The sequence below is a fragment of the Synchiropus splendidus genome, chromosome 2 (assembly GCF_027744825.2).
Source record: "Synchiropus splendidus isolate RoL2022-P1 chromosome 2, RoL_Sspl_1.0, whole genome shotgun sequence".
Classification (NCBI taxonomy): Eukaryota; Metazoa; Chordata; class Actinopteri; order Syngnathiformes; family Callionymidae; genus Synchiropus; species Synchiropus splendidus.
In genome coordinates this window covers 34,447,781-34,519,869 of record NC_071335.1, presented here as the reverse complement: position 1 = coordinate 34,519,869, position 72,089 = coordinate 34,447,781, and the positions used below count along the sequence as shown (strand labels likewise).

At 42.7% G+C, this 72,089-nt stretch overlaps 1 protein-coding gene across 8 annotated transcripts; it reads right to left on the bottom strand.

Moving 5' to 3' along the window:
* Nucleotides 1–17,844: 17,844 nt before the first annotated feature.
* Nucleotides 17,845–71,655, bottom strand: LOC128754141 (septin-9-like). Of its 8 annotated transcripts, none has more exons than XM_053856547.1 (11): nucleotides 71,446–71,655; nucleotides 44,972–45,640; nucleotides 30,925–31,110; nucleotides 26,232–26,360; nucleotides 26,087–26,168; nucleotides 25,838–25,975; nucleotides 23,518–23,635; nucleotides 20,732–20,827; nucleotides 20,544–20,640; nucleotides 19,229–19,280; nucleotides 17,845–19,051 (listed from the first exon to the last, which is right to left on the bottom strand). In XM_053856547.1, the coding sequence occupies exons 1-11, from the start codon at nucleotides 71,465–71,467 to the stop codon at nucleotides 18,838–18,840; spliced, it is 1,803 nt and encodes a 600-aa protein (XP_053712522.1). In that variant the 5' UTR covers nucleotides 71,468–71,655; the 3' UTR covers nucleotides 17,845–18,837. The 8 variants fall into 8 exon arrangements, with proteins under 8 accessions (XP_053712522.1, XP_053712523.1, XP_053712521.1 ...); XM_053856548.1 differs by lacking the exon at nucleotides 71,446–71,655 and adding an exon at nucleotides 60,828–60,920; XM_053856546.1 differs by lacking the exon at nucleotides 71,446–71,655 and adding an exon at nucleotides 54,314–54,385.
* Nucleotides 71,656–72,089: the final 434 nt, after the last annotated feature.

Sequence of the window (72,089 nt, the reverse complement as noted above, 5' to 3'; positions counted from 1 at the left end):
GTGTTTTTTTCTCGTACAAACGTAATAAATATCTCAGGCGAACGAGATAATACATAAATAAAAATAACTTACCTACCGTGGCAGTTCAGAGGTTCTGTATTTTACACTTTCTTCAACTAAATCCGACTTTTTTTTTGTTATTCAATGTCTGGCATCGCATCACGTGGCACCTGGCATCGTGTACGACAGTTAAGCAGCGCAGTATCCCAGCATCTCACTCTCACACACAGCAATCTACCACTACAGTAGCACCTATAACCCTCGCGTTGGCTATTTTCAATGGTATTCGACTTACGACGATCCCGGTTGTATGGCGGATGTTACTTGTATTTGACAAGAGTAACTGAATATATGCTGATGTCAAATGGCCAGTGCTGTCTTCTCACAACAGGGTAGCACTATTCAAAGTGGAGGCCAACACAAGAACTAGAAGCTAACTGAGGTGAATTCCTGCATTCATTTGGTATCATTGCCAGAAGACAAGTTTCCTCACCTCATCTCATGAGTCTGACTTGCACGCTCACCTACTGACCCTGGTATTTTCTTTACCTCCCACGGTGAACACCTGGTCAAAGCTCGAAGGCTTGAATTTAGAAGTCCACCTCCACACGCTCCTAAAATCATGCTGAGCTTTCATTCCTATTCAGGCAGCAGCAGAGAGAGAAAGTAGGCGTGTGAATGAGTTATATTTGAGGACAGGAGTGCGCAACCCTCGGATGATGGAGAGATATTGAGAGCAAAGTGCCTACTGGTCGTGATTATGCCGGGGTCATTAAAACCTATTACAGCCGGCTGCCAGGGGCCCCGCTGGATAGACCTAATGACAGAGATCCTGTTTTCCGTCTCCACAGAACGTATGAATTACAGGGTGCGTTTATCAATGAGCTCCAAAATTAATTATCTCAACGTGATAGATGTATTTTTCCTGTTACGCCGCATGGAAACATTTTGTTTTCATAATGAAAGACACAATTAGTCGGTTTCGTGAGCTGCCTGGAGAGAGAATGCGTTTTGCCATTCTAGTGACATCTTCCAACACGATGTGAAACACGGAGGCTATAAAAATAAAAGGATTTCAGGGGACTTCTAACAACAAAACTTGCGAGCACAGCACTGCGAGCGCTTCTGGTCACTCTGGTGTAAACTTTCATTGAAGTTACATTTACAACAGATATAAAATGTGCGAATAATTTGCCATTAATCGCAAGTTAACTCAGCTCAAGTGCGATTCATTGAGATTAAAAGTGCAATATTCAGTGCGTACATGACTGTGTAGGCGAATGTCACAAAGAAGTCAGAAATGATGAGCCCCTCCCTGCGAGGCCCCCCACTCAGAATGACCCAGTAAATTGAACAGAGTCCTTGACAGATCAGACAGGATCCCTCCTGCTCCGCGGCTGGCCCCTCTCTTGCCCCCCGCCCCCTCCCCTCCTGCTCCATCAGCCACAGAGCCGCGGCGTAATAGGATCCCTGGGCTACCTGACCCCCACATATGGAAAGGCCAGCACACAAAGCGGGGAGGGAGCGTCCACTTCAATGGGAAACGGAATGAAGAAAAGAATCCACCGAATTGCTGGGGATGGCGATGAGAACAGCATAGAAAAAAAACAAGTGCCCAGCCACGTGTGAAAGACATAATTGAAAATGTCAAAAGATGTAAGGAATGACAGCAATGAACTGGCGGAGCACGGCGGTTCAGCTTGTCTGAGAGCTACAATCTCCATCCGGGAGAGATTTCGGCGACGCTCCCTCTCCTCTTGGTAATTTACAACATTCTTCTTTTCACGTTTTGGATTTATCTGTTTTTGTCTCCACATTTGGCTCCTCGCTGCTTCTCGACAACCTATTGACTCTATATTTCGATGTGAGCGCGAACGCTCGTGGATGAATTTGAAAGTGAAACGAGACGCTGTTTCAGCACTTGACCTTAATGTCAGTATTTCCATTTATCCTCACATCTTTCCCCTTATTCTCGTCCCTGCAGTTATCCCTGCTATCCTTATCATCTGTTTCATCTGAGGAGATGAAGATGGAATTCATTACTGGCATTGGCCAGATGATGGCTTTGCAGACGGCTTGTAATTTTGAAAATCTGTCCGCTGTCAGCTGTGCTTTATCTTATATGGGGAGCGGGAGACACTAACTCTATGGTTCGTGTGACATTAAGGTTTTATGCATGCAGCGGAGCGATTGAAAAAGTACTGTGCTTAAAACCATATTTTACTTATCATGTAAAAATAAAACAAAAATGAAGATACTAGTACTAAAGAAGCTGTCTGGGATTTTCAGCCCTGTCTGATACCGTATCCCAGCTGCAGTCTGAGCATATGCAGTGAAAGGAACCGTTATTGATCAGTAGCTCTTGTCTGATGTTGATGTTGGGAAGACTGGACCGTCATGAGTCCTGGCATCTGTATAGATGATGCCTGCACCCAGTTGCTCTCAAGATCTCTGTGTCTGAAGTAGATGAATCTTTTGCCTTTTAACTCCATCCAGCCTGCAGGAGGACCAGCTGGGTTGGACCTTCTCTCCACTGAAAGGCGCACAGAGTTAATGGGATGTCCGTTAAATTCTCCTTTTTACAATTCGGTATTTGGTGTTTGTTCTCAATTTTGGTGCTGTAATGAAGTTTAAATCAAAGAAGGGATCAAAGAAATAAAAGGTACATGACAATGCAAACAATTGTAATTTATTAATTGCAATATATATATATATATATATATATACATATATATATATATATATATATATATATATATACAGTGGTACCTTGGTTCTCGCCCACAATCCGTTTCAGATGGCTGTTCGAGAAGCAAATTGTTCAAAATCTGAATCGATTTTTCCCATTACAATGAATGGAAAAAGAAATAATGCGTTCCGAGCCTTAAAATAGGCTTTTGTAGGAGTGAATGTAGAGTGTCTGCTGCAGGTGCGCTGTTCCTCTATGTGTGTGGCCGCTGCATGTGGGAGGGGTTGCCGAGTGAGTGAGGTCTCTCCAGAAGTGAAGAGGTGCCCGGTGCGTGTCCAGCTCTGAATGTGTGCTTCTGTGCAGTTTGGCTGTGACAAAGTCATAAACCAAGTCACGCTCTGTCCCAGACTCGCCTCATCTCTGTCCCAGCTCCAGCCCACAACAGGACATCAAACCCTGGAGTGAGCGCTCCAGCCTCAGAGGTGTGGAGAGCGAGCACCTCCCCTGTGACACTCTACCACGGTCCAGTGTGGAGACAGGAAAGGTTTTATTTTTTTTATTCATCCATCTAGAAGGACGCACTGCAAAAATAAGCATTGCTCTTTAAAGATATCTAATTTAAAGAACAAAAAAATGGAAATGAGGAAAAGAGGGAAAAAGAAAATGCAGATATAAAAATATCTAGTATTTAGAACTCAAACGGTGATGAATGGTGTAAAAATGTGTTTTGTAGTTTTTCTCTGACTTATTGGGGGCCACATCAGTTCAAGCGAAGGGCCACATGTAGCCCCTGGGCCGCACTTTGCCCACCACTGTCTTAAGGTGCCTTTTAATTTTGGAAAAATAACAATGAGTCAAACATAAATCATTTATTCACTTAACTGAAGTACAAGTTGGAAAGAAAAAAATGAAATGGCTCAAAAAGGCGCCTAACATTGTCTCACTGGTTCTTTGCCGCATGGGGAAACTCCTCCACATTTACTCTTTAACTTGGTAAACCGATTATAAGGAGTGAGTAGTTACCAGCCAGCTGCAGCCATTCTGCCTTGAAATATCAGATGTGCGTAATAAAGGCACTAACATTTTCTTAGAGCCGTTAATTGAGGAGAGCGAGGGGCCTGTGTGGCAGCATGGAGATGTAAGGATGCCATTAGCATAACCTGATGACAAGGACGGAAATCCTCAAGATACACGCAGAGGCTTCCCCATGAATATTCATCTGTTCAGCCGCCAACAGTGCACATCAAACAAGAAAAACATCTCTACATGAAATAAATCTCAGCCTCATTCCGACGACGAGACGTGGCGCGGGGAAACCTAACACTCCGTAACTGAACAAACATCCACTAAGACTGTTTAGGGACAAACCCTGGAGCGCTGTCGAAGCTTTGGGTCGTTCATCCCTGAACATACAGTCGTGTTGTTCTTGGCCTGTGGGAAGTCGCTGTACATCTGCTCGAGCAAAGCACTTGGAGTGAGGAGAAACAAGGGAGTGGGAGACAGCAGAGACGGAAGACTGCTGCAGGCTCTGGTGAGTTTATTTAAGGCGCCTAACTAGACATCTTGAAAACAAAATTCATCTTTAGAGCTTAAAACAAATGTATAAATAATATAGTCATGAACAAATCTACGGTTTGGGAAAATGTTTCTTTTCTCCTTTGCCTATATGAGTATGTGAAATATGAAATATGGTCAACAGAGGGCACTGCTTAATACATGGACAATGCAATATGGTGCTTTTGTTAAGGAACCTTTTTTTTAGTGCTTATCATTCGTTTTCAGTTCAAATGTAATGCAATATTTATCATCATATTTTGAAGGAAAATTTCTGGTCATTGCGCTCTGTTTGGAAAATGCCCTGTCAGCACATCAGCTCCGCCAACTGCTGTAGTAGTTGTGGAAGATTGACCAAGTTTTTCATGTTTTCATTGTTTGTTTGTCTGTCTCAACAGCTTAAATATTCTCCTTACATATTTAGAATGTTTTAGTTGCTAATGGATGTTCATATGAGCACACTGCATGAATTCCATCATGTTCACTTTACATTGAGGAGCCCAGATTAACTATTAATAAACTATAACTACTTGCATAATGTTGTTTAGAGCGAACCTTTGGTGAACAATCCTCAGTAAAATATAGTCAGACATAACAATATGCTTATATGTACCATATTATGATTAATTACATGATAATATGCTGCTAATACACATACAAATAAGTAGTTTATTTATAGTAGTATATGTTCCCTAATCTAAAGTGTAACCAAGTTTATATTCATCTATAACTGGGGATGACAAAGACATCACCATAGGCAACATATTGTTCATGGTTTGTGTGAGAATTTGAAAATTTAACTGTATGCTCATATTCTGGCTGTGTTAAAGTGGATGTGTTGAGATGGCAGAAGCTGGCATAGCGCCCCCTAAGATTTTTTTTTTTTCACCAGCCACCATCCATCCATCTTTACACGCTTACCGGGCGCTGGGTCGAGGGGGGTGCTAAACGCCCTTCTCCTAGGCAACATTCACCAGCTCCAACTGGGAGATCCCAAGACGCTCCCATCCCTCCACCTGGTCCTGGGTCAACCCCTTGGTCTCTAACTGGCCTCCAAAGGGAGGTGTCCAGAAGGCATCCTTATGAGATGCCCGAACCACCTCAACTGGCTCCTCTCAAAGCGGAGAGGCAGCAGCTCTACTGTGAGTCTCTCCTGAGTGACAGAACTCCTCAATTGAGATGCTAGCCACCCGTCAAAGGAAACATGTTTTATATATAAAGTGTTGTGTACCAACAATTTTAGCATATCTTCACATCTCACATATCTTAACACCTCACTGACACTGACCTTGTTCTAGTAAAGATGATGTTATGCAGCTGAGAACCTCCACCTCTCGAGAGGACTGTATGTCCCAGCAAGTCTTTGCGTCCTGCAGTACACAGTATAATAGCTTTAAGATGTGTTGACCAGGGAGCGCTTCCACACCATTCAGCAGGAGAGCATGCCAGCACAGCAAACAATGCAGCAACCAGGGACAGCGGGTAATGGGATAAGTGGCAGGTTGCAAATGTGTCAACTGGAGTGTGAACGCCGTGTTAGCTATGTAAATGAAGAGCAGAGCCCATTTGCTTGGCATGCAGCCTCCGATTACTCCAAAGCGGCCTGCTGCATTGATACCAGAGAGCAGTGGAGGCTCAATGTATAAGCTCATGGATGTTAGATTGGAAGGTAATGTTTTTTTCCTGGTGCCCTACTTCTATTACTATTGGGAACAATATATGGGAACAAACCTGACTATATTTTACTCATTTTAATGTTCACCTAAGCACATTAAAATACCTTGTGTTGAAAAGCAGCGATGCAAATTCTTCATCTGCTTCTTCCTTGTCCTTCATTAGTCACTTCCCTGGCTTCTCTGAAGTCCTTTCAATTGCTGTAAGGTTCAAAAAAAGGGAAAGAAAAAAGACATAAAATGGTACATAATAAACTGATGACCCTGTGATGTTCTTTTTCTTCCACTTCCTCTCATAAAAAAATGTTGAGGCAAAAAGAGGATGACAGTTTGAAAAGAGTTGTGCTGATGTCAAAACACTATTTTGATATTTAATTGATTCAGTTGTCAAGGTGATGTGTCTCTCGCAATGGATGATGAGCTCCGATTGAATGTCTTCAATGGAGCAGGTTATCAAAAAGTGGAATGAATTAAAGCTGAAAAAAACGTTTCAGTATATCACTCGTGCATTTGAGCCTCTGTCCTTGTGTGGAGGGATGAGATTACACTGGAATGAAGACGTCATGCAGCGGCGCTTTCAGAGTATTTTCAATACAAAAATCAGTGAAACACAGAAAACAACATATAAGTATCTGATGCATCTGATATATTTACTGCTACGCCACGTCACATTTTGCTACTTGCATGTATGTGAGGAAGGCTGTGGCAGGGAAACGCAAGGAAAAAGGTGCCTCAACATGAAACTCCATACAAGTTTGAATTGTTCTATTTGCAGTATCTCTCACACCGACCAGATTCAGGTTCTAGAACCAGTGCTATTCAGAAATGTCAGAACCTTGGTGCTTTCTTTCAGTTGTTCTTACAAGTTTACTTGGAACTAAAGTGGGAGGGAGCTAAAGTAAAGAAGTAAATAATTTGAAATTGTTTGTTGCCTTAGTCAAAGTCTTTGTTTACAGTCAAGTATATGGCGACTTTCAAAGATGAGGAGGCATCTGGTGTGAAACAAGTGTGTGTGTAGGAACGATACACTTCATTTTGCAGATAGTCGAATAAGGCCATCAATGTCACGGTTTCCTAGCTCAAACCAGCTTTTTAGGGTTCTAGTTGTGAACCAACCTCTGGACATGCCACCTAGTTCAGGAACCGAGGCACAGACTGTGCTGGTGCCACGGGATCAAAGTGAGTGGCTTTTGATCCACAGGCAGTTGGCAACCTGGCAGAGAGTGTACATAGCATTCATTCACTCAGGACAATGTGAAGCTTATGTACGGGTATTTGATAAAAGATGGGAAAGACGATGAAAGTTTGAGCTTCAAGGAGAGATTCTCTTGACTTGTCGGGTGGAATCGATGGACACATTTGATGTTTTGACCCCTTATTATCTGTAAACACTGTCAGCCAAAATATTAAAGATGTTCCCTCAGTGACCCAAGGTGTTAAAAGATTGGCCGTTCAGATAGTAATTTTGTTCGGGCCACAAGTCCAGCTGTTTCAAAAACGTGTTCCTTGCATGATCGCCTTTGATCCCCTCAGTCTAAATCATTAGAATTTAACCCAATATAGCAATGAGCATTTGCTATTTGTGAAGATAAAAGAGGCATTTCCAGTCCTGGAGACAAGCTAAGAACAAAATAAATGGATCACATCATTTTGAAGAACAATGAAGTTGGACGATCATTTCTCACAAAACTTCAGGATCTGAAGTGACACCAGAACACGACCGGGGCTGCAGGGCTGTGATGTTGGTTCCAGTGAAGTGCAGTGGAGCGGCCGAATCAAAAAAGGCAAGCAAAGACAAAAGGCACTGAAAATAAATCTCAGCATCCTCCACAAAGCCAGAGCCGCCCCGAGTAGCTTTAAATAGAAGTCAGAAGCTATTAATGTTCAGAGGAGAGGAACACCTGATTTCTGTTTCCCCGCATATTTCTTTGTCCTTACAGCTCCCTCTTTCTCATTTCCCTGTAACCCCCCACCCGTTTTTCTAATTTTCCAGAGGACGGAGGTGTCTGCCTGCCTGGCACATGACATTGATTTCCATCAGAGCTGGGAAATAACCTCCGAGCTGTTGCCGGGGCAACCTGCATCTACCTTTTTTGCATTTATGCATAATGCTGCCCATAGAGTGTCCGTTTTTTTTTGTTTTTTTTTTGTCATCGCATCGGTCGCAGCTCACCGAGCGTCAGAATGACAAATGTTCTCAGGTGGAGAGGCGATGGCAGGGGATGGCGCAGAGCGGGTATGTGGAGGGAAGATGAAGGGGTTGTGAGGATGGGTGCGTGGGGGGCGGGAGGGGTTCCGTGGGATGGATGGCTGTGCCAGGCAGGAGTTAGCAAGGCCGTGGAAACCCTGCCACGTGCCGCGTGTTTGCGCCCGCATGTGCGCAGCAGAGGAAGGTTATTGATGTTTCCTCTTCGGAGGCTGGTGGGGCAAGAAGGAGGAACAATTTAGCTCAGAGCTGTGACACCGATGGACTCCTGCTTCCTAATCAACTGCATAAAGACAAGAGTGAAGAGCGATGGTGGAGGGTGAAGTGGGGCTTCACAGCAAGAGGCAACCAAAATTCAGAGAGTAAAACATTCAAATAATTTCTGTTTTAAGTTCAACTATAAAGTAATAATGATCATATTTTTCACCGACACATTTTATGACACAATAAAAACGGTAAATAAATGACCAGATTTAAAGGTGATTTTGGACACTGGAGCGCTACACGCGTCCTATAGTGCTGTAAAGACGTGGCCATGTTGTGGCTCTCCAAATTGGTATGTGCACACGTGCGTGAGGCGTTAGAATGGGGATGCTATTGAACCAGCCGAGTGTGTCATGAGAAATGTTGATGCAGGGAGAAGCAAGGGGTGGAGGTGGAGGGGGGAAGCCCTCCTATAATATTCCCTCAACAACATTTGGCTCAGGATTTCGCTTCCCCATCAGAGTATCAGCACCTCAGTCAACGGGCAGCCAGGGAGAAAATTAATTTCTTATGACCTGATTATATTATTAGGCTCCGCTTGAGGTGCCAGTTTGCACATCAGCGTTTTCGTGGAAAGCACAGCAATGTTTTGGTAAGTGTTGTGAGCTTGACTTGGTGGAATGGACTGGAGATAAAGACTGGCACTGGCAGCAAAAGGCTGAGCCTCTTCACCATCCACTGGACCTGGCTCACTCTTGCATATGCAATTCCTATTACAAAATGCTTCACAAGTTCCCCAACCATTTCATTATTCTACTGTTATCATGTAGTCAGGACGCCTCATGGCATAAACGTGCGCCAGTGAATGAGGTCGACACAGGTGTTAGGTGGAACGTTTGCCGTAAAGAAAGACAGAAACTTCCTCCTCTACTTGAACGGCAACTTTTGAAAAGCCACGCAGGGACAGACCAGACCTAGTCGATGCACTGCCTCGGCACGGTGAAGACAAAGCAATAAGAAGTCGCTGGCAGAAGTGAAATTGCTGTGATAGAGATCCAACTCTCAACTCTCCTGATAACTCCCAGGTGGGCCACCGACGACAAAATTGATCTTTTCAAAATTCATGAGTGCAGAGATCCTAACTTGAGACTCACTCCAGCTGGAGGCCGGTGTTATTGTTTTTCTTTTCCATTCCCGCCGACACACTGACACGGTCTTGGGTAAAGGGCACATTTGCATAGCATTCCATAAGAAAGCAAATCTGATCATATAAATGGAAATAAGGTGAGCTTAAGTTATATTTTCCTTGAGAAAACAGTGAATTGATAACAAGGGCGGGAGCGGCAGGAGTTGGCGGGGGAGAGGTGAATAGAGCTGGAAGGTCTCTCAGGGGTTCATGAATCAGTATAAGCGTTAATATCAGGATTGGCAGGAAAAATAGGTTTTTCTGTGGGGTTTGATTGTTGTTGTACGGGTCGGACAGAAGGGGGCGGTGGCGCTGCAGAGATAGAAATGAACGGGCCGTTAAACAGATCTAAGGTAGTGACTGACTGAATCATTTTGTTTCTTGACATCGACATAAGCTCAAGTCAGTTGACAATGTAAAGTGAGAAAATGATCTGCTTATTAATACAAAGCAGGTGTTTGCCGAAGCTGGTTGCATGTAAATGAAATATCTGCTTTAATCTTGAGGGAACATGAAGCGCGTGACAGTAGAGGAGAGATCATAAACAATCACTTCACAGCGGCTCTACATTTGTGAGAACAAAGATCATCCTGAGGAGGAGGATGTGACAAGCTGCTGCAGGAACATCTCCTGTACTCCAGCATCTGATATCCACCGTAGTCACATAAATATATACGGTCAGTTCGTATTGACAGAAAACACAGGTTTAAGCCGTGTTGTGAATGTTGTCAAACCCACTTCCGATTCCCTTTTCAGGGTCATAACTGGAACGTTGAAGCTTCGTATTTTGCGAAGCTTTTCTCATTTTTATAGCAATGTTCAGTGAAATTTAGAAGACAATCACTTGAAAGCTGCGACTTTAGTAGAATGACACACAGGATTTCTGTCTGAGCTATTTGGAAGAGTCCACAGCTGGGAAGCAAGAGACAAGACGTCACTCCAGGACATGATGAGCTTCCTGCTGAGAAAGTAAAAGGAAATGATCTCCGTGGACGCAGTCGCTCTGCTGGACTGAATCCGATTACGTACAGTATTTGAAGGCAGAAATTCATCCGTTTTTCATTTCCAACAAACACGCAATATGATTACTTCTGGGCTTTGACGTAACAATGTAAACAGCAGATCAGTGTCATGGACCCAGGGAGAAGCAAGAATCAGATTCCAGGGATTAATCCCACTGGAGAGCAGAAGAACCCACAGAATGTGATTCACATTATTGTGACCTCAGTGTTTTATCACAGCGACTGCGAGGATGCCAACTTGGTCAATGGTGCGTGAAACTGCCTCCTTTTATTGGCATGGTATTCAATCAGCTCCTCCTGGGTGTGTGTGTGTCCTTGGCAGTGCAGTGGGGGCCAGCCATCACTGCGGTCCGGCACCTGCCCATGTCTCACTTCCCAATCCATTTTAATGCCCCTGCCTCTCCACTCGCCTTCCTGCATGAATACAATCAGGCCTGTCACGAGCGGCCGAGCTGCTCGGTGCCTTCCTCTATTGTTTTTGATTGATTATGCAGAGCGAACGTCGCCCCATTCTCCTCCCATTCCTCACCGCATCCCAGATATTCCACTCAGTTGGCGCCGTGCCAACAGATCCTCCCCCCCACCTTCCCCTGCTCCCACCCTCTGAACTCAGAGGGCGTGTAACCGCCAGCACATCACTCTCACTCCACCTCTGCTGCTCTGACAGCCACCCATAAAATAAAATAAAAATGTTAAATTACCTTCGCAATGAGAAAAGAAAGTGCAGCTATGTTTTCCCGAATTAATAAGATCATTAAAATAAAACAGCCTGTCTCCAGCTGAATTGACAAGACGAAAGAGAGAAGGACATTTCAAAGACCTTTTAAGGAAAACCCGCAGGAGACTAGGTTTGTAACCCGTTAAACTACTTCCTTTTCTTTAAAAAAAAATAATTTTAGCTTTAAAATGAGCGCTTTATTGAATTAAAAATTGCAGCGTAAATAAAAATAATGAATGCCTGTAATACTCAAAGATTAGCGGCAATATCTGCGACCACGTTTTGTGGACTTGGATGAATTTGTCCTTTACCTGGACGATAACAAGCTGCGGCCATGAACACCGAGGCAGCCCCTTGGAAGTAGCCCACTTCTGTTTCTTCCCCACAGCCATAACAAACGGCAGCCTCCACACATCAGGCCCCAGCTGGGAAACGCTCAGAGAAACGGACTTTGACTCCTCATAAACAGATTGTTTTTAATCAAAGCCAAACTGCATGAAGACAGAAGGGGGGGCGGAGCGTCCTACTGTAGCTGTATCAGAGAGGACAATAAATGAGGGCAGCGAGGATGTTGAAAAGGGGAGGAGACTGCAGACTCTCATGGCCAAAAATAAACAAAGCCAAGATTAGGAAATCAAATAATGTTTTACATTGGCTATAAATCAGCATGCGCCGGCGTCCTGGAGAGCAAGGGCACAGGGCTCAAGGGTAGTGCGCATCTGACGCTGCTGGTGGCAACACCAGCTATATTACAGGCACGCTTCCCTGAGTGGATCACTGGAGGTTGTGTGCAATGACGGCCCAGCAGCAGGCCACGCGAGAAAATATCTGCTGCAGATGAAGACAGACTCACAGTTGGAAGCAAACTAGTGTAAGGAGAAGCAGGATGACAGTATTTCATCGCAGCTTAATGAAAGGAAATAGTTCCTCGGTGAATATCAGAGTGAAGGTGTGAGATACTGTGGAGCAACGGTGTGTGATGTATGAATCACTCTACTCATTCATTTGTTTCTGATGCATGCTGTTGACTCAATAACCTGCGAGTCAAACAGATGTGAACGCTGCCGCATGTTTAATAGAAATGAACCAAACATGCACTTGTTTACATCACATATGAGGAGCAATTTCAGACGTCAGACGTGTAATCTAAAATAATAATGAAAAAACAATTAAGCAAGGGTGTGTTGCAAATGTAGATACATGAAGAAAACAAATGTTTTGTTTGTTTTGTCATGTAATACTGTGGCAAAAGAGACATGTGCACACTCACCTTATATACATTTGTGTCTGTTTCTCGCGTCTCCAACCTGAACCTTGTGTGTTCTATCAAGAGTCCAGTGAAGTTGTAGACGACTGAACCGGTACCTGGCACAACTGGTAACTGGTACAGATCCTGATGGGCTGGTGAGGCTGAACCATTTTCCTTGGTCAGTAGGTGGCGCCCTGTGTTTTACAATGGTGCCATGTTTCATTGAAATTATTGTTCAAATACAAAGCTTCTACCGCAGAGAATCTAGTGGGTTCTGAAAATGAGGACACTGGTTCATGAAGCCTCACAAGCGCATCACTGAGTAGTATATCATATACATAGTGCACATTCATTCTTGCCCATGTTGCACAGATATATATATTCAATAACATGTTTTTGCGACTGTTGCTTTCAAACCCATTGAATAACTTAAATAGTTTCACTTAGCCAAAGATTCTTCATGTGTAGCAACATCAGCGGTCCGTTTTCAACAAAGCCACAGTCCACATCTAGCTCCAATAATCCCTTTTATGTACAGTCTTACCTGTTTCTGGTGATGATCTTTAGTTTAGGTAGCTTGTTAGCTAGCTTGTTTTCTGCAACAAAAGTGTTGGAAAGCATCGCAGAGATGTGCCGTCAGAGTTCAGACCATTCCAACTTTCCATTTCCACTTTTCCATTTGCTGTCAGAGGTGTTGGCACCGCTGCTCCAATGGCGATGGGACCATTGGCGCTACTGCCATGGGGGCAGCTGGGTCTTTCCACATGAATCATGGGGGACAACCTCCAACATACAGGGCTACCCAGGTGAACAGCTTGTAGGTTCTGGAGCTCAGAGAACCTAATGATCCAGTTCTCAAAGCCGAGTGGCGTTTCCACATGCACATGCCAGAGGGTCCAGTCACTCTCAGTTGACTGGTATATCTCATAGTGGGTGTACATCTTGTCTTGTCACCCATCTCTCTGTGGTCCTCTGCTTTTGGGGTGAGGGCAGATGCTAGACGTTTTAGACGAGGGAGGTGCTGTGCAGGTCAGGTGCCTACACCTGGAGTTATATGTCCGACAGATAGGCTGGATGACTTCAACAGACCATCCAACACATACGTCCATGTACGGATTATCTAGAGATTTACACAATTTGAAAACATGACACACACTATTGAAAAGTAAAATCAAAACCAAGGTTTAAAAAGAGAAAGTGTTGGACTGCTTTATTGACAGCAGTGTGTCTGCCCAATATGGGGCGGAGCAAACAAGCCTGAAGGATCAAAGTGAGGGCAGTTATGACGGCCATCTTGTTAAAGGGAGTCAAGCCGGAGGTAAAATGTTGTACTTCTGCTCTGGAGATACCAATGTTGGAAACTCCATCAAGCCATCCACGGCCATCTTTAAATGGCTCACCAAAATTCACTGTATGAATTTCAGTGATCGAGAAACAATCCTGCTGTCATCAAAGAGAGTGCATGTGCTCTTTGATGACATCACAAGTGTGAAATGATGTCACGTGTCGACATCAGGGAGAGTCTATAAAGCCCTGCTGTGACGCTCCCTGTCAACAGACAAAGAGGTCTGTAACACATAAGTGATGGTGTCAAAATGACTAAAGTAGGATGAGTTCACAAAGAGGAGGCAACATGACCTGTGAGGATCCAAAATCGCGGGACAGAGATGAAAAATGACAAACCTCGACTGATGGGTTCTCAGAAGACACAGGTTGAAGCTTCTGAAAAGCTTCAAGTGTTTATAAGTAAAGTATCACAAACCGCAAAGTTGCTGAGCAGATTCAAATGGCAAAAACTCAAAACCTGTAAGCAGCTTTTCAAATCTGAAATCAAGATGGAAGATTCGTTGGACAGGCTGCAGGAGGGGAGATGGGTGCAGGAATATACGGATCTAGAAGAGCAATCCAAGCCCCTGCAGAAATGTTCCAAGCAGCTCCAAAGGTCTTTGATACAGATGCGTCAATCCATGAACAAGCTGGAGCTGTGCTCGCTCACAGCTCAGTCCGCAGACATCACCAACAGCGCTGTCGTGTCGCAGTTGCGAAAGGATTACACGGTCTTCACCAGAACAGTCAGCTTGTGTATCGATCTGAGGAAGCAAATTCAAAGTCAGAGCGAATCAGAGATTCCTCCTGAGGGTGTCCAGCAGTGCAGCCAGCAGCTGGTGGAGGCAGTGAACCAGCTCCCCGATCTGTGGAAGCTTTTAAAGAAATCCACCAAGCGGGCGGCGAAAACAACAGAGAAGCTGAGGAAATGTAGGAAGCAGCTGAGGAAAGCCACGGAGCAGCTGGAGAGGTCTGGTCTGAAGGTGCAGAAATCAATGACCGCGTTGGAGCACGTTGTTCTGAAGCAGAAGAGCTGCCTCGGCGCGACTGTCCTATTCTGTTCCTGACCAAACCTTGCTAGGGTCCAAGCCTGAGCCAAGTTCTCTGTAAGAAGGCTCCTCCCTTCAAGGAGTCGGGTTGATGAATAATTCTTTGTCGGATGGAAGACCGACTTGTGATGTGATCAAAACGACTTAAGATTAAAGTTTCTAAAACGCTGCTCTGGTTTGTCTTAGTCATGACAGAGTCATCCTTGGTTTTAGAGTCAAACATCAAGGCCATCACTCATGGCACATCCGCCGCTCTCACCACAATTACAATGCACTGCAACAGTTGACACTCACTAAACAACATGCCAGCAACCAGATAGTTTGGAGTGGACCAGTGTGAGAAGTCCTCCCCATTGTGCACCTGCACGGTCTCATCCATGTGGGGCGGGTGGTACCCTGCCAGTTCTGAGGCTTTCTGGTTTCTATATAACTATAAAGGAATGTTAGGGCTGGGTATCAGCTGGTATCTTTTCATACGATACGTATCCCGGTTCAGGAGTGTTGATACAATACAATGCAATATTGTCAGTTCAGCAATATGTTGTAATAAGTGTTATGATTCGTTTTTTTGGGTGCTTTTATTTTGTTATTTCCTGTGTTGCTGTGTGTTGTCTCCTTTTTCTTCCCTTGTTTTAGCTTGACAGCAGCGCAGCCGGATCCCATTCCGCTGATCAGACTCCACTGATTTCTACACCTGGGTTCCAGTCTGCACTGCCAGATGGTCACTTTGTGTTCAGACGGTAAAACCCTCTCTCGACCCTCCGATCTCTTGTTGCTCCTGTTTTCCGCGTGCACACTTATAGCTTTTATGACGCCTCTTTAGTTGTTCTCCTCGCTTGTTTTCTTTAGTCTTCTTGATCGCCTAAGTTTTGTTTTCTGTTTCCTTGCATCATAGTTTATCCTTTTGTTTCCGACCGTGTTTCAGTGGTTCATTAATCAGGTTTGAGTTTAATTCGCCTGCTTTTCTGTTTTCAGGTTTTCACCCCTTCTCTGCGTGTTTGTCCTCCTTGCTCTACTTCTGGTGTTGACGTCCTCTGTTATTCATTCCTGTTTGTGTATAATTTGCTTTTTTGTATTAAGTCTATTGTTAACTCTTACTCTGGGTCAGACTCTCTGAGTGTGACAATGAGAACCATCATTTTAAGGGGGGAAGCAGATAATGCAGTACAATATGATGTGCATGAAAAGAAGTTCATTGTTGTGAATTCAGTCCTGTTAGACATTCAGTTAAATGTTGCAGGACAACTTTCCCAACCAGAGCTCAGGAGATGGACCTTTTTCTAATAGATCACTATATAGTTCAAGACCATTACAGAAGTAGGAAAGAAAAATCAATGACACCAAAAACGGCCCCAAACACTGAAGCTTTAGAGAGTGTTGTCGGTATGTGTCAGTGAGCAGTGGAAGAATAAGCCAACAAAAACCAACTCTAAAAAGAAACAGAATGCCCCTTGACCATTTATAGGTAGAGAAGTGCAGCACATCAGATGTCACTCAGGTGTAAATAAGGTGAGAGGGTGTCATGCTGTATACCACAAGCATCACATGACATTCTTGCCTCTGATCCTGCTACACTGAATGACGCAAGGAGCATGTGATTCCCTTTTCAATCTGTGTAAAAATACACAAGACTCAATGATACAATATATGATGCTCTTTATAGCAACCAGTGTGTTTCCACTTTTTGTAAGGCTCATCAGTCTGGAGACAAGTGCTTCTGGAGACAGAGGGCAAGAGAGCACGATGCACAAAGGTTATACTGAAGTGCTGAAGAACCTTCCACGGCGTGCGCGCACCATGACCAGAGCCGCCAGGAGCAGCTGCGTGGGTCGAGGAGCCGTCAAGAAGATGACTGTAATTGCAGCTCAGGATCTGAAACGCTGCACTCCTTTGCCAAAAATGTGCATCCCACATAACCTCAGAGAAAAAGAGGACAAGAAGTTTAAGCTTCTCCTTTAATGATTTCCTTTTTCACTTTTCTGCACTCAAGAGCTTGTGGTGATATGTTTATAATGGAGGATGCGTTTTCACTGCTGTTAACTCAAATTGAATGACAAGAAAAACCTCCAAAGACTACAATGTCAAGGACAGCGTGTTTCATCCTCTATGTAAATCTGTATTACAAAATAACTTCATCACTGGACTACATTAAAAAAGTGGGAACTCAAGTTGTGCTTTATCTTATTTTTTGCTGTACCTTACTGAAGTATTCCAGTGTTAAAAGTACGCTTTAACTTAGTCCAGCGCTTGTCAAACGTATGGGGCGGGGGCTTATGTGACGTTGCGGAAAATGCTTTTTAAAAGTATCATTGCACATCCAGTTTGTAAAATGTTGATGCACTTTAAGTCTTTTTTGTTACAGACAAAAACAATGTTAATAAAGTTATTCTTTATTTGGAAGTTGATCTATGTTACTTCCTTTATTCTTTTCTTTAATGTTAACAAGGATACAATGTTTTGCGGAGATGTACTCATAATAACTTTATAGACAAATGGTACTATTTACAGAGGAGGTGGAGAGTTGTGTGGGGCGCGAAACATTTACTTCTTCCTGGGGGGGCAGCAGAAAATAACTGAGAAGCACTGACTTAGTCCAACTGAGGTGAGTAAGAAGAATGCCATCAATACTTGTAGGTTTGTGTTTTCCCCAGTAGAAAAAGACTGTATTTTAAACTTGTTTGAGGTAGTGGCTGCCATATCCTCAAGCGTAATGAGAACACAGTCAATATTTTTAGACTTCAGTTCTTTTTCCTTCACAAGGTGTCGTGCTTGCACCTACTGTAGTAAGGGTAATATACAGAACAGCTCTATTTACTTCCTTATTTACAGCTAATGATCAGTAATAACTCTTTGTTACCTAAGTGAGTACTGTCACGCCCAAACCAGGTGCTACTTTGTGGTGAGCTGGATACACATCTACTCATGTTTTTGGACTTGAGCAGCCTCTCCTCAATAAAGACAAGCAGCATTAGACAATAAAAATATCAATCTTTATTCTTTCTGATGCATGTGGAAGATAAAACCTCAATCTTATATACCATTACAAATGACCAAAAGAACTATACAAAAGTAAACAAACATAAGCCCATTTTTGAAAACTCAATCTGCGGATGAAAATAGTTTGCAAAGTTAATCTTTAATAGGACGAAATTTTCCAACAACAAAAGCATTGTTTTTTTTCATTTTGGCAAATAAACGTGTCACTGCATGAAATGCTCTGTCGAGTAAAGGCTTGGTTAAATATCTTATTCTCTCGTGGGGGTCAATATGTTGGTGAAGACTTTAGTAGCAAATTAAAGTGCAGCCGAATCAAACAAACCTCTTTTAGCTGAAATGAAACTTGTCTTAACGTAATTCAACTACTACTCACATAAATATTGTTACAGTGCACGTGCAAGATGTGCTTCGGTGGAGAACACAAAAAACTCAATTCAAACTACCGTCTAAAACCAAATGGCAGGGAGTCACATGATCACACACGACCTTCTACAATAACATTAGATGAACGACAGCAACAAAAATACAACATTACGTGTAAAATGCAGGATATGACTGTCTTAAACACAACATGATAGAAAAAAGACAACAGTTTAGAAACATCACAACCAAAGGGGGGAAGTAACAAGGGGCGATTTCAGTTCAGTTAGCTGCTCCACACTGTTGATACCTATTCCGGTGCGGAGGAGTCAAAGTCCTCCAAGTCTAAATCTATACAGAACTGTATACCACAACACAAAGAGGGGCGAGTGATGCTTATATTTAAGGTATTCTAGTTTCTGATATGCAGATATTTGGACGTTTCACTGCCTTTGTTTGCTGATGGCAAACAAGCAGCAGAAGAGGATTTTTAATACTAGATCTACACTTAAATATGTTGGGAATCCGAGAGGGTCACATTTATGTAAACAGCATGGTGTGTGTGTGGAAGTTTGGCTGTGTGTGCTGCTGCTCCGCACATTTTCTACATCTCATGGGACATGACCTCATGCTGGGCTGCCACCCCGTTGGCCTGGATGGCGGCAGGCGGCACCTCAGGCTGACCGTTTTGGACTTTTGGCGGTATGGTATCCGGTGGACGGGACGTCACGTGAGTGTTGGACTCGTTTAACCGGCGGACTCGGTACGTCTCGTAGTGGATGCTGCCTGTGATGTCCTTGATGTTCTGCATGTGTGTCCTGAAAGGAATCGGACGGTTTTGTCACGATGGTTTGGTGAAAAATAAAAATATATGGTGAGCTAAAGACAACAGTGGTCAGGTGGGGTCAAGCATGACTGCATGTTGGAAACCTCCCTCTCATGCCACAACACCAGCAGTAGCGCAAAGTTCATTACATGAAGTCGAGGCCTCTTACCGGATCAGGAGGTCTCGCAGGTACGCGAACTCACAGTGCGCAATGTTTTCAACTGCAGAAGGGGAAAGACAGACATTAACTTACGTCAAATTGGGTTGCATTGGACTAAGTCTACCGCTAGATGGGGGTGTTGCACTCTGGCCATACGTGATACTCCGTCTAATGTAAAGGCAAAGCTCCCCAGACATGAGCGTTGGTTTTATGACCTTTTTAAGACTTAACTTCTGGTTTTCATTTTTTTCACTTGAAGCATTTCGAACTTCTTAGTTTCATGCATTGAACTGTTAAAAGAAAACGAAATAGAGTTTGTTTACTACATAATTCCACACACACTATCTGTTCAACCACAGCATTGATGCCTTCAATGGATACAGTACAATAAAATAAAATAAAGAGGAACCTTAAACTTTTGAGTGTTCGCATATGCACCTTTAGCCATAGTTAAATAAATAAAATAAATTTTGAGTGTTTGTCTATACACCTTTAGCCATACTTAAATAAATAAAATACATTTTGAGTGTTCATTTATACACCTTTAGCCATACTTAAATAAATAAAATACATTTTGAGTCTTCAAGTAGCCAACTTTAGCCATACTTAAATAAATAAAATACATTTTGATTGTTCATCTATACACCTTTAGCCATACTTAAATAAATAAAATAAATTTTGAGTGTTCATCTATACACCTTTAGCCATACTTAAATAAATAAAATAAATTTTGAGTGTTCATTTATACACCTTTAGCCGTACTTAAATAAATAAAATACATTTTGAGTCTTCAAGTAGCCAACTTTAGCCATACTTAAATAAATAAAATACATTTTGATTGTTCATCTATACACCTTTAGCCATACTTAAATAAATAAAATAAATTTTGAGTGTTCATTTATACACCTTTAGCCATACTTAAATAAATAAAATACATTTTGAGTGTTCAAGTAGCCAATTTTAGCCATACTTAAATAAATAAAATAAAATTTGAGTGTTCGTCTATACACCTTTAGCCATACTTAAATAAATACAATTAATTTTGAGTGTTCGTCTATACACCTTTAGCCATACTTAAATAAATAAAATTAATTTTGAGTGTTCGTCTATACACCTTTAGCCATACTTAAATAAATAAAATTAATTTTGAGTGTTCGTCTATACACCTTTAGCCATACTTAAATAAATAAAATTAATTTTGAGTGTTCGTCTATACACCTTTAGCCATACTTAAATAAATAAATGCACAAAAAAAAAAGAATATGAATAGGGACACAGAAAAAAGGTGGACTGAACATATGTGATCCACAGTGTGCATATTTACCTTCTATGGTTCCCCACTTTGTTTTTCTCCCCAGAATTCTCTTCCCATTTTCCTGGTATTCCTGGTCACTGCCCACCACTGCGAATGGAATCATCTCCTGTTAAAAAAAAAAGGGGTGGGTGGGGGGGGATCATTATAAATTGACAGTTTTGAGCTTAGCGTAACACAGCGGAGGGAAATGCACTCACCCGAATTTTATCATTAATCATTCTGTCTTCTGCATCCTCATCGAATTCCTTCTGAGGGTAGACATCAATCCCATTGGCTCGCAGCTCTTCCCTTATCTGAAAGGCACAAAAAGATTCAAGCAACTTCCAACCTCTTTTCTTTCATGTTTCCGAACCGCATATCTGTAATCTGCACCTCATAATTCAGGGGTTTCTCATCTTCTCGATAGTCTTAATATGGAGCACCTCTAAATATGACCAGTGAGACACCTGTGCTTCTGCTCCCAGTAGATAAAGAAGCAATTTTCAAGTTACTTTGCTGACATTGTTATTCTGTGACTCGTCAATTCATCAAACTGTTTCCAAAAAATCTGGATTAGACTCCAGAGGAATGTTGTTATTACTTTGACTCTGTTAGGAACTAGTTCCATGTGATGTCATAATAAAATAAGTTTTAAAAATCTAAATTTAAAGCTCATCCTTGGCTGTGTTCAAGTGGTGTTGGAACGTCTGAGTTCCTGAGCTACTGAGCCTCGACAGCATTCAAATGCTACTCTCTAGTGAGATCCAGCCAGCAGGGAAACATGTAGCATTTTGGCCCACAGTAGATCTTTGGACAGTTCAGTTTAGAGCCAAGGTGGACCTCAATTTCCTAAAGGGCCACATTATAAACTATGACTGTTGTGAGGGGCGATCATGTCAAAACAAAGACGCAGATGATGACAATGATGGGAAAAAAAAAAAAAAAAATGTATATACTTATATAACAAGGACAAAAAAGACCGAAAAAAATTAAATGTAAGTAATGATATTAAGAAGTGTAAATATGCCATGAAACCTATAAAACAACTAAATGTTCCATGCTATTTATCTTTAATAATATTGAATAAAAATTTGAATAAATCAAAATAAAACAATGGACCTGATGAATAAGGAAGATATATGGCAATTTAGTACACATAAAAATAGCAAATTTTATTTAAATGTACTTTGGGGAAGAGGAAAAAAGAAGAAAAAAAATAGTTTCTAAACAAGAACATGTTATATTTACTTGTAATGGGTAAAAAATAAAAACACAGTCAGAAAAATCAATATATGTCAGTTGTGTGGTTTTAGTCTGACCTCATGAGGGCCAGGAAAGTACATGCAGAGGGCTGCATGTGGCTCCAGTGCCGTATTTTGCCTGAGCCTGGTTTAGAGGCTCAAAGAGTGAGCTTTATTCGCGCAGGTTAATAGCTACAGTATAGGATGGCTGGAGCGTCGATGCAGAGCTGAGGGCAACACCCAGACCTCCAGACAGCTCTGGTCTCTGCATGAGTGTTTCATGTGGGTCAGCGTGTGCATTTAAAAACAAAGAGGGATTAGAGACAAACACTGCTCTGCTACACTGACTGGGGTTGAGAAAAGACATGCAACAGTAAACAAGGAGGTTAACCACTCAAGAAAAAAAACTCCAGCCACTGTGACGATGTTCTTATAATGACTGGAAGTCAGGGATGGCTGTGGACTAACTTCCCGAAGAAATGACTTTTTAATGAATGGCAGGGTTTTTTCACGATCACTGCGAATGTTCATCCTAGGGAGTTTTCTCAAGGGGACATCACAGGAAGCCACATTCTTTGAGTCAAATAAAAACTGTGCTCCGTAATAAAAGTCCACATTTATGGAGATTCTAAGTGCATTTGAAGTGACTCCAGAAAAACGAGTGAAAAGAAAGTGGCCTTTTGTCACAAAAAAAATCTTCAGGGTCACTCAGAAATTGTGCGTTGAACCCAAGTGAACGCGCCCTTGGAGCTCTGTCTCCGCCACTTCTGTCAAAGACCTGCCTCAGTCTCACTGGGAGGCTTTCGCAAAGCACCTGATGCAGAGTACAGCACATACTGTAAGGGCTCATTCATGAAAGGCTGGCTGGAATAGAAACACATATAAAATAAGTCTGCTTTTCATTATGCTGGTTAATGATGAAATAGACAAAATAAAGTAGAACTTCTGCTCAGCGGCCTATACGTTCACCCAGTTTTTAATGCTTTCCATGTTCTTAACCTTTCAGAATATTAATAGGGGAAATGGTGCTTTAATAGCAACCATGTTCAGTCAAGTCCAAAAACGATTGGCATTAGCCTCTGAAATGAAGATTGTTCTGATAAATGAGGCTTTAAAACACTGGACTTTTAATGGAAATGAGTGTAATCATGTGATGCGTATGCTGCGAACCAAGCCACACCACGTCCGCTGCACTTCATCTGCACCGTGATTTGAGGATAAACAAGTGATCTCGATGTTCGACTGCTGAAGACGTGGCGAACACGAAGCCGCGCCAGGCCGAGCAGGACAGAGTCATTTGTATCCATTTAAGAGCAGAGCAGAGAAGCCGCTCGCAGCGGAATTAGCTGTTTACACAAAGCGGAGGTTTTCCCCCGAGCGGAGTTACTGCTGCTTTTGGCCCTGAGGTTTTGTTAATCACGCAAGGTCTCGTGAATCTGATTTCACAGACCCGTGATCAGGATGCAGGCGAGGGCGCCGGCGGCTTTTCCACTTAAGATAGTTGAGTGGAGAACTTTATCACAACCTCATCCATTTTCAGAGTTGAGGTCATTTCTGATGAGTCGAGGGGTTCAGATGATAGTGTTTATTTCCAAGGAGCTGTTTTGTATCGGCAAAATGTACCGCAAAATACAACAACTTCACTCAGATCTCATGTCAACGCACTACCACCGTCACAGTCACGCTATCGACGCAGGACGCCTTTAGATCGTGGCTGAAACCATCAGCTTGAACTCGCACAGTGTTGACGCAGGATCACTCACCGTCTGCTTGAAGTAGTCCCTCTCCTCCAGGGTGAGTGTGTCAGCCTTGGCAATGACAGGCACGATGTTGACCACCTTACTGAGGCGTCGCATGAATTCCACATCCAGGGGCCTCAGACTGCAGAGGAAACAGATGTCAGTGCATGTATGTAGGTCACCACCATCTCCAAAACTATACACTTCACAAACAACACAAATGGATAGAATTATAACAAAAACTGGCTTCTGTAATATTTTTCCACCACAATAAAAATAAAAATAGGTGTGAAATATAAATGCATTATTACAATCCAACCACAAGATGGAAATCACACCTCTTTAGCTGGCGTCTAGTGACGCCTTGTCCCCGTCAACATTTCCCCTCCATACCGCATTCTTGCGTCAATAATATTTTCTTTGCAGATGTCTTCATGAAGCCAGTCAGTTGCGTATAGTTTTGGTACTTCAATCCCCATTTCATGGCCAGTTAAAACAGTTACTGCTAAGCGCATCATAGTCTCAAAAGACTGCTACAATTGAAGCGCATCTAATATAACATTTCAACGTTACCAGCATTGCTGTCGTAGCAACTACTCTTTCGTCATTACATCAGTATTTGTAGAGAAACTTGGTGTCAAGCTATGAATTTTAGAACACACTCTAACAAGTACACTATAATAAAAAGGATGTGAGAACATAACATGAGTTACGTGTTGTAGGGTCATGTTACAGACAAATGGGAGCAATGAAAGGGAAGACATGTTTCAGACCAGATCAAGTCAGAATTGATGCTTGTTTAAATTATACATGTAGCATGTACGTGTGCAGATGTGTGTGTCACTGCGCATGAGTGAGTGCTGTATTTTGTCACTAGGGAGGATATGTACTGAAACAGAGGCGCACGAACGACGGTGCACGTCTCGGAGACTTGACCTGCATCTATAGTGTCATGACTTCATCATCATTAACAGTTTCCTCTCCTTGTGTTTCCAAGTCACATGAGGTAAAAGCACAACTAACCATTGGGGTTACTAAAAAAATGAGATACTTTAAGTGGTTGCATTGAAAGAGTTGTACAAAGACAAGTGATGGACACAAATCCACAGAGAGCGGCTGTGAGGAATGTGCCAGGCAGCTGTGCAGCTGTGAGCGAGATGATCCACGTTCATCGGCACACAACCAACTCATGCATCTGTCGGTGTCTGCGTACGAGCAAGGCACTTAAGTCGACAGAGGGATAGAGACGCAGCCATGTAGCAGCAGCTGTTGTGACAGGAGCAGACGATGGGGGCTGCTGTCCAATACTGGGACACATTTGCTCCAGAGAAAATGTTAAAAGTGGACAACTGCTGAGCTACTGGTGTGCACAGACGTCAACCTGCAGTTTGAGAAGAGGCGGAACGATTTTGGCCCTAAAATACGAGCTTGTCCGTCTTGACCTTGTTTAGCAATTTAAAATGTGACACAAGAAAGTAGGACAGCACTCATTTCCGCTCTTGCTTTTTTAGCATTTGAAATATCACTGATATCATTAACCGTCTTGATCTGGACAGCTGGAAGTGCCAGTCTTCCGGAACTCGAGCAACACATATGCTTCATCATGAGTCAAACTCAAGGTGCCGAGTCCAAATCCTCAAAATGGCCAGTGTAGGTGCGCCATGGAAACTTTCAAAAACAGAAAAAAAATGAGTGTTTGGAGAAGGGAGACAAACACGTAGGTAGATTATGATCGATCGAGCCACCTGGAACTCAAAGACAGACCAATATTTCTGTTAAACGGTTGCCGGTTTATACACTTTAAATTATGGAACATATATTACCATAAAAAACTACTAAATAATATGTGTATTAGCAACATATTTGCCTGCATTTTATCATAATAAAGTCTTGACTCGCGTCTTGTTAAGCCTGACAATTATTTGACCAGGAATGGTCACTGAAAGTTCACTCAAAATGTCACCAAAATTACTCATTATTAACAGTTAATACGCAAGTAATTCACTTATTTATAGTTTATATAATCCAGTTTTGGATGGTTATGTATATACATATCTTGTTTGGCGTGGGTCTTGTGTGATGAATGCCTTGAACTAAAAAAAAGAAGTAACGTCTCAACAGCGCTACTAGCCTTTTTATGAACAAAAACTTTCACTAGTCAGGAGTTTCTCTTCTTTGGGTCGTGTTTACAAAGCATCTCAGAGATACTTGTGTTAACTAGTGGGGAAATCTGACTCCTGAAGAGATACCTGAGTCTCAGAGGAGACTGTTCCACACTCGGATTGGCAGATCAAAAAAAAAAAAGTTGCATGTTTTGGGAAACATCCATGATGTTAAGTCTTACCAGTGGCCAGTAGGGGGGATGAAGTATATGCAGCAGTGGACCCTGGAGTCTGGGATGCGCTTCTTTCTGTTGATGTTGATTTCCTCTTGCAGGTAGGCTTCATACTGATCGTTGATGAACTTCATGATGGGCTGCCAACTGGTATTAGGAGAAGATACATTCTGTCTCAAACTAAAACCAAAATCCTTCTTCATAGTTGCCCAACATGACAAGGGGACGATACAATGTCACACAAGATCTTCGAAGTACCAGTTTTCATTGTTGATCTGATCCCCAAAGCCAGGAGTGTCGATGACCGTCAGCTTCATCCTCACACCTTTCTCCTCGATATCTGCAGTGAGAAAGGTTTCCATCAGGCTCAAGTCCACGTTTGTGACAGCGGTTTATGACGCACCGTGACTGATGGACTTGATCTCGATGGTTTTGGGGATTCTCTCCTCGGAGTTGGGCTGAACAGATTTGCGGCTCACTTTGGACTTGAAGAGCGTGTTCATGAGGGTGGACTTGCCCAGACCACTTTGCCCTAGAAAAGCCAAACCCAAATGAATAAAAAAGCACATCATGCACTTACTGTTTTTATAAACAGCAGCGCACACCAGTTTGTTTCGTATTTCTTCCCCACAACAGGGAGACGGAAGATGACATCAGTGTGCACACTGGAACATGTGTGTGTGTCTGTCCGTCTGCGTGCATGCTAACCCGCCATGAGACAGCTGCAGGGTCGGCCAGTGAGCAGGGAGGCGAAAAGGACAGATTTATCCAATGGACCACACAAGCACACCTCAGTGGACACATATTTTTTTAGATTACTGCCCAAAAAACACCCAGGGCAATCCTAATATTTGGTTCTCCCTTAATATTGCACAGCAGAGGACGAGTGAGGGGACGTACAAGAACACATACTATGTTACATCACGGAAAAAAGGAAAGCAGCGTCTTCATTGTTCATACTTATTTGAACAAATAAGTTCAAACAAGAAAATTGCTAGTAATTCAGATTAGTGAGTAAACAGTTTTTGCACACCATTAAAATCTGACATAATCTCGAATATCATGATGAAAAATGGAAGAAAAAAGAATTCTCTCGTTTCATAAGTGGTGGATGGATGATAGCAGACACAAACAATACACTCAATACTGTCGGTATTAAAGACAACAAATAACAGAATGTGTTCATCATCACAGAAGAAAATCCTGAAATGATCACATCATTAAATTAATATTTAGTAGCGTGTCCCCGCCACAGCAATAAAGTGCTGCAGTGCAGCAAATACATTGTACAGCATCATTTTAATTTCAGAAACCTCCTTTGAAAGTTCAGACTTTTAACCACAATATTTTGCATTAGTTCGCTCATACTTTTTGCCATAGAAACAGCCACTTCCCTGACATTAATATTTACTATACATATCTTATTGTTTTCATTTTCAATGTTGCAACATTGCACTTCATTTAGTTTTTAAGCTGACTGGGTCACATCCATCTCCGAATTTCTCTTAGCCTTTTAGCCCCTGGCAATTTAGGAATACAAAAGCACTTCCTGTCTGTACAGGAAGCCCTTAAATGTGGCTCAACATATAGCTCAACATTTGACAAAACAAAGTACCTTGGTGCTAGCGAAAGCTAAGCTGTCCACAGATGAGGACGCCAGGTGTTCTCAGGTTAATAGAGTCACGGTGGGAGGGAGTCTATCCCGACTGGGAGGTGGGTAACAGGACAGGTCACATGTGCATCTCACACACTCCCACCATCGGACAACTGAGCTCATCTGAATTAACCTCAGGCCTAAAATGCAAATGTGACATTTCTTCTTTGTTTGCTGCAGCTTCAAGTGTTGCCACATCCTAATATTTCATACGAGAGATGAAGAAACACACACCAGGGTGATAAACACTCTCACCTCCTGCGTGCAGTGGATTATTGCCACGCTGCCTCAGGGCGCCTGCTTTTGACTCTGCACACGTTCAAACCTCCTAGTTGAGTCAACCGGATATTCCAGAAGTGTCATTGAATTGTGCACCTTCACACAACTGCACTCTCTCAACATATTTTAATAAAGGGCACATTATCAGGGGAAATGCCAGCACGTACTTCATGAATGTTTTTAGCATTTTGTCCATCTGCTCTGCCGCATTTCTATGAGGGGTGAGTATTAGCAAAAACCTCACAATATCATATCACATCTCATATCATGATACTTGATGCAATAGTGTCACCATATCAATGGAGTGAATGTAGAGTGTCTGCTGCAGGTGCGCTGTTCCTCTATGTGTGTGGCCGCTGCATGTGGGAGGGGTTGCCGAGTGAGTGAGGTCTCTCCAGAAGTGAAGAGGTGCCCGGTGCGTGTCCAGCTCTGAATGTGCGCTTCTGTGCAGTTTGGCTGTGACAAAGTCATAAACCAAGTCACGCTCTGTCCCAGACTCGCCTCATCCCTGTCCCAGCTCCAGCCCACAACAGGACATCAAACCCTGGAGTGAGCGCTCCAGCCTCGGAGGTGTGGAGAGAGAGCACCTCCTCTGTGACACTCTACCACGGTGCGGAGACAGGAAAGGTTTTACACCTCAATATGAAGAAAAAACAGCCAGTAAATGTAGCTAACGGGACACGACTGCATACAGAGGCTGCGTTATACACAATAACAAAACACGTCGTGGGTCAGCTGATCGGTCCGCGCACGTTATGTTTTTTCCGGCTTTTTTCGGGGGCGTTCGAGTTCTGAATTTTCGTTTGAGATCTGAAGCAAAAATATCTCTAAATTTTTGTTCAAATTCCGATTTGTGCGAAAACCGAGGCACCACTGTATATATATATATATATATATATATATATATATATATATATATATATATATATATATATATATATATAATAAAAATAATTTCTATTTTCTTTTGCTTGTTTTTTTAAACTCAAACTGGACTTCATTAAGAAAACAGAAATCAGACAATCTGTCTGGGATAAGAAAATACATAATAAAAAAAGCTTTAGATGAAAGAGTGTTGTTGTGTTTGATGTGGGATTAAAATAAGCTTCTATACTACTGTGACATTAAACTGAAGCAGCAAACAAATTATTACTCTTGTTCTTCCTTTAACAACACACTGAAAGCATCCTGTCACTGCTTTAAATAGCTAACTCTAAAATAAATATAAATAATAGCTAACTCTGCCTGTGCACTCTCACATCTAACATGGCCAAACTGCGGGTGTTATATTTGACTCCATATATAACTAAAACATGCATTTGTATTTATTTATTTAAATAAAAAGATTTTTAAAAAATGGATCCTCAAAGATATCAACGTGTCGCAATATATTACTGCATTGTTTTTTTTTCTTTTCACATCTCCAGTTTCTGCAGTATAAATCTGACGGTTTGTCAGAGTCAGAAAACTTCACAATAACTGCAGCGACATCTTAGATGATGTAGTTCCTTCTTTAACCATTCCATGTGACACCAGTTCTCTTCTGATGGATGAAGCAGTGCAGTCTCAAAGGAGAAAATCCAGGAGTCCACAGAAGTAATGTGCTCTGCTAGGCTTGAAGATGGAAAGACCCAAACAAAAGGCCCTTATCTAACTGGAGAGAGGAGCTCCTGGACAGACAGCCAAAGTATGTGTGCCTCCCCACTTAGTGTGCGATAAAAAAAAAAAAAAAAAAAAAAAATCTGCACATGGTAAATAATATTTAACATTTAAAAATCCCTTCTATTTCCATGTGCTTCCAGCCAGCGTGCAACACAGATGTTGCACAGTCATCTGGAGAGCTGAAATAGTTGAACAAGTGAATACATGTCAGCTGCTTGGAGAAATATGGCGCTGAGTAGTTTTATATCACAAATGAGGAGTACAGTATCTTGTGTGTCAACAGACCGTCTCCTCTGCATTGCGCTGGCATGTTTGCTTGTTGTGTCGGCAAAACATTTGCCTTCAGGGGCCAATAACTAGGCCACCGTCACAACCCCAAAACAAAACTTAATATTTGAGCATTTTTGTAGTTAATGTGTGTGTGCACATTGTCTCTACAGGACAGCGCGACGTGGAGACCTAATTGCTGTTGTCCCGCAGCTCTGTGAGGAGAGCGTTTGCTTCAGCCTGTCAGCGTAATAGCTGTCATTACATTGCTGTCCACGTCTGACAGCCGCCTTTTATCCACTCAAGTGTGTGCGCTCTTGTTGGCTGTCGCATGACGGACACTGACAAAAGTCAGAGAGGCATCACGCTAACTGCTCTGGCGTGTCCACCGGTCGGAGCAAAACTATCATCAAGCAACACGATCTCATGCTTTCCTGTTGTCTCCATATCCCCACATCTTCACCCCCCTGCAACATCAACAGCTCACCACATTTTGTTATATTCAACCCAAGGCATCTTTTCATGACCTTACTAGGGTCAAATGTCAAATCAGAATGATCTCCTGTGGCAGAAACGTAAACAGACCAAACTATGGCAAAAAAGAAAAAAGAAGGAATGAAGAAAAAACAAATTTTTTTTATATGATTTTATATTATTTTCAATGTTATGATGAAAGAAGATGATCTATTCATGAAAACGTCTTCAAAAAACAAATCTAGGCCTTTATTTCTCATTTAAATGTATTTTAATAAAAATAATAAATCAATACAGTAGAAACAGCAGTATCGTTTGAAAAACTAACTGGTATAAAAGAAACAGGATGCAAGCACAGGAAGTCTCTGAGTGACATGAAGGCTGGATGAATGCAGAAGGAGAACATTGCTGAGGTCTGATCTACTGTAGTCGAGTGAGGGAGCTGGAGTGGATCTCATGTGCTCACTGGTCAACACCAGCTCCAAGAGCCTCATGAATAAACATAGAACTTATTTGCTATCTGCAGACAGTGTGCTACTTTGCTCGGTTTCTCATTGCAGCCGAGCGTTTTTGTGGCCTTAAACTGTCAGACTGGTTTACAATGATGCTGGGACCTGAAGCAAAACTTCATCATCATTTTTGGAAGACACACACATACGCACGCTGTTAGTAAGAGGCATAATGGGGCTGCAGAGAGCATTCTACCCGGCATCATCTTAGATCAAGTCGTCGGCCTAACAATGACCAAACACAGACTCACCCACGACCATGATGTTGAGCTCGAAGCCTTGTTTCATGGCCTTCCTCCTCATCTGCTCCAAGATGGCATCGATGCCAACGTAGCCGAAGTCACTGCCGTGGGTTTTGTCCCCCTTGCCATGCGGGGCATGGTGGTGGTGGTGTTTGGCAGATTCAGACATGCTGTGGCTCAGACTGACCTCCGACCCTGCAGCGACAACAGCACAGAAACAATGAAGAGCACTGAAACATGTCGGCCAAAGAAGATCACAAAACCAATGCAAGAAAACAAACCAGTTTAGCAAATGCCTTTGTAAGCTAGCGAGCATGTTCGTGCATTTAAAATCCCAGCGTACCTCAGCATAAGAAGGAAACTCGCAGGGTTTGAGTCACACGTCAGCTGAAGAGTGAAGTGAGCGGCAGCAGTGACAAGTGTAGGTGGAGGCGGTGTTTCCTGTCTGTGACGGAAACGTGGTGGTTTTGACGGTTTGAGGTTTGCATTAGACAGAAAAGCCCAAATTGAGGCAAAGCGTGAACACACTTGTGTAAATTACTATCTAGTTTGATCATCTTCAACACAAATTAAAATAAGTTCCCTTCTGATTTTTTAATGCAGGAGGTTACTAGCTGTATGTTGAGCTTGGGACTTGTGCTCTTTTGAAGCATTGTATTTTTAGGGCTTTGTTGAGCTTTTATTTAAAGTTGTTTTGCACACGCTGTTGCAGCGGCAGTAAAAGCAGCATACTTTGATGTGATAAAAACGCTTCCTGTTAGCCACTGAATGTGAAAACCACAACGTCATAGGTGAAGATGTTGCTGAACTACTGGAAGAGAAATAATGGACTTAATGCAGTGTTGGACTGCTTCTTTAAGACGCTAAAACTGAGTGAGTTGCGACACAAGAGAGCCCAGTATCACACCACTGAAGGGTAGAACCTCATTCTTTCAGCATTGACTACTTTCATTTAACTCCATTTCTTAACCACATAGGGGAAATAAAGTCTAATGAGACTCATACTTCTGCCTTGCACTTCCTGCGGCAGTCCAACTTCCACATTTGTTTGTCGTCTTCACTCAGAGGGGAATTGAAAGGTTTCTCGCCCCACCCTCACTAAGGATTGTGAAGCTCATCGTGGGGCTTTAAATTGTCCTCATAAAGTGATCTCCATCATCCGACCAATTTCATACCTCATTACTCCGCTGTACAGTGGAGCCGTTTATTTAAATTCCTATACTGCATCAACCCCAAATTCCAAATGAGCAGAGTGAAACCTGATCAGAATGGAACACAGGCGTCATTGTTTATGGCTGGAGCTGCCAAATAACTGGAGGAATTACGTTTCCCTTCCACCCACAAGCATCACGGCACAACTGTTCAGCTCTGGTTCGGATTAGAAGATGGTTCGCGCATGGTTGTTTGGGAACAAATATGAGCGCGGGGAACAGATCCAGCCAGAGGAAAAACGGTTTTCAGAGACGGAGGGAGGTCAGTGGCAAGAACTGAGGCACAACTTTAACAAAACGGCTGGATTAATGACCGGAACCTGGAGGGTCAATCGCTGCAGGAGGTTTGGAATAATTGTTTTCGTTTTGTTCCTGGACTTGACAGGAGTCTGTCTCCATGTCTACAGTCAGATCATTGTGCTCTCCAATGGAATGGATTTGGGAAATCTCTCAAGAAATGGAAAAGCATATTTCCAAAGAGGCCATAAACCAACCAATATAACAAAAATATAAAGGTTTAAAAACATACAAAGAATTACTCAATGATTCATGAATCATCAAACCAATAAATTATTTTCTAAATATTTTATGCACATTAACCAGATGATAAAAGCCATGAAGAAGAGTTTCAGGAGATGAGTCCAACTTGAAGAATGTTAAAGACTGAAAATAAAAAAAAAAAAACAGAAGCGACATGGCAAATTCATCTAGATCTACATCTCCATAAAAGATTGGAGGGTTTTTGGAGGATGCCCCAATAGTAGTAAAAGTGAGATTAAAACAATAAAAATATCTTTCAAGAATGTTGAAGAGGATATATGTCTCCCACCCATCACTAATCCTCAGGCTTTTAGCAAGGAGGGCATTTGCAAAACGTGAAAAAATGGACACCCGATTTTCGACCATAGCTGGCGGCAAAGCTACGGTTGAGAATCGGGCGTCCATATTTTCATGTTTTGCAAACGCCCAGACGCCCTCCTAGCTAAAAGCCTGCTAATCCTCAATAGCAGAATCCATATTCATCATCAGAGAATGGCGAGACCTGGACAGTAAGAAACAAGTGAGACATAAAACATCACACTTGAATAGCTCTAACATGAGGGGTTAATCTGGCTTGATCTCAACAGCAGACAGTTTAGCTAGTGAGAAGAGGAAAGTACTTAAGTTCTTAAAATGGCAGGTATTAGCTTGTGGGTCATGTCATGTCAGAAATGCTCAGGATCATTGGGGTTTGGATGGCAAGAATATTGAAGAAATCTCAAACAAAAGTTTATAGATTCAGCAGATTTTAGCTATGAGAGCGTCTGCAAAACATGAAAAAATGGTCACCCGATTCTCGACCGTAGCTTAGCCACCAAACTACGGTCAAGAATCGGGCATCCATTTTTTCATGTATGGCAGACGCCCAGACGCCCTCCTTGCTCAAAGCCGGTTAAGTGGGTAGCAGTTATGAGTCAGTCGTGCCAACCCCAAAATGCTTCAGGTTTACACCAAACGTCCTCAGGTTGGCGTCTGCTAATTCAAAATCTTATGATGTGGATGTCTACATTCATCATGTCTCAGTCGTTTATCTATTAAAGTCATTTAAGAAGAGGTCATTGATGGTGTCACCAACATTGTTGGAGGAAATCAGAGTGCCTGGAGGAAAGCCCTGCAAGAACAGGGAGAGCTACATGACCGAATCGAATCTCCCTAAAAGTAGTTGATGGTCCAGTTAGCTTAAATTTGAACTGGCAGCAAAATCATCATGGCCACCGCTCCACGGACAACTATTGGGAATAGCATGTCGGCGCTTCAGACGAGCAGTGAGGAACGCCTCCGGAGCACACATCTTTCACTGGTGACATTTGCGACGGACCACGGAGAATTCAAACTATTAAGCCAAAAAAGAAGTGTAGAAAAGCAGATGGTACTGCTCAGTGCTGCAACAACATGCAGCGCTCTTCCTGGAAACGTCTGGTGGTGCAGATAATGACCCGTCCCAAAACAGGCAAGTGAGGACAGAAGAAGACCGAGCGCTGCAGATGGAGGGGCTACGACACAGTAACAGAGCGGCGGAACATGTTTGAGAGGCAGCTGGAGGTTGCTAACAAATTGACCACAGAGGGGAAGAGGAACTCTGAGCATGATCGGCGTTTCAGCGTCGAGGGAACTGGTGAAGGACGAACCCACCCGCAGTTCAATGGCGCGACCACAACCAAGAATGAAGAGGGAAATGGAGCTGCGGGTTTCAAACTAACTGGAAGGAAACGAGAAGCAGGACGTCGTGGACGGTTCTCCACAAGTTTCACATGGCATGCTCTTTTAATGGGTTCAACGTTTTACATTTGGATGTGTTGTTATGAGGCCACTTGGGAAAACAGGACGAGTGACTGATCATCACTTAAACTGCTTCCCACAGAACATCACTTTAAATTAACAAAGGCTCCGACATGTACCACCAACCACACCGACATATGGGGCTTATTTACAGACTCTGCTCACCAGTCATCGTCCAAACTACCAGTCAGCCTACTCAAATAAGGCAAAGGTAATGTGCAGGACCGAGAACACCCTCCAGCCACATGGTGTCACTGTCCAAAACAGTTTACACAGTCAGGAACTGTTTCACCAACTGATACCAAATTTACTTTAGATTACTTTTAGTGCACATATCTGACATTTTTTATATTCCATTTTCCATTTGCATCTTCCATAATATTATGTTATTTTAACCTGCAACTTTTAATAAAGTTATTTAGTTTCTCTTCATAATATAATTTTAGCTCTCAATTCCCTATTGATATCAACATGTTAGGGTCAATTTTATGTACTTATTTATTTATTTATATTTAAATTTACAACCTCAAAATCAGACTCTATTAACCTCATGTTTGTGCCACATGATTCCACTTGTTTTCATAAATTTAAACTAATCAGTTAAAAACAAAACAACACAATCTGTTGAGTAAATCCATCTCTCGACACAATGTTCAACACCCACAACAAAATAATTCCATATTTGAAAACAGTCCTGTGAAACAAATCACAGGGAAAAGACTCATGAAATAATGGTGGCACATTGAACATTGAATTAAGCTGCATATTACGTGAATAATGGCAGCCCTATCCTGTAAATGTCTGTAATATAATACATATAATATAAAAATTAATTGGCTAAATCAAAGAAATGAAATACGTTATGTGACAAACTCAAAAAGTCAACATGAATACAATAAAACAGGTCACCCTCACACACTTACAAAATACAATGTATATAAATAGCAGTAATACACTCAGGACTACGTTTGCTTAACCATATAATACAGAGGCATTATGGGACATCAGTGGCACTGACCTCACCTGAAGTTCAGCTCAGCTACACTCATCTGTGCTGCTCATGCCATCGACACACGTGTGGAACACCACAGCTGAGGCCTCCGACAACACAACATCATAACTTGTGTCGAGAGGCGCTTGTTTTTTTCCACAAGAATTTCTTAACTGTAAAATATGCAAATGTATCACCTTTCAAATGTGATGCCTTCAGGCCACATTCTGAAGTGAGAACAGCGGCTGAGGTTACACCAGGCTGTGCAGCATAAAGGAAATCATGCTGACCTCAAACACAGAAATCCCCCTTTGAAGAGTGTTTGAAATGTGAGCGACGCACGAGACGCGCCTTCGATAATGCGAGCTAATGACATGAGAATTGTTTTCTTTTTTTGGTTGAGCAAACATACTTTTCCATTCATTGTTTATACACTTCTTTTGTGCTACAATATGCATGTCAAATTATAGCATACAAGTCACTTCACCTATGGATGACAGTGAAATCACAGTCGTCCTTTGATCTAACCCCACCGTCATCATATCATTAAGATGACAGACCTTTCATCTACACGGCAAATAATACTAACCTCCAGAGATGACACAAGCCTGATATTTGCTGGCCATTGACAGGCAATCCTTCCAAACCATAGCTTCTGCAAAAAAACTGCTTTGTGTTCCTGTATTGGTTTGTCGCGTTTGGAGTCACATGTGCTTCTGCTAGTCAAACATATATTCAGTGAAACATCACCGCTCATGCAGCTCATGACTGAGTCTGCAGGGGAGCGATGACCTGGTCACCTCCTCTTGAACTCTCTGAGGAGCAAAGTGAAATCACGTCAAAACATCTCGCTCCAGCAGAGCCAGCTAATCTCCTGCACCGGATCAAAGGCAGCCAGAGAGCCCGCAGAAGGGAGGCCGGAGGAGAACTCCAGAAGTGATAGGGTTCACTCCGATGGGCTGACACTCATCCCTTTATAGCCGATTGATTGTCCATGCATGCTACGGAGCACAAAGGGAGGGAGGAGGAGGAGAGTGTGTTCGGAGGGGAAGGAGTAACTCTGACCCCCCAAGCTGCCACACAATGGGAAAAACTGCAGAGAAAGAGTTGAAGGCTGTTACATTTGCAATATATGGAGCGCTGCTTTTGATCTGGAGCCAAAAAAACATGCCACAACTTAACCTTTCCGCTACACTTTCATCAAAGCACACATTAGTCAAACTAACTTTCAGACACCCAAAAAGTCTCAGAAGTTAATCCCCCTTTGAAACGTCAGACCCCGACTCTGCCTGCTGCTAAATCACCCAGATCATCACTCTCATCTGTCACAAAAGCACATTACAAACACAAAACTCACCAAAAAACCTTCCTTTTCTCTCTCCTTTTCTTCCTCTCTCCCACACTCTTCCTTTCACAATCCCAGCTCCAGCTGGTGAGGCAGGACCGTCTTCACCACACCCCCACGGGGGTGTCATGTGACCAGTCTCCCAAGTGGCCAGGAAGTATCCTGCGGCCACACCCCTCATTCAGAAAACCCTGGATCTCAATCGAAAAGCACATGATGGAGCCAGCAGCTTCTTCTCCAGCTTCTTGTTAATATGCATTTTTACTCCACACAAGCTGTTTGTCTTCACGTTCACAGGTGATCCAGTTGTACAAATAACATGAACATTCGATAAAAGCACTCTATTTGTTCAACTAAATTTAATGGCATGGTTTGCCACTGAACTAACAGACAACCTGTCCTCAACTCCGGGCCACACCTTGTTCATGTAAAGTGGATTTGTGTCCTCCTGCAGCGAGCATTTAGAACACAGAAATCGATCATTAAGTAAAGCAACATTCATATTTCATTCTTGATCATTTTGGTATTCTGGGCGTCTATAGACAAAAGGAGAGAGTAGAACTCAGTCAGAGTAGAACTCCCTCTAAACATTGTCTGCCTTGTGATGTGTCCCAGGCATGTTCTGTTTGGGGGGAGGTCCAGGGGCAGGCCAAGGACACTCTGGAAAGTCATCTCCACGGGGATAACTGGTGGTGTTAAATGAATGTCATGCATACTGTTGTGAAATCTGGACGTGTGTTTTCTCATCACATATTTGAAAATGAAAGTGACCGATCTAAGCACACAGAATAAAGTACCTATCAAATTCAAACAAATCCTAAACTCCAGCTGAGGAAACACTCTACAATCACCAATGTGTGTTTGATCTTTGCTCATGAGAAAAGGGAACAAAGATTGCTTATTTCAGCTGAATTCACTCTGATAAATCCCTAAACGTTGAGGCCGCAGGGACGCATCTGCTCTTGCTTAGAGATCAGAGATGAATGAGATCATGTATCTTGAATCAAACATAAACAGGCTTTCTAAAGTCATTTAACAACTTCTTTTTAAAAAAATCTCAGTCGGAAAAAACAGGAAAAGAATGACTTATTTGTGCCTTTGTTGATGTGAGCTTTTTCCACCTCTTTACATGACTGTTCTCTGAGAGCACTTTTTACAACACTCAGCACAAAAGCTTCCTTCCTGTCAGGGCCGATGCTGAGAGATGGATGTGTTGGCTGTAGTGTCAGTTTGTTGCCATGGAAATACGCCATGTTTCTGAGGACACTCATATGACTACGCTGCAGGAGTGAAACCTACAATAGACGTCAAGTCTATATCAGTCCCTCAACTATTGCAATGCATTCTGGGTCAGTGTTCAGCTACAAAAATGTGTGTCAACATTCACAACATCGCTTTCAGTGTGGCTCTTTCACCTGACACTCGGGTAGATTGTGGTGGGTCAGCGGTCAAGAAACACAAAACGGAATAAATTGGTGTTATTATTAGTCTAGAACACCAGGGTTGTGGACAGAGGGTCAGAGGGTCAGCAGTAATTGAGTCGCCACATGACTGAGCATGACTGTGTCACATTGAGCCTGAGAGCAGAGGGAAAGTTCAGCGTATGAGGAGGGTGAGGGGACAGAGGCAGGAACCGAGGAGCAGAAGGGGGGAGTGGTCAGAGAATGGGAGAAAGAGATAGAGGAAGAACATCTGTCTTGGACTGCATGTGTGTGTTTGATGCTTCCTGTTGTGTGTCCTTCACCCCCCCACCCCCCTCCCCACCCCCGGTGGTGCAAATGAAGAGAGCATGTGTGCGATGAACTTGGCTGAATGGATCGCTGACGTGGCCTTGTAATGAGTAAACTCATCCAGCGCTCTTGTTTAAAACTGTGCACGTCTACGTCAAACCAGAAAGATCACATGTTTTTGTGTGTTAAACATAGAGCATCCACACCAGTTAAGACCAAGACAGATCCCCAACTGCCTTTCATTACCATGACAACCAGATCCACTTCTGCTATTAAAATGCTCTTTTTTTCCCAAGCGCACCACAAGAACGCTGGGAATTTTATGTTTCTAGAGAAACACACTGACTCATAGAGCCTTCACACATCTGAGAAAACATATGTTCCGATCAGCGGTGACATGCACAGACAACAAATCACATACTCACCAATAGCTTCTATGTCAGCGCTGTAAATCTCACTGCGATCAAACTCCATTTCTCAGAGCGTTTCTCGTGCTCTGTCTCACTGCGCTTCCCACAGAACATTCACCAACTAGCTGCTGTTCAATCCATCCCTGATGAACAATAAACACAGGGACTCCAGGGGACCGGCCTTCCGGGGAAACCCTGGCCCCCAAGCTGAATCTGCGTGGGTCAGCAACATGACTCCTCAAACCATGAGAACTCCAAATGTGAGGGACAAAATAATGTTGAACTTTCAATCTCCACACGCTAAAGCTCAATCCCGGACATATTCGAGGTCTGTCAGCGAACACATTTTTGTCATTTCTTTCCTCATCATAAAATCTGCTGCGCCGGATTTATTGAATTTCTGGGACAAATTTAATTTGACCTATGATTCTATCCATGTGGAATTGAATTAAACTTTGTCTATAACTGCTGCAATGCAGTGGGACTCCACAAGAGACCAACTAACCGAAGACAGAGTCAAGACTGAGACCAAAGAATGCAGAGACCAAGTCCAAGACCAAGACTTTGATGGCCCGAGAACAAGTTGAGAACGAGACCAAGACTGATCTAAAGTTTGTTCCAATGACGGAGTCTCAGTTCATAATGCATTTTGAAAAAAAATATTTTTGTTCTGCAGGAATAAATAAGTGGGTGTGTCTACATGACCACTGGACTTCTCTATTCAACCTATCCTCAGTGCCATGGCGTGACATACTGACGTGAGGAAAGTGGACTTTTGCGTCCTATACTGAAGCCAAAGCCAGCCTTCAATGTTGCACGTTGAAGCATGGCCGTTTCAGTGGAGTAGAAGAAAGTTAGGGGAAGGAGGTAGGGATGCAATGTTGGGAAGATCTCCTCTCTGAATTATTTTGGATGTCAGTAGCTATTTATTGTCACTTACGTGACTCACCTCCAAAACATATAGACGTTTAAGTGGCTTGAAATAGATATTAACACACTGTTCAAGGTAGAACAAAAGGCGGTGCTAAACCCCAACCTTTTTTGTTTTTAAGTGTGGCATTGCCCATGGTGTCAACTCTGCCCTGGAGGGTGGAACATGTGCATCAGTTGAAAATCTAATGCATCAACACGCAGTGTCACTATAGGAGGATAACATCAATGCGTCAGGCCTTGATACCTCCCTCATCTTACACTTTGTTTGTGGTTTTCTCCGCCTCGTCCCTCACACTTCTCAAACTTCACAAAGTCTAAATGATTTCTGCGAATCTTGGCCTGCGATATAATCCCAGACCGGCTCAGTTGTTCAATGTGATTTAAATATCTGCCCCAGTGGAGCTTTAGCCCGACTTGAAGATTAAACCAAAGCTGCTTCCAAGCTGTTAAAATAGTAACACTTTCACCAGCAGGTCTCAGTCTGGCCTTCTGAGATGATCCGGAACGTTCATCTGTGGTCTGATCCACAGTGCAGAGGATTCTTGTCTGCAAACTTACCAAAGCTGCAGCATCACTAACTACTTCTGTTACTGTGATGCAGGTTTTACGAACTGTCAGTATAGTAACGCTTTTCAGTAAATAACCGTAGAAGAACAAATTGTTGTGATCATCCTCCCTGCCTGGTTCAGATGATCATTATTTCATTCCTCTACTGCAGACCCCCTCATTTCATTTGCATTTCTATAATATATTCTATATTCGCATATTATTTTGACATTTTTCTTGTTATTTTTGGGGTCATTTTTTTAAAGGCCATCGAATTAAATCTTGTTTTCTACAATGTACATATTTCCATACATATGTCACACTCGCTTTCTGCTTATATGTCATCATCTTGCATACAACATTGTTTCCAATGATATTCTCAAACACCGTTATTATCGCCTTTTGTTCACCTCTAGTTTTTAGGTTTTTGTGCAATTATGACCACATTACCTCACAGCAAGTCAGCTTTGATCTCCTTGATATATATCAGATATTTGTGGTTCAATAAAAAAAAAGGAAGAAGAATTTACTAGACAGCAGGATTATATAATAATGTTAATGAAGTACAGTAATAGAGGTTGCAAATGAGGAAGAAGAGAATGACCTTAGCACCTGAAGAAGAGCATGTAAACATCTACAAATGTCAAATACAGGTTGTATTTTGCCTGTTTTTGATTAGCCCTGTCTCAGTGCTTCCTCCCTGAAGTTAATGGACTTAAACAACACATGGATCCCCGCGCTCTCATGTGTGCAGATGGCAGGACTGTGGCGCAGTTGACCATCTGCTGGTGCAGACTCACACACACACACATTATCGTCGCTGCACAGTGTCGTACGTCTGCCAGCGTTCCATCGTAACCAGCCCTCGTGGAGATGAGCGTCCTAAAATGAACCCTTTTCATGGGACACATACTTTCAAGCCTCGTTGTGAAGTTGCTGGTCGAGATCAGAAGACCTGCTGGGACTGATCTTCTCCACAAGACAGATGGCTTGGCTACCTGGCCGCTCATCATCCTGCCTAAACTTAGCTGCGTTTGAGTGATGACACGAATCGATTCGCTTCTCTGGTTTCATGGCCAAGATAAGAGTCATGACTTTCCAATCTCTTTGGAGAACAACAAAGCAATTCCACTTATCTGTACAAACAGGATGGAGGAGACATCCGGAGTCAGCGGCAAGACTGAGTTATCACTGTGTGCTTCATTGCACTGTAACAAGTCATGTCCTTTTACTTGACTTTTGATCTTGCAAAATGCTTCAGAACACTGACTCTCTGTGAGCAGATACACACACATCTAAGAGTGAAATACTTCAATCAAATGAGGTCAGTCACATTGCAAATGTTGTATTTATCTTTTTGTTGCACCCACTCAATTGTTTTCTTCATATTTTATTTTATATAATATATTGATGCATTTTCTGGGGAGAAACTTGCAACTTTGTTTTATTTATTTTTCTTAATTTACAGTTATTTATGTATCGAGATTTTTTTTTTATCTGTTATTTTTTACAATTATGACCTATATTTTCCCATAGACTCGATAACTATTTAGCACCTAATGTGGTCCCCTTTGCACCGGGTGGTATATCTTCACATCCCAATGCATGTTGGCTGTATATCTGAGGACAACAAAGCCTCTGCACTGGTGGGAAACTTCTTTAACCCTTGACTTCTCGCCGTCCCCCTATGTAAACGGCAACTTCCCAAAGCTTTATCTGGGCTAAAGGGGAGCTGTGTGGGTGTTTGTGTGTGTGTCATTATCTGGGGAAGGGGCCGTCCACTTCCTCTTTGTCTCAGCGCCTTGCGCTATGTGCTCCACTAACACACATGATCCACAAGAATATGTTTAATGTCGCGCAGTAAAAGTGTCAGCACACTTCAAAGCGCAGCCGGAGATCGCTGCGGGCGGCCTGTCACTTCAAATCAAACATCCCAGGGTTAAAATGCTACATTGACCGTGAACTGAGAAGATTTGACGTCGACCAATGTATGTCTTCTCTGACTCACCACACAGTTCCTGAGCTTTTGGCCCTTTGAAGGCTCGAATGACTAACGGTTTCTTCCCCTGACACACACTGCCTCCTGGTGGTGATGTAGGGAAGCACAGTCATGGTGAGGGACTGATGCCAAGTGACAGGCTGTCGCTCAGGTTTGAGCAGAGGAGACGTCATGGCTCAGCTGCCAACAACACCATCACATAGCATGGTTTCCACAGGCTTATCTATAGATTGGTTGATTTAATAAGAATAGAAAAAGGATGTGCGCTTGTTTGAGAAAACTGTAGACAAAAAAAGATAAGTCAAGCTTTACATATTAGTCAAGTTGACAGGGGTTTTCATTCATATTGACTTTGCAGCTTCTCTGCTGCCGAATAGTGATCCAGACCTTTAACCATGTTCAGTCATGACTCATGACTAAAGTTCTGAGGAGTATATTTGACAGAAATCCAAGGAATCAGCAAGATGAACTTTGTCCCAGTGTTAAGAAAGATGGATGTTTATGTATATAATTATGTATTTACTTCTTTAATTAATTATATTTGTAGTGACCTGGTGCAGCTTTATATTTTATCCATTTGTCATTAATGCCGATGATGTGTTGATAATGACATGTAAGTAAATCTTCAGTGCTTCCATGTTCTGAAAGAAGCGTTTGATAGAGAAAGTCGTCCGAAATCTTAATCTTTTCACCAGTTTGACTTGAGATGTGTGATAAAGCTCTGTTTGATGGATGGATGGATGGATGGCAGACCAGTGTGTGGAGATAACAGCCCATGTTTGACTCAACAGCCGGAGGCACACTTGATAAGAATCACCGCTGCCAGAGGGCGCCACGCTTCTTCTTCAGTGGAAAATCGTTCCACTGAAATCATTTTAAAAGATAGAGCGCCACCAACTGAGCAATGAAAATGAAGACACTGTTTCATGCTATAGCTACAGTTGCAGCTCCACAACAGCTGAAAGGTTGTGGTCCCGTCCCTGTTCCTTACTTAAAATAAATATGTCCAGCGCTTTACTTCCACAGGGTTTGACAGAAAGATATCTCATGTTTTTTTAAGCGATGTGATCAAACTGTCGCACGAAACCCCGTTTCCCAGCTGCTGTGTTCATTTCTCATCAGGGAGACTAATGAAGTACTTTCCTGTCTGATAAAACGCCTCCACATTTGCTTCATATTGGGAGCCCATTTGGATGGGAGTGAGTCTAGCAAGGAGTTTTTTTTTTGTGACGCAGTTGTTTGATACTCATCTTAAAACTGCATGTGCAGAGAAAGCAAAAAATAAATTAAAAAATCAATCGTATTCCGACTGTTGAAACACAACACAGTATCTCAGACCAAACAGCTCTATTTGTTCGGAAGCGGACGGAGTGAGATTTTGTGACCCGAGAGAGGACGTTACTCCAGAGGAGCAAACCTGCCGAGAGAACATGGAAGGAAACACAGGACTCTGAGCCAGCAAAGCAGGTTAATGACCTACCACGTCACACAGGAGGAACCACTTTGAACTCACTAAAATGCTATTTTTCTGGATCCCATCAAAAGAAATGAGGTCGGAAACATGAACCTGAGTCATAAGGATTAGGACTGGAGAGACTCATGATGTGATGAGATGAGGAGCAAGTATGGGGAGCGAGCAGAAGCAAGGGGTGGAGGACCTGATTCAAAGGCTAGAAAGCCATTGAGAACATGTCGGTGGGAAGGTGTCAAGACAGTTGTGGATAAATAGGCCCAGTCAAGTGGGTGTCTGAAAGACTTAAGAGCTGCCGAGTGTTAACCCTTGCTAACAGTCTAGCTCCTAATATCCGCCATATGACTACAGTTTAAGAGCCATAATCACGCTGTAGAGCAGCTGAGGTCAGATTTAACCTTGTATATTACAGTAGATGTCCGACATCAAGAGCTGCCATCTAAACCACCACAACGGAGACGGAAGGCTTGTACTGACAGACGACCCTGAAGGCCGCAGAAACGCTTACTTGTATTACTGACAGACTTCACATGAATCAAGCAGCTTCTGTTACTGTGGTGAGAGATCCGATACTGGGGGAAATCTGTTTCAACGGTTTGTGGAAAAGACGCAGCAGGATACAGAGTCCATCTGAATTAAAGTTCAACAGAGAGCTCGATGGAAAAAGTGCCAGAAGCATTTTAAGCAAAGGAGATCTACGCTAAACTGCCCCACAGCTGACAACGTATAATCTGACACTGCTGGTCACATGTGAGAATGAGATTCGTTTTAAACTTCAATTCAACTTTTATGTCTGGTACAAAATTGTTTTAAAAGATCCAGAACCCATTACGCTTTGTGAGCACACGCGATCGCAAAGTCTCAAGTCTGACTGGTCAGAAAAGTTGCAATATTACCACTTTATGCTTAAAATGCTAACATGCACATAACAAGCTGCCACACTTGTTATGCTAAATCCTATGCTAAATGCTAGCAGTGCGCTAACAACTAGAGAAACAAAAGCAGGAACTGATACTGAGACCTTGAGAAGCTTTAAAGCAAGAAAATGCAGTCTTCAATTCAGCAGAATTTCTCTTTCATCAAAAGGAAAAAGGAACATACTGTCGGGATTTGGAGACTTGCGTCCGTGGTTGGGCGACGCACAGCGGAAGGTGGTGACGATGGCATTGTGGTGGGGGTTGGGGTGGTGCGGGTGGTGCACTGCCGCGTGGTGGCCGTTGTTCTCCACCGGAGCCCTGGTGATGCTGATTTCAGGCTTGCGGACGTCTCCTGGACTTGGAGGCTCAAACCTGCGAGTGTGGTTGTGCTCAGGGGTCCGGCTGGTCCCGTTGTTGTTGTTGCCTTCACTCCTGCGCATCCCCGGGGAGTCGGTCGGGGTCTTGGCGAATGTGACCTCCCTTTTGTGGGTCATCTCAGGGGTCTTGTGGCCGAGGACCTCCGGGCGCTTCAGTGAGCTGTTGCTGACGTAGCGCATTGACGCAGGGCTAGTCATGTTATCAACTTGCTTGCTGGAGGACGAGATGTCAATGGAAAGTTCCGAGCGACGGGACACAGGTTCGGGGGTTCTGGAGCCTCCGCCGCCCATGATGGAGCGGGGTTGAGTGTAGTTGAGGTTGTTGTTGTTGGTCTGAGCGGCAGTGCCCAGGTCGCGGTAGTAGATGCTTGTGGGGGACATGGCGTTACGGTGAGGGGAGTTGGTTGTGCGACGGGAGCCGGGGGACGAGTTTGCTGAAGTGTCCACATCCTCCACTTCAAAAGACCTCTTTAGAGCTGCAGGGGAAACAGAAACACATTCAGCCCATCACACTTCTTTTGTTAACACTATTTCAGAGACAACAAAATATTTTTATTGTCAGGAAGCGAAAAGTTGTAGTTCAGACAACAGTATATACATAATTTATCAGTTGCACCGATGCACAAGACACGTGGCAGCTAGGATGATAACAACAACAACAAACATGGAGGAATCCCTGAACAAAAGCAAACAAAAGCATCTGTATGCTTTTGTTCAGGGAGGTTTTTCACTACTCAATGGCCGGGGTTTCCACTACTCTGAATGGACTTAAATTCCTATAACATTGAAATTCTTATACAAATATTTTCAAGACATGAAGAGAGCTTTAGTTTAAATAAGGTGATATAAAAACTTGAATATAGCCGCCATCGAGATTTATTGTGCTACTGTCAAACTGATGAAAAATAAGCAATATTTTGTTGTTTAAATGTATGTATGGGTCCATCATTTGATTCAGTCATATACCAAATTCATTCAAATTGAACTGTGTCTGTTATCAAAACAAAACTCAACTTTTTGAAGGCTTGAACACATAATAACCATAAAATATACAGTTCCTTCTCTTGAAAACTAAAAAAAGCTACTGTTAAATGAACCCAAACAATATGATTTGGGAAAAAAAATGCAAATGAAAAGAATTAATCGCAGCAGTTACAGCAACAATAACACAATGTTGTGGTTTTTAAGAGCATGATTTCCTCGAAACAGACAGCATCTTTGAAAACTGGATGAGCGTGAAGATAAAATTCAAACCATGCGAGAAGGGAGAAACCAATAAAAATTGTTATTCATACTTGTGAGGGAGAGACATTCGCGGCACAAGCGCTTAGTCAAGCATTTAATGACATGCAATAGCGCACACAGTCCAGCAAACATTGCACTCTGTGGAGCATTTAGTCCCAATTTCCCCCTCCTTCACACAAGTCAGCGAGATGAACACAGAGACGGAGGCTCATCTCAGTTGGTCGTGACGGAAGAAAGTAGTTGCTCAGTCCAAGATGAAGACACTAAGAGATGGAATCAGCCCCTGGCTAAAACAGTGGCTGTAAATCAGCATGAATTTGAGTCCCATCACAAAGTTCCTGAGCCAAGCCACTAGCCAGGAGCTGGTATCATAATGACACACTCGCCCGCTCACGAATTCGCCTCAAGAGCATCTCCTGTTTCCTACAATCCAAGAGCATGTTCTCATTATTTAATCTGCTTGTGGCTTGTGGTGTGTCTGCGTGTGGGTATGTGCGGCTGTCTACCTAACTCCTTGTAATTGGACTGCTTGTTGCATGTTATGAGAACACACACATGATGATCGTGAAGCCGTTTTGCCCACAGAGGAGGCAATCTTGGTCCAGGACGCAGTACACTAGTTCATCTCAAAGTACTGACAACTACAAACTAAACCATGGATGGATGCTTCTCACACCACAAACAAATGCGTTACAACCACGCCGCCAAAAGTAACAGAGCAAACTCAAGTGTGCACAATGAAGCTTAGAGAGGAGATGGGTAGTTTATTTTACAGGCCGGCCACATAAGAGACTTGTTTTTAGGTCCAGGCTCAGACTTGGCTAAAAAGCCCAAAATTATAGGACATAAAAGAGGCATTGGTTTCTTAGAAAAAGTTGAACATTAAGTTACAAAATTAAATAAAACATGAGGACGGTACTGAAGGAAGACGAGGCGGGTGGAAAAAAAGGAGAAGACGAATCAATCACACATTTCTAACACAACGTAGCTTGTGTAAATTCAACACACCTTTAAAAAGAAAAGCGCTCAGAGAGCGCATACCTCCGTCATGCATCTCACATGCTCCCATAATGCATCTCATACATGTATTATCTCCATCTAGGAGGTCATGTGATTGCTATGTCAGTCTGTTAGCAAAATAACTTTCAAAATGAATGAACGTATTTTAATGAAATGCATTGATATTATGCTCATATTAATGGGGCAAAGAGCAGATGATCGTTCTATCATTCCCGCGTCAGGTTTCACGAGTGAATATCCAACTGCTGCTTCACATGTGCTGAGCTGAATACGGCAAAATATTTGAATCACTAAAAATAAGTCAACTTTCATGTGGACTTTATTCTTTTGATATGCAGTGAAGTGACGAAGCAGCTTTTCCCCAGGACGCCAAGATTCGATTCCTGGCAGCGGTTCTCACCAAAACATAAATCACAGAAGTAAATGCATTGACTTGGTGAGCTCTACTGTAGCTGAGACCCCCTAGCCAGAGACCACCATGAGCACCAAGTGCAGACCAAGACTTTCAGGGCCTGAGACCGAGTTGAGACCAAGACCAGTGAGGGGCAAGAAATAAAACCTAATGGAATACAGAACAAAGTAACCGTTGGTTCCAATAAATACATTTCAATTCTTGATTTATTTTGGAAAAAAAATCACTAACGTTTCTTTTGCAGTCAGAAATAAACTTGATTGTCTGTATGACTAGTAGACTTAGGCTTTTGTATTGCCCGCCTTGGTCTCCTCAAAGTCTTAGTCGCTGTTTGCTCTGGTCTCGAGCAGTATTGGGAGATTATATGGGGGAATCACATTGACTCTGAATTAATATACATATATATGTATATATATATATAAACATCGAAGTAATATCCCCCGCAAAGCTTTGTTGTTGTTGTCACTGGAATAACTTAGTCAACAAATATATGTTACTCGTGTGCAAGATTTAGTGGCAACATACAACATACTGCAATGAAGGGATGGGTTGCTCGACTTTTAATACTTCATACTTTTTTTCAAAAGAATCTAAGAATGAGGAAAAACAGTTTTATCATGCTAGGAAAAAGAGGGGCTGGTGCACGAGGACCACTAGGGGGCTATCTGTGCGTGTCCCATCGTGTCAGAAACGTAGCCCCTTCCAAAACTGACAATGAATTGTTTTACAATTCCACTTCTGGTCCCAAGGTCCTCCCACAGAGTCAATGTTGCTAGTTCGGACTATACCATTAGGTGCATCTTTTACCAGTTGAAATATTATAAACGTTATAGTCAAATTCAAATGAGCAGAGTGGAACAGTAGGTGGCACCAGTGTCCTTGAACTCCAACAACCCAGTAGAAGTCTTACATAAATACATGAATCATCTCCCTTTGACCATGTGCCGACTGGCTCCTGGGAACTTCAGTTAAAGCCGTACTTGAAGAGCACTTAGGGGCAGCGAGAGCTTTGACCAAACTGTCAAACTCAAAGGAAGCAACATTGAATAATACTAGATTGGAAGTATCGTTCCCACAGACGCTGCATTCCTAGACCATGAGCTGGAAACCAAAGGTGCACTTTCATTACCAGCTGAGGGTCGTGTCTCCCTGCGCTGCAAATCATGACCACGTGTCCCACATGAGAAGAGACCTCAGGTTTCCAGCGCTTCGAAAGCAATGCTCTTGCTTTGGTTCAGATGTCCTCACAGGACCCATCCGCGGCATCACTTTCTCTCAAGGGCACAAACATCCAGGACCACCTCAGCCCTGGTGCACGGACAGATAAGCCAGGGGAGAAAAGAGAGCAGAACCAGACAGCGAGGGAGCCAGGCTCAGTGAAAGCTCCTCCGGCCTGCTTTCAGTGAGTACCTTCCTCCAGGTCAAAGTTCACGCTGGCCTGTCAACTGTGCTTTTCCTGTGTTCCTCTGCTTCTTGCTTACTCAAGTGTACCGTCCCTGCATGACCTCAAATGGGCTTTTGGTTGAACTGTAAAAGTTCCTTTTAGAAACCTGTAGAAAATCAGCTGAATTAAATGGAATTCAATGTTTGTTTTTTCTCCATCTACTAACCAATTATATTCATTAAGCTTGTAATTTATTTGAACTCAGACTGGAAGTCTGTAAACTGTTGGTTGTCAGGAAGACATGGAAACACTGGATGTTTCTGAATCTGGCTTCTTAAATGTGTTGGCGTTGGCTGTAATGGTCCTGACCATAATAAGTCAAGCAAGACCTTGAACTCATAATCACTCCAGCGATCGCGGCGTCCAGCAACAAGACGATGAAGACGTTTCCTCGAAACCTTGATCATGTGAAAGCCTCTTCCCACTTGGGTCGGTCCGATAGCAGCAGCCACAAGTCAACATGGTCAAAGCAGTCAAGAAAACATTTCGTTTCTGACAAGACAAGGCCAAACAACAAGACGAAGCGCTCACAGTCATTTTCTTTGTAAGACAAATACGGGCTATTAAACAGAGCTCCGTCTTAACTGGAGAAGATTGACTGCATCATTTGGTTCTGGTCTGGCCGACAACCAGCATCCTCAACATAGGAATTCTCTGGATGTGTTGGAGGTGTTTAGTGAAAGAAGGAAACAAGCGGTGGAGAGACTGAGTAGGTGACTGGGCGATGAGCTCTTCCTATTAAACCTGTCTCCTTATTTAAACCCTCTTTGTTATTTATGATGGTCTGGACTTTGCTCGGATTAAACACTTGCAGGTTTGCTGGATCTTGCAGGTGTTTCAAATAAACAGTCATTTTTTCATTGATAAAAGTGATGATCAGGTGCTCAACTCCTGAAAAAGTCTGAGGGAGTAGCCCGTGGAATTTACCATTTTCTGCACTTCACATGAATCCTGACAGTATTTCACATAGAATTATATCTTAACAAGCAGCACTGAAGGTTTACATGTTCATCTACTTGCTTCTAAGGTGTTACTCTGCTCTATATAGGGCTATAGCCACTCGGCAACGCAGTCGAAGATGGTGTCAATACATCTTGACATCATTTCTCCATTTTCGACTATTAATAACTGACGTTCCAGCCAGCCAAAATGTACAAAATATAACATTTGACAATATACACATCATATACTGAAGCTAGATCGCCCCACATACCTTTCATAGCATGAACATTTTTTGCGACTGTTGTGTGGAGTGGATTCCACTCCGCCAAAAGATAGCGACTAAAGATGGTGATGCCTGTTAGTCAAACTTTGTCCACATCTGTGTGCATGAAGTATTCATAAAATAGTCGCACGTGTATGACGTGTCAATCGTATTGTAGTCAGGACCACAGCAACTGAGACCAAGACAATATCGAGACTGTAGAGTATCAAGACCGAGGCAAGACCAAGACTTTCGGAGGTCGAGACTGAGATGAAAGATGAATACAGTATATACTGGGAACTGATCCACAAATAACCCGCAGTGGGTGCAGGGTATTATTCCAACAAAACTAACCCCATTGGTTAAAAAACAATCTCAGCAAATGGGATAAAAAATACACTGCTTAAGTCTTGCGTCACTTAACTGGAAAATTTGACAGTTGACATTGCTCTAAAATACTATTGATTCTGGCAAACTACTATATATATTTTACATTCGTGATCTAATCTGGGCCACATTAAAGCAGTGGGTGGGCTGAATCTGGCCCCCAGCACTTGAGTTTGACACATCAATAGTCACAACAGGCAGCTGTAACTTTCCCCAGTTGGAGAGGGGGTATTACAGGTGATCCATAAGAGAAAGGGGACAGTTAGATAAAGCTCTGCTGCATTGTTCCAACCATAGTAAATGGCTTAAAGAGGTGGACACCTGAAAGCTGCTCTTGGACCAAGGGAGGAAAGTTGAAGAACAAATGTAGGATTAACAAAACACTGATCACTTTCATAGTCAACACAACATCTTGAGGAGAAATGAACCCCCAACTGACTATAACAAACCGACACACACACACAGCTGTTACACACCAGCCTGCTACTCAGCTTCAGGCTTCAGCCTCTGACAGCTAAATCCCGGCGCCGCTCCTTTGATCGGTCGAATGTTAACAACCCATTTTGTCGACTGATTGACTTACAGCAGTGAGGAGTGAAAGAATGACGGCGGCAGCTGCATTCCAATACACACACCTGTATTTTCTGTGATTCTTCAATTAACTGTTGAGCACAGCGAACACCTGACACGGCCGGCATTCAAGCCACGAGTCAGGGAAGACAAACGTGTGAAGGGTGCAGTGGCAGCAGACCTTCAGGTGGTTTTTGCCATTTGGAAAAAGGTCACTCAAGACAAGCCTCCCGGATAAGAGCAAGCACGACTGTGGTGGAATATATGAATCCAATTTATATGGACACTTCAGGCTAGCACCATGACTCACTCCTGCTAACCTCCATGTTGAGACAGATTCCTACAACACATTGCAAGAAGATAAAGAACCATATTCATTTATCTTTTTTTCCCGAATGAATATTGAATTAAAGAATAATCTCTCATATGAGTTTGTTAATCCGTGATGACTTTTTAGCAACACATTTCCAAGTAGTTGGGAAGACAGCAATCTGCTCCGATTGGTCTCGACTTGTGGTCAGAAAACTGGCGGAGTTCAAAGAAACCACATCATTTTCTTTGGAGAGACTTAATTCTCAATTAAGCTAACATGCAGTTCAAACACACAGACCAAGGCTTTTACGACTGTTGTAAACATCAGCTCTGTGGGTTGACATTCATCACCAGAAACATTCAGACAATGACCAGCATTTACTTCTTCCAACCGTATTATGAACAAAACCACGGGAAACTGTTCCCGAAAACCTTCTGCTGCAACTTTTAATCCACACGTTCTCCTGCAGGCAACTTGCCGTTTAAATAGCTGGTGGCAAATAAAAACATTTCTAATGAAAAACTGCTTATTGCTTATTGTGTTTGCGTACTTTCCCTTTATGAATGGGTTTCATTGCAGCAGACAGCTTGGTTCAAATGCTAGTGAGGGTAAACGGTGAAGAGGAGAGTGCAGGCAGGGTGGGTTGGTGAGTGTCTGCTAGAGTGAAAGAGATGCTCTATAGGAGGGTAAAAAATGCTACTATTATGTTTGGTTTAGAGTCAGTAGCACAAAGACAGTGAGAAGAGTTGGAGAGATGAAGATGCTCAGCTTTTCAGTGGGAGAGACTCATGGTAAAATGAGAAGAGATGGACGATCAGTGAGGTTCAGCGATGCTCTAAATCAGAGGTGGCCAATTGAATTCCCTGTCAGGGTCAGGTTATATACTGTGACTGTTGGGGCTGTCAAACCCAAAGAAAGTAGGGTAAGAGATGAAAATAAAAATCCAGTGAAGACAGCATGTGTGATTCTGGAATTACACTTTAAAAATGCACAGAAAATGTTGGTTTGTTGTGTTTTGTTTGCTTTAAACCACATTATATTTAAAGATGTGTCTCGTAGATTTCAAAACCTACTTTCAATTCTCATGTAAGAAATACTTAGCCTACAAATAAGAAAAATAATAAAACGAAAAATGAGAAAAAAAAACAATGCACAAGACAAAAATGACAGAGACAACTATGGCCAGGTCTGCTCTGAATGATGATAGGAGGAGGATAGGCTGGATGCCAGAGGATGTGCTCAATAGCATTAACTGTTGAATCAACACCAATGTTGAAAAATCCAGCCAGAAAATTCCGCAGCTTCCTATATGATACCTGATGATTAGATTGCCAACATTTCTTTGTTCATCTCAAGTCAAAACAGCTACAATATTTTTCTCCTAAGCTCAGTCATCACTTGTATTGTCTAAACAGATTTGATAGAAAGAGACATAAAAGTCAGGATTTACGAGTTTGTTTCACTGAAAACAGAAATCCTTCTACCAACCGCTTGCGATTCCCTGACAAACTCAAATGAATTCCCAAGTTAAATAATGCTTAAAGTTCCATTAAATGTCTCTGAATAAATGCGAAGCAATGAAGACATAGCTGTGACACCACACAGCACACGTGAGAAGCTCAAGGGCCAACCTGTCATGTTGCATTATGGGGCCCAAGAGAGAAGCAACTAGGATTGTCATTTAAAAAAGGACAGCGAAAGCATTACGTCAACCTGATGACGGTTGGCGATCGGTGGTTAGAAACCATTGATATGACGTCTAAAATCTGAAGCAGGCGGTCGGGACCTTCAGCAGGTTTCGCTTCAAGGAAAGAAAACTGTCTTCAGAGCTCAGTCGCAACTAAGTTAATATGTTAATATGACGCATGTCTTTACATGTGACGACAAGATTAACATTGAAACACATATTTTATTCTTTTTAAATATGTGTAAATAATGAAGATTATTATGAAACTCATCGATGAGAACAGAGTAAACTTTGGGTCAGTCATAAGGTGGAATACGCTGAGGACAGAATGAGCTGAAACTGATGTGGGGCATAACTGAGGACATGAACTTGTTCTGTCCATGACAAAACATCAGGACGAGCAACATCTGGCGAAACCCAGCGTGGCTTGAGGAGGAAGAGGAAGACGCTGGGAAGGAAGACCACAGCGGAAGATGAGGACAATGGGAATCAGTGTGAGCTCCAAACACCAAGCAACACAAAGACAAACTTGTACACAAGGTTGGACAGATGTTAGTTCTTAAGAGTCCAGAGTTGCAGAGATGCTGTCTCACTGCTGAAGGCACTGCGGTGTAGGAGGAGTGAGGTGTGAGCGCTTCCTTTCTTTCTGTTTAATGACGTAACTGGGGAATAATCAATGACAGACCATGGGCCAGAGGCTCTTACGGGCCCCACAGCCGGGGGTCTATATAAAGGTGCGCACACAAACACAACCCCTCACCAATCCCTCAAATAACTATTAGGACAAATATATATATTTTTTATATTCTTCATTTACGTCGGCCCTTCATCTAGTGTATGTAGCTCCAGAGAGTTAAGAATACCTACCTTCAAAATCTGATATAATCCCCTCCAGATGAGGATTGACCCCGGACTCAGCCATCTTGTAATGTCCTTCCAGAAACTTATCTCAAAAAGAGTGTAAAATGCAGCATTCAGAGGGGTGAAATGGCAAGCCTCCTCCTAGTCCACCCCTTCCTGGAGCTAAAACACACTCCCCCCTGCTTCTTCCATGTTTCAGTGTGTTTCCCAGCCCCCCACACACTCCTACATGTGCCCACAAGCATTCACCACAGACCATGTCATACCTCCAGACCCTTGCGGAGTTAAGTGGCTCCCAGTTCTCATTTCTCCCGTGGCAACTCATGCCGTTCTCACTTGAACATGGTCACACGCGCCAATCAAAAGTACAAGTGAGATTGATTAAAGTAAACTCAGGTTTCGCTACATGACCACAGGAAAAGACACGGAGGGAAATGAAGTAACAGTCTCAGGTGCCACTTTCAAGTAAACAGCCGTAAAAAATTAGCGGACAAAGTGACCAAAGTGCAGTTTATCAGGTGGCGGCTGCAGACATTCCTGGAAGAAGTGGCCTCCGGGCGATCAGATATTTCAACTATCCCACCCGGGACAGTCCTCTGAGGAGGACGTGGAGGTCTACAACTGGCCAGATCATCAGTACTGGACTTCTAAAAAGCACTCCAAAGACAATTTAAACATTGAAGATGTGTCAGGGGCTGCACTTCCTGTCCTTTGTAGTGAAAGAAATAACAAACAGCAGAAGGGTCACTGGCGGTCGGGCCTTGTGAATCACTGCCACAACTGAGGTTTAAGCTTTTACTGTCTGACTGCTGCTATTTCATCTGAGTTCATTTCCCAATGGGATGAGGAAGGCTACAGCACAAGTGAAGAAGTGGATACTTAGGGTGCATCCACACAGAGACACAAAGTTTCCGATGATTCACCAAGGTGGTTTTTAAAAAGTCCTCCATAAAAACTGAGCCATTTCAGGTGTTAACGGCTTAAACTAATGGTTTGATGCTCATTATTATGAAAGCGAGGCAGAAGATTTTCTGTGAACATTAAGAATAAACTGAACAGTTGTTGCCAAATGGGCACTTGGAAGGCAGACGTCATTTTTCAAAAAGTTGTGGATCAGTCGTCCGCAGAGATTCGGATTTGCCCTTTTTAAATTCAGCACTCTGTGACCCGGTCTGAAAACTATATGGTGACTGGCATCCGTGTGGATGAAAGGCCTATCCGACACAGAACTTGCTTGGATCAGTCTCAGTGTGGGCGGCGCCTTAAACCAGACAAAAAAACCCAAGTAGGTTGGGCTTCTATCCCACTCCTGATGCCATTCTCAAGTAACAGCCGCGACTTGGCCTTGATGGTATGGCAGTCATTTTACTGGTCATTTTGCCATTCTAATCCATTTGCAGATCATTTCACATTAGCTGCACTTTCTGAGGGGCCTGTGTTCATCAATATCAACCCCCCAAAAAGGGGCCTTTGCTGTCATAGTCTGTGTGCAGAAGAAGAATAGTGCCAGAACTCATGAGCCTACGATGAATGCACAGTGCTCGGCGTTCGTCTGTCATGGTCAAAATATAGGAGAAAGCGTGGGAAATTAAGTATTGTAAGTATAGTAAATATCTCCGAATTACATTGCAACTGCTTTGTCAAAATTTGCTGAATCGGCAACAAGTCCAAAATGTATCCCAAAACTACGCATAAGAAAAGGCAGGCAACAGTTTGTTTTACATGTTACCAGTTTGAAATAAAAACCAGATATAACTATATTGATTCTGCCTAAGAGGAAAACACAAAAAAGGAAAGGAAAACACATGTTAGAGGGTGATATCATGAGATGGACAGCATTGGACAACAAAACTAGGGCGCACAGACTCACAAAAGCGCTTTGTATTCTCACGAAGTGTCACTCCCAAAAACACACTGGAAGGCCAGAGGTGTGACAGCACTTCCCAGCACTTCCCTGGCATCATTAGACTGAATGAAAACCCCCATTTACAGGGCGCACAAACAGGGTCAAGACGCTAGCCCTCACGCCTGGGAGGTCACCTGCACCATGGAATTACACTGAGTTTATTGTGCACTCTAGTTACGCCATAAAACTGCTGCAAGGTGTTTCATGATGAGGAGCAGGATCCTCCACCCACTTGAGCGGATCCTGTCAATCACAAAGTGGGTCCCAACTAAGTTGCTTTATAAATGCATAAAATCAACGACTATGTTTGCGGTGGATAGTTGACATTGAAGGCTGAACATTTTACTCTTATACAGTGTGTGGCCCAACAGTGGCGATGCCCTCTGCAGCTTCCTGCACTATAAACTGTGTGCCACGCCGCTCTGCAGCACTCAATTAAACCAAAACACACAGTGCGAGAAATAAGCACCTCCAGTGTATATTTATCTAAACATGGACTCAGGACCACGCTGAGCGACAGAATGAGGCAAAGCTCCAAAACAACATCTGGAGAGAGTGTGCAGGTGTGTGTGAGAAGTCAGAGCAGCACAATGTGCGTATGTGCCTGTGCATACAAGTGCTGGTGCGGTTGGTAACGGCGGTGGATCGGAACACGGGTTGTTTACGTGTAACTCAGTGCCCCTGAAATAGCAGCGTAAACACAGGTCTAGAGAAGTAAATCTGTTGGACCAGAGCCACTGCGTCTCGCAGGGGCTGAGGCCCGTGGAACTGGAAGGTAGCCGGACGAAATTGGCTGTTTCAACCCACTAAGAAATCTGATGATCTCTGGAGAAGGGCTCTAACACGACCTTTCAAAGGAAAGAGAACATAATGTTGGCAATACTGTGTTTACAGAGGAAACAACGCAATTCAACAGCTAGTGCTGCGGCCTGACGTCAAGAAGGTCGTGGGTTCAAATCCAGCTTGAGGCAACTCTAGGTTTGGCGAAAACATGGCTCTTTCCTGTGTGGGCTTTCTATCCAGATTCCCACAATCCGAACGCACACAGAGGTTCCCTGATGACTTAATGTAAAGTTTGAGACTGAGTGGTTGTCTGTCTATGAATGTCCTGTGGTGAACAGGCAAATGTCCAGGGTGTCACAGATGACAGTGTGTGGTGTGAAAATTGGGCAGTGAAACTGCAAGTAACAGAAAAGATGCTATACTTTGGTCGAAAATTGACATTGCACCTTTATTTACCACAATCTGAAGGTGGACCGGTACTGGGTACTTAAGTCCAAACAGTGGTGTATCTGATGGTGTGAATCATGAAGTTGCCTTCTTCTGCTTGTTTCAGTCCTAACTCACCCCATGATACAGCAAATCTCTGACAGTAACAGCCTCTTGTTTTTAATAGGAAAGCTATCTCAGTAGATCACCTGCCATGTGAGGTTCAGTCCGCACCCACGTATCGAACCTGAGTCTAACCCTGATACATACAGTGGATTTGAAGACGCATCCTTGGAAACAATATGCTAATGGATCACTGGTTTATAGTTAGAATTGAACAGTTCTGCAAAGCAGACCACACAAGTCCCAACAAAAACAAACCCAGTGATTCTTCTTCTTCTGTGTTGCGCATCACTGCCACTCAGGTATTGAAGTGAACTGCAGCTGTGAAAATGTTTTTATTTAACCCTCTGAACTGTCAAGAAAAGAGTCACACATAATCTTTTCATGCACTGATGCCTTCAGTTTCTTTAAACACAAAACAGAAAATGCAAAACCATTATAAAATGGACTCTGAATAGTGTCGCAGAAATAATGTCTGAATATCAAAGAAGGTGGAGCTTCCTGCTCGCTGGTTCCTGAACGCTCTGTTCCATGTTTCTGCTGATTTCAACTCAATATTCATTGGGGAAACAACATCAATTGTGAAACTAGAGGCCAATGGGAGGTGTTAACTTGTTGAGGAAATCCTGTACACTTCTTTTATGGAACACAGCGACCTCACTGATTTCCTCTCGCTATGATTTTCCGCTGAGATTGTGAGTGAGTCACAATGGATCATATCTTGACTTTAATTCTGTCACGCTCCTGTCGCTGAACTCCAGACAAGGTAACAAATGGACACAATCATACAAGTAATAGTGATCTTATAGTTAATGTTTACACTGAACACGTCAACTCTTCCGCTCCTTCCAAGAACAATATTGGAATTTATAATTCAGGATCTTGACAGAGGTGAGCTGAAGACTGTGTCTTGAAATCTCTCAGAGGTTCCAGATGTGCTCGTCCACTGAGGTCAGTTCGACTCACAGCCTGCAGGTCAGAACCTTGTCCTGGCAAAACCAATTCCACAACTGTATTTTTTGTTATTTTCTTGTATTGAATGGTCTTAGTGGAAAAAGGACTGAACAGAGGACGTTCTTGGAAAGTAGTTGTTCTTCTTCTCCGACAGTGTAAGTTGGAATAAAACTGTTCAACTGCAAACTAAAACATTAAAACTGACATTTTAACCTTTTTATAAGTTAATTTGTTTCGTACAAAAATGTAATGCATTAGCAAATTGAAAATGAAAAAGAAAGTACTGAGATGGACTCCATAAAATGTGTTCTTTCAGTGAGGCGTAGCATCATCATCATGTAAGAGCTTAAACAAGCATGTCTGCCTTTGCCAAACAATTCACATAGGCAACCACAAACACTAGTTTGTAAGCAAACAGTGATGCTGCCCAGCAAGTTACACTGCGTACTTCTCACTTGTAAGTATAATATGTCGTTCTGCATCTGCTGTCCATCAGTGAAGAGCTTGTTATGATGACACCCAAACAAATTGGTTCACTCTTGGAAAAATAGAAAAGAAGCAATTTGAAGCCACATGAAGGTCTTCTGTGCCTGGACAAAGCCACATGCCCTTTATAAGAAACAATGAGGGTCAATTTAACACACTGGAAAAATGCTCCATCTGGATTTTTGTACACGGACACGAAACAGCATGAAAAATCTTCAACTGACTTCTAATTGTTCTGTTTATTTTCATTGCTGCAGTTAAAGCTTCGGTCACTCTGGATTTCTGGACATGCAGTGAAACTATTTCAACTTGGAGACGTCAACTGCTGTCGGTGCAAACAGCTATGCTATTAAGTAAGTATATAGTGGGGTGATGATTCATTTTAATGTCATATCCGAACTGCGGTTTATTCAGTTCAACTGTGGACTTGGATTATGACATCAGACACTGGAAGGTACTGCAGTTCCCCTCACACATTGCTGTGTTTTGCCTTTAAAAAGCTATGTGGAGGAGACTGGATTCTGCAGATGAAAAGACCATTTTTAAAAAAGTGGGTCACATGAAATATATAAGGCAAAGAGAGTGGCATATAACTGTGAAGAAGCATGACATCCAACAAACTAGCGGCTACTTCTCTATAAAGGAGCAACTTTCGGTGGCATGTGATCAACAACATGATCTCACAGACTCATGGCCCCTGAAATTGAACACATTTTTCAGAGCACTGCGGGTTTCTGCTGGGTTTTATTATGAACATACTTATTCATCCATCATACAAACACAGAACCCGTCAAACCACCTTTTGAAATATGCTTTTTTTTTAACATTAAAGAGAAGATTGAAACATACTGAAAACCAAACTAGGTTGTGAGAGAGCTGCGACCTTCTTCCACTGACGTTAATAAAGTCCAGTGCGAGATAATAAGGAGTAGCGGCCATGTTGCCATGGCAACCGCTCTAAATATTGCCACACAGCACAAAGTGAAGAATCAGGAAGTAGCTCAGACTTCCAGCTCCATGAGTGGGGAAGTGATGCCTTCTCAAATCTCTTCATGAAAACCAAATGTGCAACCATTTCTTTATATCTCAGATTTTGAGCCAAAACTCCCGACTGAGTTATATTGACACGTGTGCACACTATTAGAGCCATGGTACAATAAGCAGCACAGGCAGTGGGAGGAACTTCAACACTGCCCCCCAGAGGTAGATTCAAGCAAAAGACCACCTTCATAAAGTGTTAATATCAGAGCACCATGACACCCCACCTCAGTTTTCTTCTCGAATATGATTCCCAAGTGGAAGGCATTGAATGATGTTTACTACCGAAGAGAAGAGTCAGTACAAACCCACAATATATTTGCTGACACATAATCTCCCTCGCTTCAGTCACTTAAAATAAACCATGTGTCAGTCAGTATTAGCCGCACGCCTGATCATGTGAGGACGGTCAAAGGACCAACTATTGTCAGTGCAGTTGTGTAGCGGGGTCAGCTGTGAGCAGCCACTTTGCGTTAGAGGATGATTGGGTTTCCTCACCCTTGAACTTCCAACAGCTTTTCTTCGCCGCTGCTCTGCATATGGAAGCTATTCCCACAGAGTAAATGAACTCTTCGAAAAATGTGCCGCGCAGGAATATTTGAGAGGCTGTTTTTTGGCGGTGTGTGAGACAGGAATGTTTACATACAGACACCCAGACACACACTGCCCAACAGCACTTAAAAACCAAGCAAAGCAAACACAGATCAATTGGCCAGAAGCTGCAGGTTTCACAAAGCTCAGCGCAGAGAGTCTCTCCTCTCAGTCAAATAAACGTTGAAAAAGTGAGGAAGCAGTGCAACTTACCGGCTATTCTGTCTCGCTCCATTACTCAAAGGCTACCTCAGAGAGCCACATCAACTTTTCTCAATTCGTCTTCCTTCCCTCCCTTTTTTCTTCACCAAGACTTCCCCTTTCTCCTGACTAAGTCACTCTGTCCCCTTCCCTCAGCCCTCCCTCTTTCCACCCTCCTCTTCCTCCCTCGGTCTCTGCTGCTTTTGCTTACTCCAAGTTTCTAATGTCTTCAGTCTGTCAGGACAACAGAAGGAAGCAGACATGTGCTACTCATATGGACTCTCTTATTTTGTCTTCCCCCCCTCTTATTTTCTCAACAGAGACACTGCCAATGACCAATCCCTGACACTGTGTCACCAAATATAATCTTAGACAGCTCGCACACAAAACAGGATTCACTTTCCGGTCATGTCAAAATCAGTTGCACTGGAGCTGCTGAGCTAAAAGCTTTCCAATACGGTGTACTGGTAAATGGAACCAATAGCAGGGCAGACTTTGGAAGCAGCATCCAGCTGCACCAGGAAGGAGGCTTTGGCACACGCTATCTTCATAGCAAACTGGAAGGTATTGAAAAAGTAGTAGGGCTACAGCGATCTTTTACATGTACATGGTCCTCTAACAGAAAAGGCTGGGATGTCCTTCCATGGTTTAAAACAAAGCCCTCATGTGATGGAAGGACGGACTATGGTCAGGTGTGTGGTCCAGTGAAGAAATGTTTTGTCTTCTGTTGTGTCTAGCTGTTTAGTAAAAACGGCAAATAATTGTACTGCTATTCACTTCGGTTGTCAAGTATTAATTCACCCCTGGAAATCATTGAAATCTAATTGTATTAATATAAAACCTTAAATTCCCTCTGCTGTTTTTTTCCCCCAGTTCAGTCACAATATTTTTAATATTCAAATTTTACATTTTTTTCAAATTTTGTATACTTTTTAGTAATTACTTGGAAAATATTTTTTTATTTATGTGTATTCATAGATAAAACAGATTTATATTATTGTATTATTATTTTATTTTTATTTTAAATTATCTGTATGTGTTTAAGTATTCTGCTGAAAATTATTACAGCATTCTTTTCCCCTTGCAGCAGTATTGCACTTTCTTCCAGTATTATTAAGTTTAGTTTAGCATTTTGCATTAACAACACATCACTGTCAGCCATTACTATTCAACAGCCCTTCCCGACACGGCCAGTGTACTGTATGGTGTTGCCGCACTGGAAAAGTGATAGTCCATATCCAAGTGTCCAAGATGAGCTTGTCATTCGTGAGATGCTAGGAGTCTAACTCTCAGTCTTTCGCATCAAGAGACGTCTTTTGAGGTGGTTTGGGCATTTTGTAATGATGAAATCTGGGACTCTGGACTTTGGGTGCTGCCCCCGCGACAGAATCTTCAAACAGGCGGTCTGAATTTTGGTTCCAAAAGAATAACATGGATCGGCATTACAGACGCCTCATTCATTCATTCATATTTACAAAGCGATGAACTGCAAAATTCTTACTTTTACAAACGTACAACCACCGTAGGAGGACATGACTGTGCAAAGGGCTGTTCTGATCGATACATTTAAATCCATAATATTCAACTTAAAATGTCCCAAATAAATGATGAGAAAGCATTTTCTGCCACCTCCTTCACTCTGAAAACACTGGGTCGATTAGCAATTCATGAACGTGCCATCACTCGCGTGTGGACCGTTGGAGGAATGTTTTTAGCAAGTAATCGCGATCTCAATGTAAGATATCAATATCAAACCTTCAGCAGTATAAAAAGTGAATCAATGAAAGGACAGAAGAGTAAAGAAAACATAGTCCACTGAGGTTAAATCCGGTTGGAAGAGGAAATCACTGAAGCATTGAAGATTGAGGGGCAGCAAAACAAGTGGGCCTCCCTTCTCATACCTTTCACCACTTCACCTTTTCATCATCCCGACCTGCTGTTGAAATACAACTAGATCCTCCCTCCACACACACACACGCACGCGGACAGTTGCGTGGCTATGAGGATACAGAGAGCCACTTAAAACACACACACATGTGATCAAATGAAATGGTTATTCAAGCAGATTCTTCTAGCATGACAGCATGTTCTGCTGCCACACATGCCAACACAGTCGCTGCCTTGTCAAACACAGCTTCACCGTACATCTTCTACGTGGCCTATATTTGAAGCGGACGAGGCAGATGGTTGTACGGCGTAGACGACACGTGCGCTGGCTCACTCATGCAAACGAAACTCAAACACACACGACCCCCATAAAGACTTTGTATCACACATCGACCAAAAGTGGATGGTGAGCCTTGGGGCGGCCCATTAATACAAGCCGTCACATCGGAGCGCAACCTTCAGCCAAACGCGTGACTCAAACATGCTAAAGCTAGTTATGTAACAGTCAAGCAAAAAACTAGCCAGCATGCCAGCGAACACTAAAGGGATGTCCACGGGGCAGTGATGCACGATGAGGGAGAAAGGAGGAAAAGATAAAAGGGAAAGAGAAGGCAGGAACGCTGGTGAAGTTGATAAATGGAGGGGAAGAATAAAGAGATAAGGTAGGAGATGTCCATTACAGTCAAGCGCACATCTCAAAGGGGGCACGCTTGAGTCATGGTGTTGGAGTCAGGTGAGCAGAAACGCATTTGTAGGTCAGCATTCATTTTCTGGAGCACTGCACAGGTAAGTCAGAGGCCGAGACCAGACCGTCTCAAATAGCCAGAGCTCCTCAGAGCGAAGATCTAGCACAAGCGTTTCAGTGCTGGTGAGGTTGGAGAGTTCCCTCGTGCTGGACTCAAACCCATCACACAACACAAAAATACTATCTTTGACACAAGCTACGATGCAGACCCCGACTACGTTATAGCTTGCACACACACTTTGTTTTTCCCCCTAAAGTCCACATTTGCTGTCCACTCAAGGGAGAAGGTGAAGAATCCGGCTCCAGTGATGTGGCGCTGCAAGCCACAGCCTGATGACCTCACCAGAGTGCTACGCAACACTCGTCTCCCTCCTGCTTCATCTCCATCACACACACACACACTGGTGAATGGAGAGACAGAAACTGTCCTCCCTATTTTTGTTCCCTGCTGCTGGAGCCTACACATCGAACCTGGGGCGCAGGCACAGGGACGACAAAACTCTTCACATCACTCATCTACACGAGCCAAATATAGAACACGAGTCTAGAAGCACAAGGCAGTGGAATAAAAGGGACAGCCATTCTCTTCTGAGAGTAACGTGTCTCATAAAAAAGTAGTCCACAAGAAATCTCTCTTACTGTTTAAGTTTAGAATCTGGACTTCATTTCATCACCCCTCTTACAAAGATGATGCCCCAGACTGAAATAGCACATGTGCTGTACAGATGTTCGGGGTAAGACCACGCCATTACGGTAATCAAGAAGCACGACTATTTGATAGTTCTACTCATAACGTTTGGCTCAATGGCAGCATGTAGGAATAGATTCCAGAGGGAAGAGATGAGCGCAAATAGGGATAAATGCAGTGGACTTCAGTGAGGTTGTAGCACCAGCTTAGTTGGAGAAGAGTCTGGTTCTGATGAAACGTTTTATGATCGTAAAGGTGCCATTCATGTAACTTCAAAAAGTTTACAGACAGACAGCACCGTACATCACTGCCATGTAGCAGCAGCATTATACAGTATGAGGATCCCCCACCACCAAAAATAAAAATAATTTGATATCTGTGGATATTTATTTATACAACCATATTTTTTTAAGGAAGAACAGAATGTTTCTTGTGTACAGTCTGATCGTAGCATGAATGAGAGCCGGCACACCTTCTTGTCACTTTATAAAGATGAAATCTCACGTGAGAAAAACGTATTACATGAAGTGGGAACATCAAGACAAGCAGATAACACGTAACACATCATGGAGGTGGACATGATTTGGCGTATTTTTAAAGAACATTTCTGAAAGAAACATCGTAGATGTTTAAAAAGGGCTATAATGTACAGTGGAATTCACTTCACTCTACTGTTGAAGCGCTACGATATTACTGATGTCAAATGCAAGAAGAGTGAGGAATGTATCAACTGGTCCTAGATCAGGAAAAATCATACAGTGTTTCATTACAGAATAGAGGTGGCGTGTTCCTTTAAAGAAACAGTGCCTTTGCCAGAACCTGAAAGCGTTACGGGGTGTAACTCTGCAGGACATAAATCATGACTCTTATACTAGAAATTAGGCTTTTATTTCAAAGCATCATAATAATAATGGTATTGTTATTGTATGACTTTCCAGTGTAGGATTTTTAACAATGGCAGTGAAACAGAAATTGTGTCATTGGTAATATTTCATATGACATTTATGATGGTTTTAAATAGATTTTCACGTTGGGAAGTCATGAAATGGGCCTGACATGAAAGCCGTTTTGTCGACTGAACTGTACTGTATATTTTATCTGTACATGGAAGTTTTCTTTGTCAGTAGAATCCAGTATGACAATGCGGCGCACTCAGACAGTGAGACAAACTAGTCACAAACCTTAGAAGTGGACAAACAGAATACGAGCCACGACATAAAAGGAATCCTGGTGGAAACTCGATCAATGCCAGGAAGTTGAAGCAGTCTAGAGTATAAATAGAAATACAACCAGAAGGAATCCCGTTACGTCAGAAGCCTCCATCGAGCACCAACTGCAGTGCATCTCATGCAACGACGAGGCCGAAACAAGACTCAAACTGAAAGCCAAACCATGAGTCAGCGCCAGAGCGCTTACTGCAGACCTCCCGCAAACCAAACCAGAGCGTAACAATAACCAAACATATTGATCACGAAGCACACACAGGCAGAATCGCTTTGGTCAAACCCAGTTCACAGAAAACCCTTCAGTTATAAGTCATACATCCTTTTTTTTTCCAGTTGGTTGACAATTTGAATCCCACTTTTCAGGTCATTTGGGCTGTCAGAGGCTGATAAAGTGCTGGCAGTGAGCTCCACTGTCCGTAACAACCCCGGCTGTGGTAACTCCTGGCTGCTTCCTCCACACCATAAGGTAATTATTAGTCGTGAGAGGAAGCTGGCAGCATACTTCATAAAGTAGGTTACGCTGAAATGTGAAAACGTGTCGGTGGAGCAAAGCTTCAGGGCCGTGCTATTATCAAACCAGACTCTGATATTGGGCTTTTAAAATATGAATTGACATGATGGACGTCCACTGTACCAAGTGCTCAGCTGCAGACTGTGATGTTGGCCAGGTCACAAGTGACTGCACTGACTGTTCAACAGCAACACTACGATCCAGAGGTTCCGTCCTGATGAAGGGATGATGCTGGAGAAAAAAAAGAGAGAGACGAAGGAAGGAAGAAAAGAGAGTTCCTGCGGTTCCTTGTGGCTTGGAACCTCTGTAATCAGCATGCCAAGCTCCTGAAGTCTAAATCCGACCACTTGGACCCAGATGCTGGAGTGGCTCACACGCTCACTTCAAGCACATACACCAAGTCCTGACACATGATCCCTGTTGCGAATCCGGTTCATTTAAAGTTGGCAGGGGTACAAGACCTCAACGGATGCAAGGTGAGTCGTGCTGCTCAAGATCAGCAGGGGAAATGCTGGTTTACCACACAAGACTGACTCGATCGCACAATATTATCATATCGTACATCACAGATTTCCCTCCATGCGTTTGGTTTTTCTTTCATTATTCATAAGCTTGAGCTGCTTGAGCTGGTTTGTCCTACGGCTGACACACTATACGTGGGAGGCAGTTTAAATAACCATAATCTTGCAATTCTGATTCAAAAAATGTTGCGATGCAGAATTTAATAGCGTGACTATAATTTCCTTATTTTACTTTCCTAAAAAAAATCAGAATCGTGCGCTTCTAGTTATAACATGTGAAAGACACAGTACAAACAGTCACAAAAGCCCACTCCAACTTTCAACTTTTGACCAAACTGAAAGTGTTAATTCAGCTTTTACAATCTCACAGAAGCCAAAATGAGTAGCAGCTAGCAGAACACAAGACAGTGTTAGCATCTGTGTGGATCCAGTGAGGAGTTCTAGATTTACTTTTGGCTGATTTTGTTGTTCTTCAATGCAGGTTGTTTTTTTGTTTTTTTTCTGTCGCTTTCTGCTTTTGTTTTCAACAAAATGGATGTCGGATGTTGGAAGTTGGATTTCACAAACTCCTCACATCTTTTATTTACATTAAAACACTCAAAATGCGCTTTTTTCAAACAGCGCATTTTGAGCGCTTTGAGGCAAATGAAACACTTTCATTTCATCGGTTTGAGGCTCAACATTTTGGCAGCATGACGCTCTTTAGCCTGTAAACATCCACACATTAGCTTTCTGTATAAGCCGCAGGGTTCAGACCTCAAGAAAAAGTAGTTGCTTATCGTCTGGAAATTACGATTTATAGCGTCAATTCTTGTGATAAATGTCCATATTTAATATCATCATGGAAATGCATACATATACACAACACTTTGTCAAGATAATAACAATCGTATCCCATTATTGGCCAGGGATGAGACAGAACTTGCTTTTCAGGGCTCTGATTGACTGAGCAAAGAACCATCTTCACTGGACACATTCATTTATGGTCGTGCTGCGCAGTCTTGCTCTGCAGCATTTGAGGTTTTGTATGTAAAATTGTTTGTGTTTCAAGCCCTGAAATAGCCGGTTAAGAGGTTCAGCTCTGAACTGCAGTGACAGTAAGATGCTTACTACGGTACGGATGGAGAAGAAAGAAGGTTAGGGAGGTGGACGAGAATGGGTTTCACAGCATCACCAGCCACAAAACTTCTGTCTGTGATGGTACGTTTCTCAAAAGCGTCTTTGCATGAGATTAGGTGATGTTTGTTTTTTTAAAGTGTGGAACTCAGCGGCTGCTCTTCAGCAGACGACGCCTGTTTTCGTCCTCATGCTGTGCACATGGATGCTTCTTAAATGAAGACGTCACAGTCGGGCATCTCTATTAATAGCCTGTCACGGTGATGTCATACACGTATTACAAAACTAGTTGGCTTACTGAAGCTCACTCACTCGCTACCTCAGCTGGGACTGAGGGGAAGTTTGTGGCTAATCTCTTATCTGAGCGACAGATTATAACAAGCCGCCGACTGAAAGACACATGATTTTGATAAGAGACATTTATAAAAAGCCTTCATCAGTTACAGTACTTTAGCTAAAAGTCCCTCCGCAGCAGCTTCACTAGAAGCCAGAGCATGACTCAGACCGAGGGGAATCTGGCTCCGCCGTCACTGAGAAGTCATTGTTGCTGAGAAATAAAGAGCCGCATTGACTTTCCTCATCTGGTGGTTGCCTGCATGACCCAGTGGTTTTGTTAAGTGCGGGGCTGGATGACATGATGTGATGCTGCACTTTCAAAGAGCCACTTTGAGCCAACAATGGGCAGAGAACAACAGGCGCACAAACCAGTGACAGGTTCCATCATCCTGCTTTAGTGGACGCAGGCGTTGAATAGAACTGGGCTGCCACCCAAACACTGAGGCCAGTCACTACTGAAGCAAGCTCCTGTATATACATTTAAATATCAACAGTTTTTGGTTGGTCATTGGCATTAGTGACTAGAATTTTATATTTTTCTTTTTTGTCTTGACAGAGAGAACGAGAGATGAGGGTGAGGAGCAGGAATGTGGGAAGAGGTGGAAGGAAGAGTGAAGATGATGAGGGGAAGCAGTGAAAACAATTCAAGAATTTGGGATCAAGCATCTGAAGCAAGGGCAGAGAGCATGGGAGGTGAAGAGGAGAGTGCAGGCAGGGTGGAACCAGTGGAGACCGGTGGTACGTGATGGAAGAGTAGTAGGTAGTAGACAATAGTGAGGCCTGCCATGATGCATGTATACAGTAGCTCTGACACGTAAACAGGAAGGAGAGTTAGTTTTTATTTGGAGTGAGGAGGACGGACAAGATTAGAGACAAGTACATGCTTTTTGTGAAGAAAATAGCATTTTTTAAAAGTGAATTCCAACAGTTGTGAAAGTGTTTTTATTATATCACCATTTATGTAAAATAAAAGATCAAAAGACTGATTTACATAGTGTAATAAAAGTGTATTTCTTCATGGTAGTACAGTAAGTGACACTTCCATTACTTTTTAACCGTAAAAGCTGCTTGAACGACTCCTGACTCTGTTCATAAGCCGGAAGACGGATGACGAAATCTAGGGATTAGATTTCCACACTGGTGGCTTGGATTAAACAAGACTGTCAGAGTCCTGACACCAAGTAGGGACTCAGATAGTCGAGAATTATAATCTGTATTTCTACCCTCTTACTATTTATAGGGCTCATTAGCTTTTACAAAAGCCCTCGCAGACGGAAGCCTGTGGTTCTAGTTATGATATAAGTATTACGCCGGCCAGAATAATCCTGGCACTGCCGTGTCATAGAAGCCAGAATACTGGACCGACAGCACGGCAAAAGCCTGCCACAACACTATCAGGCAGGTCAGATGACACGGACGACAGTGGGCTCCACAGAACCTTCTGATGTTGTGAAGCCACAGACACAGTTTTACGAAACATATACAACCAAGGACGTCCTCACATTCAGCCCGCAGCAAATGTCCTTTGCTATAGCGATCTTTGATGAGAAAACAGGGCAGAGAGCACAGCTGACTGGGATCTCTCATGCGGACGGAGCAACAAAGACACAAATGTAGTGCATTTAGCTCCCCTGGGTCTCACTGCTCACTCGCTTTCAAAACAAAACAGCCGACACAAAACTGATCCGAGCGAGGAGACATGATCAACTTCAATATCCAACAAACTAAGTATGTAAACAAATTATTTTTTATATATATTTTAAAAATATATACAAAAAAATCTATATTTAAAATGTAAATTATTCTCCTTTATTTCAACTCTGTATTCTGTTTCAGCATCAACAGTATTTCCGCGCGTCACATTCGTCATCATGGATTGAATCCTCATGTCCTTCAACTCAAATGAAACATGGGCACAACAGGCTTGAGTCGACCTTTGAGCAAGAAAACTACCAGTCTATACTGAAGCAGGCAAGATTTTTATTAAAATACTTTTTTAAAGTAAAGCTTTAAGTTCAAAATCGTCACGTGTGTTTTTGCCTGTCGTGTCTGGTTACTGTCCCTGTGAGCTTTGAAGGACCTAGTTTCATGGAACTCAGAGGAAGGATGTTTTGGTTGTGCTTAATTGGGTTGTGTCTCAGCTCGGCCATGAAGTGCCCCACTGATAGTCAGACAGCTTAAGGTCAAGATGTTAGAGCTGTTTGGAGCTCTGGGGAGGGGAACCGGGCTGATTGTTTGGAAACTGATCAAACTAGAGGGCCAATAACGTAAAAATGAGTGGGGAATATTACATCTCCATTTGGAAACACAGCCACGCAGCACTTGTGTTTTAGCACTGTAGGCAGCTGAGCGTCAGAATGGAGTCCACCACGGAACCAACAGCTGGGTTTAGCCTGCACAGATTTCAGGGGTGTTTGACAGACAGTGCAACACCTATATAAATGGCCTTTTAAAGGTCCAGCCCAAAGGTCAAGCATGAAAAAAGCTGGTGGGTTTGTTTTATAAACAAAGCACTAGACAAGATCTCACACTCTCTCTGTATCAAACAATGAATGAGAGTTCCACTGGTACATTCATATTCATATAACTGTATTCTTTGAAGCTTTGAACTGGATCTGAGGTCTATATTCGGAGTCAAATCATCTCTGTTTTCATGTTCCCACTCAAAATCAGTGAGCATCCAGAGACTCAGAAAACCATGAGTCACGGGACAATTATTCCAACAGCATATATAAACGTGACCTAAATCTGGAATCATTTAAATTTACGGATGAGGTGGTTCGTTCATCTGAGTGCAGCCTGCAGCTCTCGTAACGTTGGACTGCTTATTTGTGGAGAAGGCTACTGTGGAATTGGCCAGCGAAATCATCTATTTTTTTATATGCAAATTAATATAAATTGATATATATGATTTTTTTTTTATTTCAATATAGATGCTGAGCATGATGTAACTGACTGAAAATGTCATATGTTGCAGAATATTCTGACTGTAATTCTCAGTCATACTGAGGAATAAAAAGACTTAATTCTTTTTCTTCCTGTTGTCTTCAATTCCTTTATTTATTTATTTTTTTTCATTGAAGACTATACCTTATATCAAGGGTTATTCACACAATGGCGCTCATTTGGTTTCAAAATATGTTTATATATATCTTATAACACTTATTATAACACTTGTTAACACATTTAGAATTCGTTAAATGACAAGCTTTACAGGATTTATAGAATTACACAGTAAAATCAACATTCCCCTTCTAAAAAAATACTGCATATTTTGTCATATTGGACCATCATGTCTCACCAACACTGCGAGTTAACGCGCAGAACTTGAACTTGATCAGAAGTTTCTGCCTTATTTAATGCCACATTGCGCCGGTAAAGCGCGTCCGGTGGTGGAGTAAATGCGAGGACGAGTACTTTCAGAGGTGGAACATTTACTATCACCAGAAGTGGTCATTTGACGAGCAACACAACTATTCAGTAGACTTGAATGGTATTACGCTCGGCATTTAAATAGAAAACTCAAGTTTCATGAACATTTCGTCAGATTTATAAACTCACGCGAATCACTTAGTTTGAAAATGTGACACAGTTGTGTACCTGAGTTGGCAGTTTTCTTCATGCTCCGGTACGATCGAGGCTCCTCACTGCGTTAAGGCTGGACAGGGACCGAGGTCGACTTGGTTCAGAGTTGGTGCGTAATGACGGTGGATGATGTTGCAGCGCGGGCTCCGCTCGATGCTGCTGCTGCTGCTGCTGATGATGATGATGATGATGAGGGAGACCTCGATACTCATTTGTGCGGCTGCATGGTCGTAATATATGAAGTAGGAGCGCACGCAGGGGGCGGGTGTCAGACCGTGGTGTGCGCATTTTACGCACGCGTATCATGCGTAATACATACAGGGAAGCTATGTAAAATGAAAACACACCGTATTAATGCGATGCTGTAACCATCACCATAGAACTGCTGATTTAATAGTATATTTCTAATACTTCAGATGACTTAAAACTCCGTTTTGCGTTGCGCACTTGTTCGCGAAGACAAACAAACTCTTACCTTTCCTATGGGGAAATGACGTTAAATCCTTCAACGTTAGCTTCTACAACCATGTTTTCATTTGAGGAAGTGGAGGTCAAACTTCCTCCCACGATTAGTTTGCAACAAGCATACAAGCGTTTGCCACTTCAGCTTTTGTCAAACCAGCAAGTGCGAGCATGTAAAGTGAAAAATATCGAACATT

Coding starts and splice junctions, on each gene's coding strand:
- LOC128754141 (XM_053856546.1), bottom strand. CDS start 54,368: ATGGCTGAGTCCGGGGTCAATCCTCATCTGGAGGGGATTATATCAGAT. Junction 26,361..30,924: donor GCTCAACATCATGGTCGTGG/GTGAGTCTGTGT, acceptor TGGCTTTTCTAG/GGCAAAGTGGTCTGGGCAAG. Junction 23,636..25,837: donor ATCCCCCCTACTGGCCACTG/GTAAGACTTAAC, acceptor TTTCCTCTGCAG/TCTGAGGCCCCTGGATGTGG.